The sequence below is a fragment of the Sorex fumeus genome, unplaced genomic scaffold (assembly GCF_029834395.1).
Source record: "Sorex fumeus unplaced genomic scaffold, SorFum_2.1 ptg000130l, whole genome shotgun sequence".
Classification (NCBI taxonomy): Eukaryota; Metazoa; Chordata; class Mammalia; order Eulipotyphla; family Soricidae; genus Sorex; species Sorex fumeus.
In genome coordinates this window covers 8,355,050-8,424,486 of record NW_026606187.1, presented here as the reverse complement: position 1 = coordinate 8,424,486, position 69,437 = coordinate 8,355,050, and the positions used below count along the sequence as shown (strand labels likewise).

General features: G+C 56.0%; 2 protein-coding genes across 3 annotated transcripts; both read right to left on the bottom strand.

Moving 5' to 3' along the window:
* Window positions 1–12,292: 12,292 nt before the first annotated feature.
* COQ7 (coenzyme Q7, hydroxylase) lies at window positions 12,293–17,624 on the bottom strand. Of its 2 annotated transcripts, none has more exons than XM_056138894.1 (6): window positions 17,525–17,624; window positions 15,392–15,576; window positions 14,225–14,339; window positions 13,431–13,570; window positions 13,039–13,107; window positions 12,293–12,422 (listed from the first exon to the last, which is right to left on the bottom strand). In XM_056138894.1, exons 1-6 carry the CDS (start codon window positions 17,592–17,594, stop codon window positions 12,345–12,347), a joined length of 657 nt encoding a protein of 218 aa, XP_055994869.1. In that variant the 5' UTR covers window positions 17,595–17,624; the 3' UTR covers window positions 12,293–12,344. The 2 variants fall into 2 exon arrangements, with proteins under 2 accessions (XP_055994869.1, XP_055994870.1); XM_056138895.1 differs by having other exon boundaries at window positions 15,392–15,570; window positions 17,525–17,619.
* A 7,671-nt stretch (window positions 17,625–25,295) lies between these two features.
* On the bottom strand, window positions 25,296–53,474 carry TMC7 (transmembrane channel like 7). The gene is made up of 15 exons (XM_056138904.1): window positions 53,399–53,474; window positions 52,639–52,787; window positions 48,039–48,206; window positions 45,843–45,925; window positions 40,741–40,886; window positions 39,610–39,757; window positions 38,662–38,835; window positions 36,264–36,421; window positions 35,004–35,121; window positions 32,587–32,684; window positions 30,784–30,970; window positions 29,189–29,319; window positions 27,221–27,376; window positions 26,778–26,856; window positions 25,296–25,408 (listed from the first exon to the last, which is right to left on the bottom strand). The coding sequence occupies exons 2-15, from the start codon at window positions 52,766–52,768 to the stop codon at window positions 25,334–25,336; spliced, it is 1,851 nt and encodes a 616-aa protein (XP_055994879.1). The 5' UTR covers window positions 52,769–52,787; window positions 53,399–53,474; the 3' UTR covers window positions 25,296–25,333.
* Between the last annotated feature and the right edge of the window lie 15,963 nt (window positions 53,475–69,437).

Below are 69,437 nucleotides of genomic sequence, written 5' to 3'. Positions count from 1 at the left end.
GGAGAGTGATGCAGGACACTGGGAGGGTCTGCTGAGGGTCACCTCGGGTCACTGCATTCATTTGGCTTGTCAGGGCCTCACTCTGCAGCACAGCGCCCAAGACAGGGAAAGCCCGTGGCTTTGGGGAAGGGGCCGACTCCCTGACAGAGGCCCCCCCATTTCAGGACATGCCAGCCCAGGTTTCCCTGGCCATCCGCCTCGCATGCACACACGTGGGGCATCATTCCCTCAAGGAAGGAGCCGATGGGGCCCGAGCGCATATGCCTTGCACATGGCTGACCCGGGCTTGATCTCCTGAATCCCATAGGGTCCCCCGAGCACCAGGAGTAACCCCTGTGCACTGCCGGGTGTGACCCAAAAAAGCAAAAAAAAAAAAAGGAAGGAGCCAACGACCTCGATGTACCTCCCTGATCCCAAGAGCACCTCAAGTTACCTGAACCCCTCAGAGGGGAAGTCTGGGGGCGTGTGAGGGGGAGGGACGCACAGCAGGAGGGAGGCACCCCAGAAGCTGTGCTGGGAGCAGACTCCCGCACGGAGCCCGAGCACAGGGCAGACCACCAGACTCAGCTGACCTGCACCCATGGGGGCCAGCCCCAGGGCCCCCAGACCCACAGGCCAGGGCACATGAGCCCTCCCCCGCCAGCCTCTGTGCACCCGTGCCCCCTCCTGGCTGCTGCCCCCTGAGTGCTCTGGGGTACGCACGGTCCCTACTCTCAGCACTGTGTGGGTGGCATCACCCTAACCCTCTCCAGGAGCAGACCTGTGAGCTGTCCCCCCCTGCCCCCACCCCAGAGTCCAGCATGGGCCTACCCACGATGTGGCCGGTGGGGCAGTGTGGCCGATACTCCATGTGGACCGGGTGGCTATCAGTCAGCATTTGCTGCGTATCAAACACCCCCCCCCGGCCTTTTTTCTTTTTTTTTGGTGGGGCTGTTGGGTTTGGGGGCCACACCTGGAGATGCAGGGCGGCTCTTCCTGGCTCGGGAGTGAACCCTGGCCACGTTGAGGAACCATGGGCAGTGCTGGGGCTCCTGCGAGGATCAGGGGCCCACAGGGCTCCCTCCAGCAGCGTTTGGGGGGCCCTGAAGTGCTGGAGACCAACTTGGAGCTCAGGCAGGCCAGGCTGGGGCTGCCGGCCTTCGGGCCCTCTCTAAGGCCTGCGACTGTGTTTATATTGATGGGTTTGGGGGCCACCACACCAGCAGTGTTGGGGACATACTCCTGGCTCTGTGCTCAGGCAGGGCTCAGGGGACAATAGGGGGTTACAGGGTTGGAACTTGGGTCATCCCTGCCCACCGGGCCATCTCTCTGGCGTTGTTGGCATTTAAGAGCTCCTTTCTGGGGCTGGAGCGATAGCACAGCAGGGAGGGCATTTGCCTTGCACTCGGCTGACCCGGGTTTGATTCTCAGCATCCCATAGGGTCCCCCCAAGCACCACCACGAGTAATTCCTGAGTGCAGAGCCAGGAGTAACCCCTGTGCATCACCAGGTGCGACCCAAAAAGCAAAATATATATATATATATATGTGTGTGTGTGTGTAAAGGTAAGGTAAAGGCCCTCCCGTTGATCGTCGATTTGCTCGAGCGGGCCCAGTAACGTCTCCATTGGAGACTTTGTTGTTACTGTGTCTGGCATATCGAATACTCTCGGTAGCTTGCCGGGCTCTCCGAGAGGGGCGGAGGAATCGAACTCAGGTCGGCCAAGTTGGCCGCTTGTAAGGCGAACGCCCTACCCGCTGTGCTATCGCTCCAGCCCATATATATAAAAGGCCCTCCCGTTGATCGTCGATTTGCTCGAGCGGGCCCAGTAACGTCTCCATTGGAGACTTTGTTGTTACTGTGTTTGGCATATCGAATACTCTCAGTAGCTTGCCGGGCTCTCCGAGAGGGGCGGAGGAATCGAACTCAGGTCGGCCAAGTTGGCCGCTTGTAAGGCGAACGCCCTACCCGCTGTGCTATCGCTCCAGCCCATATATATATATGTATATATATAAAATAAGAGCTCCCTTCCTCCCTCGGGAATAGCCCTGCAGGCACAGGTCCCCCTGACAACATGCTGGGGGACAGACCCCCGAACCCAGAGGGACCATGGCCTCCAGAATGTCTTAGCGCACGATGGTTCAGGGACCCCTCCCTGCTGGGTCCTTGGGGCCGGCCACGGGCTGTGTCCCCTGTCCCGACTGGGCGCCGTGCATCTTTGAAAGCCGCCCATAGGTACCTCAGATTGCCAGACACCTGGCACCATGGGAGGGGGTGGGGGCCCCATCTCTGCTCACAGGGCCTCCTGCGCATCGTGGGGCCCTGGCACAGCCTGGCACCGGCTGAGAGGCTGTGTGGGCTGCCCTGGCCTTTGCCTTCCGTGATTGGAGCCCGGGACGGCTGTTTATAGCCACCCTCAAAGGTCAGCCATTGTTCTGTGGCTGAAGTGGCCCAGTGTGTGTGTGTGTGTGTGTGTGTGTGTGTGTGTGTGTGTGTGTGTGTGCTGGCGGTCCCTGCCACCTCCCTGTCCCGTGGGGCTGGGTATTTGATGCATTTCCTGCCCACACTCCCCTTCTTTAAGAAGCCTTGAACAATCCCCCCTCATTCATCTGCGACACTCCCCCCCCAACCCCCCAACCCCCATACTGGGGAGATGCTGGGGCACCGGTTACAGGGGTTACAGACAGGGACGGGATGATTCCCGGCTGCCTGACTGCAGAGAGGGACCAGGACGCACCTGCCTCCCTGGCCATCTTTTTATATTTTAATTGAATCACAGTGAGACACACAGTTACAAAGTTGTCCTGTCGGGTTTCAGGCATAGGATGTTCCCACACTCGTCCCTTCACCAGCGTGCATTCCCACCACCAAGGCCCCCGTTTCCCTTCCCTTCCCCCATCTGCCTCTCCTCCTCTCTGTCTCTCTCCCTATGGTTTGCAGTACAGGTACTGACAGGTCAGGGTGTCCACCCCTTCCCCCCCTTTCAGCACCCAGTTCCTGTCCGGGGTGGGCATTTCCAACTGTCATTGCCGCAGTGGTCTCTTCTCTGTCCTAACTGGCCTCTCCCCCTTGCCCCCACTCATGACAGGCTTCCAGCCGTGACCCTCATTTCAGTTGCCCACGGGTGATGGTCTCACGCTGTGCTTTTTACCCCCCACCCCTGAGTGTGCTCACTCTCTGTCCCCCGGAAGTCTTGCTCCTCCCCTGGGGCGTGGCTGCAGTGGGGGAGGGGTCAGGGGTGTACCCACTTGCTGCTGACCCCACAACCACCCCACACAGCAGAGCCTCTGGGCTCGCAGGGCAGGTGGGAGGGGAGCAGGAGGGGGATGCACAGAACCCACAGCCTCACAATTGCTAGGCAGGGTCTGCACCCCCAGCTGTCCCTTCTCGGGCTCCTCTGGAGACCCTCCATGTCACACGGAGTCCCTGGGCTCTTCCTAAAAGTGGCCACAGACCTGGTCGGTATGAGACTTGCTGTCTCTCTCTCTCTCTCTCTCTCTCTCTCTCTCTCTCTCTCTCTCTCTCTCTCTCACACACACACACACACACACACACACACTGTCCTGCACGCAGTCACATTCCTTTGCCTTAGAGACTGTGCTAGGGCAAATCTACTTTACTTTTTCTTTTATTTATCTTTTTGCTTTTTGGGTCACACCCAGAGATGCACAGGTAGGGGTCACTCCTGGCTCTGCACTCAGGAATTCCTCCTGGTGATGCTCGGGGGACCCTATGGGATGCTGGGAAATCAAACCCAGGTGGGCCGCGTGCAAGGCAAACGCCCTCCCCGCTGTACTATCACTGTGGCCTCCCATTTCACTTTGATTGTATCCCCATAACAGATTTTGTGGGGTTTTTTTTGAGGGGGGCATGGTCGACATTGCTTGGGGGTTTCTCCAGACTCTGTGCTCAGGATTCGTTCCCGGTGGTGCTCAGGGGACTGTGCGGTGCTGGGGACCGGCTCAGGCGTGGCTATGGGCAAGGCAGGCAACTTGCTCACGCCCCACCCGTAACTCTTTGGCCCAAAGAGCTGCATTTACTCATTCTGTGACTTGGTCTTGGAATCACTTCATCCCATCCAGCCCATGTTAACACCCAAGTGGAAAATGTAGGGGCCGGAGCCCTGGCATGACTGGGAGGGCGCTGGTCTTGCACGCAGCCAAGGCACGGTCGATCCCCGGCATTCCCCTGGGTCTCCTGAGCCGGGCCAGGAGCGATCCCTGAGCACAACAGAGGCAGGAGCAACCCCTGAGCACAACCGGATGTTGCCCCCTCCCCCCTTCTGAAAAGAAAAAGAAAAATGGAAACAGAAACTGTAAGCTTCCTGGGGGCAGAAACTGTCTGAGTCAGCCTGGCTGGCTGACTGATTCATGTGCCCGGGATGGACATCCCGCCCTCGCTGGGTCAGAGGCTGTGCCAGAGCGGGGCGGGGGTGAGTGGGGGTCTGCAGACAAGGAAACGGGGAATCGAGGTGCGTGTGGGATGGGGCAGCTACTGCTTGTGACCAGGTGTGGGGGGCACTCCTGGAAGGGAGGAGAATGCAGAGAAGGCCCCTAGAGAAATCTACCCTGGAGCGACGGCACAGCGGGAAGGGGAAGGTGCTTGCCTTGCACGCGGACAACCTGGGTTTGATTCCGGGCACCCGGGGCCTCCCTGATCCGGGCCAGGAGTGATCCCTGAGAGCAGAGCGGAGGAAGCCCTGAGCATAGTGGGGTGTGGGCCCCCAAAGAGAGCATCAGGTCACGGGCAGCTCTGAGCGCCTGGGTGTGGCCCCCAGACAAAAGCAGACAATGAAAGCCATCTCTCAGAGCCCAGGAAGGCGGCCGGGGGTCCAGGCATCCCATCGATGCTCCAGGTGGGACGCAGGCCTGGGAGGAGAACAGGAGGGGGTGGATGGGTTCCATTCCTGACAGCGCTTCTCCGAGAGGCCCACGGGAGACCTCTGGTTCTGATCTTGTCGAGCTTAGCCCTGAGTCCAGACCCGGCAGAGAGGAAGACCCACCGGAGGAAAACCCCCGCCCCAGGAAGACCTCCCCAGAGGAAGTCCGACTTGAAGACTGAACGGGCTGAGGTGACGATCCTGGAGAAGGGGCCGGGCAGGGGCAGAGACATGGCGGGGGTTGGAATTTCTGGAATTCTGGTGAAATGCCCAAACTGTCACCAGCTCAGCCCAGCGTGGCTTAGCAATGGGTGTGGGCAAGCAAAGGGTGCTCGGAGGGCTCGCTCGGGATGGAAGACGCGTGCTGAAAGCAGACTGGACCGAACATGGTGGCCGCTTAGTGCCTGTATTGCAGACCACAACAACCTAAAGGAGAGAGAGGGGGGGAATGTGCCTGCCACAGAGGCGGGGGGAGGAATATTGGGATCACTGGTGGTGGAGAATGGGCACTGGTGGAGGGATGGGTTCTGGATCATTGTCTGACTGAAACACAACCACAAACACCTGCAAGTTGGAAAAGAAAATTTAAGAATTAAAAAGAAAAGCTTGCAGGCCAGGAAAAAAAAAGAAAGAAGTGAGTGTTGGGGTCCAGAAGGGCCGGTACATCATCTCTGCTGACCCAGAACACAAAGAAGGAAACGGACCCGGAACAGGAGTGGGGGAGGGAGTCGGCTGGGGTGTGTGTGGGGTGGTAGCCACACACCCCAGGGGGGTCATCCCCACGCGTCTCCTGAGCACTGCAAGGTAAAGGCCGGCCCATCCCCCGCCCCAGACAGAAGAAAATAGAGGAGAAAAATATTCCTGCCGTGGGATTTTCGCCTCCGCCAGCCCTGACAACGGGCAGCCCGGACCCCCCTAGCTCCCAACCCTGGCTGCAGGCCCCTCAGAAAGCGGACAGTGGCTAAGCCCTGTTCTCCCGGAGATGTGGGGGTGCTGAGCTGTCCCCTCTCAGGGGCTTCCAACCGGCCCCTCCTCTGGGGGAGCGCACAGAGACCAGGCACCCCACTCTGCCCAGGGGCCGAGTCCACCTCCCCTCCCCTCTGCAACGCTAGGAGTTGCTCCCTGGCCTGCCTGACAGACACGCCTGCTCTGTTTGCTTTGGCTCTTGGGCCACACCCATGCCTGCTGCTGGCGCCTGCTGGGGGGTGGGGAGGGCAGGGCCCTGGCAGGGCGGTGGGGGTGGGGGGGCGGGGCAGTCCCGTGCAGGATTTCAGCAGCCCTGGGCGCCTCCTGGACGGCTGCCCCCTCCCCATGCTCTTTCTTTTGCTTTGCAGGTGGGTGGGGTTTTGACCCCCCACTCGGAGGTGGCTCAGGGATCACTCCCGGTGTGGCTCAGAAGACCCTATGGGGTGCTGGGGATCGAGCCAGGGACAGCAGCATGCAAGGCGAGCGCCCACCCTGCTGTGCGACCCCTCTGTGTCCTGGATGTGGGGCAATGCCCCTTCCCCCCACCCCTCCAGCCTACCCCGACAGTCAGATGACAAACACTGTGTCTGGGCACTAGCGGGATGGGGGGGCAGGGCTGGCCTGAGGATGTTCTCCCCTGTCTGCCCAGAGGGACAGGAGAGGGTCTGCGAGTGACCAAGGAGGGAACAGGTTCTGCTGAAGGTGAGGCTGCAGCTGTGGCTGAGGGTGACCTTCAGCCCTTAGTTTCGGGGGACCTTTTTTCTTTTTGGGTCACACCTGGCGATGCTCAGGGGTTCCTCCTGGCTCTGCACTCAGGAATTACTCCTAGCGGTGCTCGGGGGACCCTATGGGATGCTGGGAATCGAACCTGGGTCGGCCGAGAGCAAGGCAAAGGCCCTACCCACTGTACTATCATTCCAGCCCTCTTTTCTTTTTTGAATTGGGACATAGCTGGCAGTGCTCAGGGTTCCATGCTCAGGGCTCACTCTTGGCAGAGCAAACGAGGTGCCGGGGGACCAGACCAGGGTCAGCTTCCAGCAAAGCCAGCCCCATTCCCCCACCCACCCACCCCCCGGACCCCAAGTATCTCCCTGGCCAGAGCGATCTTTGCATCTTTCCATCCCCAGCAGCTGCTTCTCTCTGACCCTGGGCACAGGCGACATCGATGTCTGGCAGGAACATAAGCCCACCCCATCCCTCGGGCTCCTAGTCTGTCCTGGAGTCTGTCCCCTGTCCCCAGCCCCTTCCTGGTCACTTAGCCTGAGACTCACCGTTGACTCATTTGTCCTCAGTCCAGCATGAGTCAGGGCTCCCTGGGCAGCAGAATCGTGAGCTGTGCCCGCAGAGAGAGACTTCCAGAACAGGAGGGTGGAAGCCGAGGAGTGAGACAGGCTGGTGGGGGGCGGGGCGGGGACACAGGTGGCTGCAGCCCAAGGGCCAAATGAGACCAAAGTCTGGCTGAGCAGTGGTTTGAGGGCTAGGCAAAGCGCCTGTGCCTGCATTCTTGAAGGGAGGGAGGGAGGGAGGGAGGGAGGGAAGGAGGGAAGGAGGGAGGAAGGTAGGGAGGGTGGGAGGAAGGAAAGGAGGGAGGAAGGGAGGGAGGGAGGGAGGAAAGGAGGGAGGGAGGGGGGAGGAAGGAAGGAAAGGAGGGAGGAAGGGAGCGAGGAAGGAAGGAAAGGAGGGAGGGAGGAAAGGAGGGAGGGAGGGAGGAAAGGAGGGAGGGAGGGAGGAAGGAAGGAAAGGAGGGAGGGGGAGGGAGGGAGAGGGAGGGAGGGAGGAAAGGAGGGAGGGAGGGAGGAAAGGAGGGAGGGAGGGAGGAAGGAAGGAAAAGAGGGAGGAAAGGAGGGAGGGAGGGAGGAAAGGAGGGAGGGAGGGAGGAAGGAAGGAAAAGAGGGAGGAAGGGAGGGAGGGAGAGAGGGAGGAAGGAAAGGAGGGAGGGAGGAAAGGAGGGAGGGAGGGAGGAAGGAAGGAAAAGAGGGAGGAAGGGAGGGAGGGAGGAAGGAGGGAGGGGGAAAGAAGAAAGGGAGGAAGGAAAGGAAGGAGGGAGGGAGGGAGGGCGGGCACAGTCCCAGTTCAAACAGAGAAGAGCGGCTGTTCTTACTGTGGGGAAGATTCACTCGCTTTTTTCAGTTGTTTTGTTTTGTTGTCTGGGGGCCACACCCGGCAGTGCTCAGGAGTCACTCCAGCAGGGCTCTGGGCACCATATGGGATGCGGAGACCTAAGCCGGGGAGACGCCCGCGTCCGTATGGGCCATTTTCTCACTCTGGCCTCGTGTTTTTCTGGTTGGGTTTTGTTCCGTGTTCGGGACCACGCCTACGAAGCGATGCTCGGGGTGGAACTCGGGCCGGTACGTGGTGCCGGGGGTCTGCGCGCGTGCCCTGCAAGGCCTGTGCCTCAACTCCAACCCACCTCTCCGGGCCCAGGGTCACCTGCTTTATTCCACACAGGTCTTCAACTCTGGGACCCTGGTTTCCAGGAAAGTTCCCTGGGCAGAGACCAATCCCGGTGCCCCCAGCCCCCCCCACTCTTCTCCTCTCTCCTTCCTCTAAGGGACCTCTGCCTCCGGAGCAGACTGGTCCAGCTGAGCCCCCGGCCTCTTCCTCCGTCCCCGAGGGAGGGATCCAACCCAGGCCCTGCCCTCAGTGGGCTTGTGTGCGCTGGCGAAACTCTTCCCTCCTCATCCTGAGACTCTACGCCCCTCCCACAGTGGAGCTGGACTGGCTGGCGACCAACGATGGGAACACGCAGCAACTCCCTAGAACCTGCCAGACACACACACACGGACACACACAACACACACAACACACACATCACACATAACACACAAAACATGCACACACAGAGCATGTACGATACACATACATACAAACCCAGACACATACACAGATACACACACACACAGACACGCACCCAGCATGTCCCACAAACACTCAAAGGACATGTATCAAACACACAGACACAGACACAGCATGCACCACATGCACACATACACACACAGCACGTACCCCCCCACACCTATACCCTTGCAGGCGTGCAGCCTGGCTGCCCCGGGCGGTCTCTCGAATCCTGGGGCGAGGCTGCCCTCTGGTGGTCACAGGCGGGCATGACGCCACATCAGACCGGCTGAACAGACCCCGCTCAGCACGGGCCGCTCTGGCCAGATGTCCCCTCCTTTAGGACCCAGATCCCAGACAACTTCCAGTACAGTCCCCACCCCGCAGGGCTGCAGTCTGGGGAGCTGAAGCAGCGAGGTCGGGAGGGCGAGAGCATCTTTGCATCGCTTTGCTAAGGCTCTGGGGGGAGGACTGGGAAGCTCCTGTTGCCCCCCCACCAACAGACTTGCTCCCTTCCCCCAGCCGCCTGCAGCAAGGGACCCTGGAGGGCTGTGGTGACGGAGCGTCCCTGTCAAAATCTCTTGGAGCTAAGGGATCTCGGCGTTTCCAGGATTCCAGGGTGGTGGTGGGGGGGCTCCCTGGAAATTCCCTTTGTGGCCTTCAGAGTGCCCCCTTGCCCCCAGAAGGGAGAGAGCACGAGGGGCTGGAACACAGGCCTGGCCCGGTCAGACTCAGGGTCACTGTGCAGCTCAGCATCCCCGGAGCACCCAGGTCAAAGCCCTGTGAAACCTGAAAGGGAAAGGGGGTCCCCACCCAGCGGACCCCCACAGGCCACTAGATGCAGAAAGCAGATCGTGGTCTTTACAACATGGGGGGGGGGAGTCCCCAGAATCAGGGTTCAAAAACAGTCCGGGGGGGGGGGCTTTTCTTGCTTTCGTTTCCTTTTGGTTTGGGGGCCACACCCGGCCGTGCTTAAGAATCACTCCTGGTGGGACATGGGGACGATAGAGGGTCCCAAGAAGCAAGCCCAGGCTGGCTGTGTGCAAAGCAGGGGGAAGTGGACAGACTTTTTAAAAAGTCGTAACAAAGCCATAATGGGATAAAACAGGTAAGAGGGATTCGGAAAAGCTTTAGTTCTGGAAGCTCCTGGCAGCCCCCAGAGGCACGATCTAGTGTCGGGCTCTATGCTGGCTCCAGGAGTTCCAGACCCACAGTGGCGGGTCCATTCTTTCTACAGGGATGGGCCCCATGCGCGCATGGGTCCGGACTCCTGAGCTGATGTTTATCAGGGGCCTTTGCCCGGGGAGGCAGCTCTTCCGAGTCCAGCTGGAGGCTGCTATCTTCAAGGACCTATCCCCCCCTTCCGTTTGGTTTGGGGGCATACTCAGTGATGCTTGGCTTATTCCTGGCTCCACACCCAGGAATCGCTCCTGGCAGTGCTTGGGGGCACCAGAAGGGGTCCTGGGGATCACCCTCCCCACTGCACTATCTCTCGGCCCCTACCCCTTCCTTCAAAAGGACCCAAATTTCCTTTCAAAGTCAACATAGGGCTATAAACCCCAGATTGTTCGGTGATGCAGGGAGTGGGCGTGGGCATTTGGGGGTGCATCAGACCACACCAGTAGTGCTCAGGCGAGCACATGGTGCCCGGGATCCACCACAGCAGGCTGTGTGCAAGGCCAGTGCCTTAACTCCTGGGCGCTCCCCAGACCCCAATCCTGAATTTTGTCACTGCCCCTGTCCACGTCCTGTATCTCCCCTTCGGGCCAGAGAGAAGATCAGGGGCTGGAGGCACGGGCCTTGCACGCAGCCGACCCGGATTCCCGCCTCAACACCGCCTGATCTGCCTAGCTCCGCAGAGAGCCTGGGCAACGTACCTCCTGGGGTCGGGGCTCTGAAATGCCCCGTGAGCAGCCAGGAATTGCTGGGAAGGTGCAGGCTGAGCCCGCTTCGGAGGACCTCGGCTACTGAATGAAGTGTGTGGCCCCCGGGGCCAGATGTGACTCGGCAGTGAAGCAGATGCCTGGCGGGCCTGAGAGCCAGCTAGCTGGGCCCCTGGCACTGGGCAGCGTAACTCGGGGCCAGGAGATGGTCCCCAGGGCTGGAGCACAGCGCAGGGTCCAGGAGCCCTGGGTCTGATTCCTGGCACTGCATGCTCCCCAATCCCTGAGGAGCACTGGGGGGTGATCCTGAGTACTAACAACCTCAAATGGGAGCTGGAACGGCGGTACGGTAGGAAGGATGCTTGCACTGCATGCAGTCCACTGGGGTTCAGTTCCTGTTATCCTGTAGGGTCCCGACCCCAGAGGCAGCAGCAAGCCCCGAGTGCCACCGGGTGTGACAACCCCCCCCCCCCCCCCCCCCAATATACACAGCCCAGTTTTCTAGTTTTCAGGCTATTTCCATGCCCTGAGCCATCCAGGAAGAATCGCCCTGCCCCCTCAGCTGTGGTTTGGCCTCACTCTCCCCCATGCTGCGCCAAGAGTGGGGAGAAAAACCTGAACTATCAACAATGGTCACGGAGGCGACTCACCTGGCAGTGCGTTCTCCACGCTGCATGGACTCTGGGAGATCTCCCACCCTGAGAGACACCCCGTGTCCACGGGCAGCTGCTCCGACCGGCTCCCGACAGTGAGCCCGGCAGATGCGGCCTCGGCCTCTGGCTTCCTTCTCTTCTTCCCTTCCCTCTGGTCACATTTTTGAGGCAGGATGGACGTGACAGATATTTTTTTTGCGGGGGTCACACCCGGCGATGCACAGGGGTTACTCCTGGCTCACGCACTCAGGAGTTACTCCTGGTGGTGCTCAGGGACCATACGGGATGCTGGGAATCGAAGCCAGGTCGGCTGCATGCAAGGCAAACGCCCTACCCGCTGTGCTTTCGCTCCAGCCCTGGATAGGACTTATGACTGGTGCTATTTTCAGGTGTGTGGATGTCACACCTGGCGGTGTTCACACAGTCCCCAGCTAGCCAGCAGTTCTTGGGGGAACAGCCAAATCCAGAACCAAGTTGGTTTTCTTGGGGTGCTGGGGAAACGACCTGTGTCTGGGTCATGCCCGTTGGGGCCTGGGGCCGTTCTCCGCAATGCTCAGGGGACTGTGCAGAGCCGGTACCTGGTGCAGAATTTGCCGTGTGCAAGACAAGCGCTGTAACTCCGCCCCCCTGCAGCCTCCTTCTCAGGGTCCACCCCACAACAGGCGCCATCGTGGGGGTGTGGGCCTTTGCACTGCTTAGGGCCAGCAGCCAGGGGTCCCAGAGGTGGAACTCAGGGCCTCACACACACACCAACACTCTGAGCCACGTTGCCGACCCCTCCCCCCTCCCGGCCCCTGCCAGAATGGCTTTCACTGTCCCAGAGCGGCAGGGACTTCAGACTCAGCGGTGCCCGAGCAGGTGACAGCGCCCCAGGTGCCCTTCCTGGTCTGCTGGTGGATGGTGTGTCCACGGCGGGCCAATGCCTTTGGCTTGAGCCCTTGAGCCCTGGCAGAACAGCATCCGCGGGGCGAGGAGCGGGGGAGTAACAGCTGCGCGGGCGGGACATACTTGGCTCTGTCCCTCGGATGTGCTTCACCTGGGCCACGGCCACACCAAGGACCCCAGCCTTGGACAGAGAGACACAGACTGACTCGAGAGAACAGCCACGAAAACCTCAGGGCTTGTTACCAGCACCCACAGCCAGAGACTCTAAAATCTTTCAGACAGGTAAATGGCAGCACTGCAGCCCGCCTGGATGACTCGCTTCAGAGCACTGTACGCGGGAGCCTGCGGAAACAAGGACAAGGAGCGGGTGAGGCACGCGGGGTCCCACACTCCGACTTCTCTGGGTGCAGAAGAAAACCCAGGGGAGGGCTGAAGCGACAGCACAGTGGGCAGGGCGTTTGCCGTGCACGCGGCGGACCCCGTGACTCGGTTTGATCCCCGCACCCCACAGGGTCCCCGAGCACCGCCAGGATGACTCCTGAGTGCAGAGCCAGGAGGAATCCCTGAGCATCACCGGTGTGATGCGAAAAGCAACAACCACAACAAAAGAGAACACCCCTGCGCAATCCGTTCTGATCCGGTCAAGAGAGACTGCACGGCCGTAGGGCGACCCTGTGCTTCAGGGGGAGGCGGGGTGGAGGCCGGGGTGGGTCCCAGCTCTGCGCACTGACACCTCCCCCAGGGAGCAGGGAAAGGCGAAGGGGTGAAGGGTCCCTCAGCACATCTGTCGTTTTCTGGGGACAGAAACTGCCCCTCCCTGTAACTTCAGCATCAATGCTGGCGGAGGAAAGGGGGAGGCGGGAGGGACAGGGGAAGGTAGGGGGAGGCGGGAGGAGGGAAGGATGGGCCGGGGAGGTAGGAAGACGCAGAGGCGGCCAGGAGGGGCGGGGGTCCTCACCAGCTCGGCGTCGTGGGCCAGGCCCACGTCATGGTGCTCCAGCTCTTCGTCCCGGAACTTCTTGATGACCTGGTGGACAGCGACGGGCGGGCAGGTCAGTGGCCCTGCCTGACCCCGGCGGGGAGCCAGAAAACGTCCCAAGAGACACAGGTGGGGGCTGGGGGACTGGGGCCGTGGCCACGTGCGTCAGCTGCTCGGTAGCCCGGCCCGCCTGATGCCACGTGGACAGGGAAAAAGGCCCAGGCCCTTCGGGGCCCCCAAGCTCGCGGCTGGGAGTGGGGAGTGGGCCCGTGGGGCCCCCGTGGCCCGCTGCCCTGTGCCCCCATCCCTGCCTTGCCCCCCTCCCCTGAGAAAGTGGGCAGAGACCCGCCCGTCCGGCCCGCGCTCGGCACCTGCAGCAGCTCCTGGTACTTCTCGGGGTCCTCCTGCATCAGCGTCCTGATCTGGCGGTCGTAGTGGCGGGCGATGGACTCCTCCACGGCGACCGTGCAGGCCATGGCGCCCTCCTTCCCCAGCAGGGCCGTGCCCGCGCCTGCGCCCCGCCCGGCCCCGCAGTCAGGCCACCCCGAAGGCCTCCGAGCATTGCCCCGTGTCCGGTGCGGGCTCGAGTGGCCAGGGGAGGCTGCCCGCTCTTTTTTTTTCTTCTGCTTTTTGGGTCACACCCGGTGATGCTCAGGAATTGACCCTGGTGGGGGACCCTATGGGATGCTGGGGATCGAACCCTGGTTGGCCCGCTCTCGCCGCCCCCGCTCCCGCTCCCGGCTTGGTTTTCGGCCACCCCCGGCAGTGAGTGCTCGGGGCTCCAGGAATCGAACCCGGGTCAGTCTGTGCGCAGGCGGGCACGCGCCCTCCTGCCACGCTAGTGCTGGGGTGGGGGCCTGCAGGATCCTTTGCAGCCCCGGCTCCGTCGGGAACCTTCCTGGTGGGGGGTGGCGGGGGGGTCAGGCTCTCGCAGTGCCGGGAGGGCCCCCGGCCCCGGTCTGCACACCAGCGCTCGGCCAGTCGCACGTCCCCCCTGCCCTCCTGCTCCCACGGTGCTGACGTCAGTGCTCGTGGACCCGGTAGCCCCCCAGGGCACAAGTCTTCTGCGGCCCTAGGGGCACAGGCTGCCAGGGCAGGGAGGAGACCGAGCGGGCACCCGCAGCGGGGGGTCCTGGCGGGTCCAGCGCCCCCCCCCCCCACGTACCCAGCGCGAAGCCCAGCACGTTCCACACGGGCATCAGAACCGTCGGCCGGACCCGCAGCGCCACCACCAGCTCGCTGAACTTCTCCAGGTGGTCCTTCTCCTGGTCCCACATTTTCTGCAGAGGAGCAGACGCGTGAGGTGGTGGGAGCCCTCGAGGAGGTGGGCTAGCGCACGTGAGGCTGGGCGGGGCACCGCAGGCAGCAAAACGCAGAGGGAGGCCCCCACCCCCTGCCCTGCCCCCCATCACCCCAGGAAGCAAACGCTTCCCACGCGTGAGACCCCCTCCCCCGTCCAAGAGACCACCCCAAGGAAAACCACCCGGAGCCACGCGGGACCTTGAGACCGGCCCGCCAGGGAGAGGGCGCTGGGAGGCGGGAGCCGCGGCAGATGCAGAGGGGGTTGTGTCACCTCCCCGAGAGGCCTCAGTGTTACAAGGACCTGTTGGGGCCCGGGCTTGAGCAGAGCTCAAGGCACGGGCCTCGCCGGGGCTGGCCCTGGTTCAACCCTGGCCCCCGAGGCGGTCCCCCACGCACTGCAGGCGTGGCGCCCGAGCACAGAGCCCAGAAGAAAGGCCCGAGCCCGGCTGGGCAGCACGGAGCCTCCGCGCCAAAACCAAACCAAGTCTCTTCAGTGGGGGGACGGCCCTCACTTGCAACTGACACTTGCCAGATTTTCTTTTTTTGGGGGGGGGGGTTCGTCAGTGCTCAGGGCAACTCCCAGCTCTGTGTCCTGGGGTGACCGGGCTCTTCTCTCCCCCCACCCCTTTCTCCAGGAACTGCTGCTCAGCCCTCCAAAGATTTGCTTTCACTTTTGGGTCGCACCCAGTGATGCTCGGAAGACCCAATGGGAGGCTGGGAACGGAACCCAGGTGGGCCTCGTGCAAGGCAAACGCCCTCCCCACTGTGCTATCGCTCCAGCCCCAAGATTCGCTTTCAGAGACGCTGTGTCTGCCCACAGTCTGTCTGTCTGTGCCTGATACAAAGCGACAGAGACACGATCGCTTTTCTCCACCCTCACCCCAATAACCAATTTTCACTCCTGGGCAGAGGCAAGACATAGGCACCGCCCCCAAGAAAGCGGGACAGAAAAAAAATAAAAAAGAAAGCAGGACAAGCTACGGTTCCTTTCAGGGAAGGGAGGAGGGAGGGAGGGAGAGCGAGCACCCACCTGGATGAGCGGCCCCACGCTGCTGCGGCCCAGGACGGCCATCTGCCCCGCATAGATGCGGTTGGCTCCGTATTCACCGGCGTGGTCCACCCGGATGATCCGATCCACGGTTGCCCAGTTGACGCTGTCCAAGGTCATACCTGAGCTGCGCGCCCTGGCTCCGAGTTTGGCTCCAGATGCTGCAACTGACAGTGGGCATTTACTCTCCGTTCCTCAGAGGCAAACGTGAAACGCTTCATTTTATTCTTGGGGCACTGGGATCGATCCTGGCGGGGCTTGGGGGACCACACAGGGTGCCAGGGGTGGAGCCGGGGTCGGCCATGCATAAGGCATGAACACGCGTCCTGAAAACGCAGGGGGCCTCCACTGGGGTGTGCCTGGGGTCTCCTTATGGAGGTCTGAGTATTCAGGGAGGGGGGGGAGACTGGTGCCATGTGGGCTGGCTCTATACTTGACCCCCACTCCCAGTGGAGCTGTAAACGCCTCGCTCGGCATCAGGGCGGCTCTGAGCATGGGGCTCTGACGCTGGGGGGCTAGTCCTGAGCCCCCTCTGCCTGCGGCTCCAACTCAGGGAGAGTGACTGACTCCAGAAAGCCAGCAGTGCCCTGTCCTGCGAGTGGTGGGGGTCTCGCCACGGCTTCAGGTGACAAATGCCAGACAAAAATCAACAAACTCCGCTCCCCTCACCCCATTTTTGGACCCCACTCCAATGACTGGCCGACTGGCCTACGTGTGGGGTTAGGGGCCGCAGTAAGTGGAGACGGGCTGGCTTTGTAGCTCCAATAATCTTGGTTGCTTATTTGTCTCTCTTGTGGGGTCCACGTCTGCTGGTGCTTGTGGTCACCACCCTGCGTGGGTTCTGCCCACGACATAAGTGCTGCATCTGCCTCCATCTGCTTCCCTCCTTGGGGCTGATTACATGGGGGTGGTAACGTCTTGCCGCTTCTTCCTTTTACAAGTTTTTATGGGGGAGGGGGGCTGGCTCACATCTGGAAGTGCTCAGGACTTACTCCTGGCTCCGTGCTCAGCAATCATTCCTGATAGGGCTCGGGAGGTCATCTAGGGCGCTGGGGATCGAACCTGAAATGGCCCCATCCAAGGCAAGGGGCCGACCCGCTGCAGTATTGTTCTGGCTCCGTTCTTTCTACAATTTCTACAGTTTCTTTTCGTGTTTCTGAGCCCGACAAGCTACCGAGAGTATCTCGCCCGCACGGCAGAGCCTGGCAAGCTCCCCATCTGCCAGACACAGTAACAACAAAGTCTCCAATGGAGCCGTTACTGGGCCCGCTCGAGCAAATCGACGAACAACGGGAGGGCAGTGACAGCCTTACCCTTCGGCTGCTCTGAGGATCCCACAGGCAGTGGTCTGGGAACATTCCGTTACAGGGTTCGAACCCAAGTGTCCCACATACCGGGCAGGTGTTCCGGCCCCCTGAGCCAACTCCTCCTGGCCCCGCTGCCCAGTATCTTTTACCAGGGTGGGACGGCGCAGAGAGGACATGTTGCCAGAACCCTCAAACGAGCTTGGCCACCAACCTGGGCACACCAGGCTCGCCGCCCTTCGACAGCAAAACGCCACGCGGGGAAACGTGCGAACCAAGAGGCCCTCGCGATGGGAGGCGGGAACGAAGGCGAAATCGGAGCCGCAGAAGCGAGGCGTCCGCTCAGAAGCGGAAAAGGCGTTGTGTCTCATTTAGAAGTTCACCTTCCCTCCCACTCGGAACGCCTGGCAACGCTCAGGGCGCGCTCCCGACTCGGGGCGGTCGCGGGCTCCCCAGGGAGGCCGGGAGCGGACCCAGGTCGGACCCAGGTCAGCGGCGCGCAAGGCCAGCGCCCTTGGCCGGCGCCCTCCCCGCCGCGCCGCCGCTCCGGCCGGCCGAGGGGAACGTGCAGGAGCCGCTGCGTGAAGGGCGGCGGCAAAGGCGCGTCCCCCGCGTCCAGACCCCCCGCCCGCGCGCGCACCCGCAGGAGGGCCCCGGCACCCAGCACCCAGCGCCCCGCGGGACCCGCGGACCCCGGCGCGCGCCTGTGACGTCACGGGCCGGCCGCCGCGACCTTCCGGCCCTGACGGAAGGCCGGAGGATCCCCCAACCCGCCAGCCCAACGTGGACCGCGGCCGCACGCCCCCTTCACCTGACAGGGGCTGCCAGGGCCCCGTGCGGAGCTGCCGCAGGGACCGAGCCGCGGCCGCCGCCCCGCTCATCGCTCCGACAGGGACGCGGCCCCGCGGCGCAGGCTGATGACGCACGGCCGACGCGCGCCGCCCGCCCGCCCCCGCCCCGGTGGCAACGCCCCCTCCCTGCGCATCGCCTCGTCCCATTGGTTGGAAAGACCGAGAGCGGGGATTGGATTGGATGAGGCGGGTCTCGGGCGCCGGGGTGGGAAGAGTCTTGGGTTGCCATAGAAACGTGGCCACCTAGCACGGGCTCACGGAAATTCCCGGCGGGGGCCCTTCAGGAATCCTCATTGGTGTGGTCACCGTATATTCTGTTTTACCAACATGGGCAACGGGTGGACAGTGCTACAGTGGTACTGACATGAAGGGTGTTTGGTCTGGTTTTAGTTATTCAGTTTATTTATTTTTACTTGTTCTGATCTCCCTCGAGGATCAAGAATCAGGGACGCTGTCTCATTTGCCAAGGCATCAAAAATCAGATGGGCTGGACATGTAATGAGGTTTACAGATGACCGCTGGACTAGAGCCATTATTGACTGGATTCCACGGGAAGTCAAAAGATCGCGTGGATGTCCACCTACAAGATGGTCAGACTTCTTCGTCAAGACCCTGAATGATCGCTTTGAGGCTCTGCATGTTTCTAGAACAAACAGATGCCATTGGGCTACGCTAGCACGCAACAGGGATGAATGGAGACCTTACTGGCACCCACTCAAGTAAATCGATGAGTAACGGGGGATCAAGTGATCAAGTGATTTTTACTTGTTGGGCCGTGCACAGGGGTTACTCCTGGCTCTGCACTCAACAGTTACTTCTGGCAGTTCCTGGGGATCATATGTGATGCTGGGAATTAAACCCGGTCAGCGCGTGCAAGGCGTCCTCCCCGCTGTGCTATCGCTCCAGCCCCAGGTTTTATTTTTGTTTTGGTATTTGTCTTCGATATCCACTTAAAAACATGAATTTAGCCCTGAGCCATTGTACAGAGCGGAAGGCATCTCTCACCCAGTTCTGCACACTGTCTTGGTCTCTAGAAGTTCTCGCGCCCCCGCTGGGTCCCCGGGTGCTCCCACGCCCCGGCTGGGTCCCTGGGTCCCCGGCGCCCTCTCTTGAGGCTCCTCGAGCCCTCCCTCTGATGTAGGCAGGTAGACAGGGAAAGACCCTTGGCAATAAAACTTAGATCAACAGAACTTCTGGGAGGAAAATCCTAAAACTGATCCACCCTATGGATATAGAAAATAGACCTGATAAGACTTTCAGCAGACCCTGAGGAGGTTGGACCCCTCCCCATCTCTCTCAATCTGATTAAAATGTGATCCAGCCCCAAGACTACAGAACTTCTGGATCAAGACAACCCAAGAAGAGCCTATAAAGGACACCTTGAACAAAGGAAGTGCATGTGCATATTCTGCTCGGGCCCATGTGCTGCTTGCTCCTACGTGGCCAAGCACACGTGGCAACAAGCACATGTGGCACCCGCATCTCCCCTCTTGAGATGTGGACTTTCATGCTTTCGTGTCTAATGCTAGGATGTGTGTAGGGGGCTCTTTCTGCCCTTGGATAAGCCTGTGCTCTCTCTTGAGTGTGTTTCTCTCTCTCTCTCTCTCTCTCCCTCCCTCCCTCCCTCCCTCCCTCCCTCTCTCTCTCCTCCTCCTCCTCCATACCTTAAAAATCCTCCAAATAAAATCTGTTTATTTCACCACTGCTTTGTCTACTCCTGAAATTCCTTTCTGCAAGGTGAGAGAAGAACCCAGTAACCCTGGGTCCCGGATGGCGGAGGTGAATGGGGAGAAAGTGACCGTCTTTCTCCTCCCTGCTTCACATAAATCACCCGTGGGGCCCACTGACATCAGACGGCGACCCTTAAGGGACACACTGTGAAGAATTCCACGAGGAAGGAGGTAATCTGTGGAAAATCTGCCGTGGAGGTACGCTCCCTTGGAAATCTCTAGGGGGGATGAGGTAGGAATGTGATGACCTCTGTTTGAATGTGTGTGTGTGCATGAGCACCCTGATAGGTCCTCCTATCGGGCGTGATTTTGTAGCTCCACGACCTGGCACTCTTAAAGTCCCTCTAAAGTCACTGAGTTCGAGTGGGCTGCCTGCAATTCCACAGAGAACGTACAGTCAAGGGTGCCACTGGCATAGCTGATGGTCGCAAGTCACAATGCTGAGTGGTCTCTGCGAAAAGGCTCCCCTCCATTGTCTCGCGTCACCTTTCATTATAGGAGGAACAGGAGGAAAGCCCACTAGTAAGGCAGTTCTGGGAAACTTAGGGCAAGAGATCAAATCCTAGGCAGAAAATCCTTTCCCCACCCAGTCTCAATCTAAGCAGAAGATCAGCTGGAGGTCAATTCAAATGCTGACGGAGGCAGCCAGCAAAGTGAGACAGAAAGAAATAAAAAGAAAAAAAAAGAGCAAAAGACAGGTAAAAAAGCTTGAGGAAGGAAAGTCAGACCAGCAACACAGGGAAGATGTAGTCAGCTAAGAAAGGCTTTTTCTTTTTCCAAGAAGCAGAGTTTTTTGAGGCTACAGCACTAGGTTTGACTCGGGTACACAGCTGTGGGTCTCCCCGATGCCAGGCCCACCCAGGGACGCCTGCGGTGGAAGCAGAGGCCTTCGGTGGAGAGGGTTAGAGTCCCCTCGGGAGATGCCAAAGTTAGGTGGCCAGTATACAAAGGTTCGAGTCCCCTTGGGAGAGGTGAAGGTGATAGACCTGGAGAAAAGTTTTGCTGAGGAACCATCCTTTTTCATAGGTTATTGCTGGCACTCAGGAAATATGGGAAATTCGACGTCGATGCCCAAAGATTCTTCGTTGAGTTGCTTATTAAAACATCGGAGGAGCTTCAACTAGGTAGTTTAGATAAAGAGCATCTCGTTCACCTCTCACAACACACGGCCTATAAAGTAGAGCACAGAGAAAGATGGCCAGAGAGTGGCAATTTGTATTACCAGACCATTTTGCAGTCAGATCTTTTTGCAGGAAGCAAAAGAAATAGGATCATCAAAGCAGAGGAGGCAGGGAAATGCAAGATCATATGATTAACTGTTCGATATCAGAAACAAAGAAGTGTGTCACTAAGGCAGCCTATCCCCATGTCTGATAGGAAGATACTAGCTCCCTGCCTCAGAACCAGTCTCGGCCAAAATATGGTAACATCTGACCACTCGAGGTTTCAACAACTTTGTTATAGTTTATTTTGCCAGCTTATGTCAACAAAAGTGCTTTCTTGACCCATTTTTAACAAGCAGGAAACTGGCTGATCAGGTTGGGAAACGGGGTGTGTGGGGGGGTGAGGAGGTCAAGTTCCAATCCGTCGACAGAGCAGATTTGCCCTGGGGACTGCCCCTTCCTTTCTCAGTCCTCAGTTTCCTCGCTTCCATTTTTGAAGGGGCAGATCCATCAGTCAACTGCGCATGTGTGCACATGTACATGTGGTGTTTTTAGTCAGTTCGTTATGTCTGTCTGTCAGTGTGAAACACTTGAGTGTGAGAGCCAGGCTGAAATTCTTAGACCTGGGGAAGCAGCATCATCACGAGGTCAGTGATATGCACCCCAGTGATTTCAAAAGTCTAGGTGTTTTTGGAACTTGTTAGACGAGGTTTAAACGAAGATTTCTCACCAGAATATTGAAGCCTACAGAGAAATTGAAATTCTCAACCTAAATTTCTTACTGGAAGAACATTAATGGTTATTAACAGTTGAAATTCTTTTGTACTTCAGAATCTGTACTATCTAGGAAGAGCTGTGGAACTAGAGCCTGAAACTAAAGTGAAATGAGTTCGGTTCCTGCGAGGCTTTATCTTACAAGCCTCAACCAATTTTAATGAAGAAATTAGCTCTTTTACAAACAGAGGTACAGAAGCCATCAAAATAAAGAGCTTTCTTATGTTTCCATAAACAGTGGAAGTTCAAGTGTTTTCTTATGCTGATATCAAAGTTTGGTAAAATACTTTTCCTCCCTCTGAAAGAATGTTTGTATTGTGGAATTGTTAAAGTATCTGTTAGAAAGCTCATGATTTGAAATAACTAAGGTACAAGAACTATTGAAATTAAGTCAAAAGTTTTCTCGTGTTTCATAAAAATTGATGGTTTAAAGGTCTTATGCTGTTGTGTCAATGTACATATGCATTTGCATTGGATTATTAGAATGTGAGCTGAAATAATTGTGGTAAAAACAGGTTAAAAGAGCAATGGCTTAGTTTAAAACATGAATCTCTAGAGTTGTAAAATTGGTTGCAAAACTTATCCTACCAGTGTTTTATTTGATCTCTGAGACTTCTGGTAACTAAAATTTCTAGAGCTACTTAGCAGAGTTGTAATGGGTTAATCTCAGGTATCAGTCCGATAGTCTGAAGCCATAGCATTGTGCCTTGGTAAAAGTTTTAAGACTATCAGACAGTTCCTGCTGGAATTTCAGACCAGCTTTATTCAGGCCTTCTTGCTGAAGAAAAGAAAAAGTGAATCACTTTAAGACCAAGTGGCTAAGAACAGCCCTTTTGGCTTTAGTAACCAGTTTCTGGGAATGGAAAATGTGGGAAGTTTTACTGACTATATTGTTAGTCTGTCCAGTATGGGAAAATGCATGCTATTATTATTTATGATAACTTTATTTCATGCAAAAACTTATCATTCTAGTATCATTCCAGGTATCATTCTAGTCCTGACCTTCAGAGAACTTGGTACACGAGTGTGAAATCCTTACAGTTTCATGGAATCTATGAGTGTTTTCACCTTTTTATATGTTTTCCTAGAAACCAGAATCCTAAAGATGTCTCTGGAGGGGCAGGCCGGCTTGCCGGTGAACACAGACACACATGATCACACTCGAGAACATTCAAGCCCTGGTTTCCTCAGTAGTTTAATGCACATTTGTTAGAGCTTCTCTTTAACATGTACACTGAGCAAGACATATAAGAACATCCAAATAAGAGGTACACGAACATTTAACAAAAATGTATTAGCATACTGTAGTATTTATTTTTATAATAGGAGAGAAAACAGCATCCTCTCTCTCTCTCTCTCTCTCTCTTTCTCTCTCTCTCTCTCTCTCTCTCTCTCTCACACACACACACACACACACACACAGCCCAAAAGAAAAATACTGGACTGTCCTTAGAAATATGGTGCAGACAAGAACATTCCAGATGAACTGGGAATGCTAGTTAAAAAGTGCTTGCTATTTTAAGAGGGTAGAATGAACTTGGTTACTCAGATTCCATGGAATGAGTTATTAGACTTTAAAGACTCATGACTAGGGCCAGGGAGGAAGCTCTAAGGACTGATGCATGCCTGGCATGCACAAGACCCCAAATCTAACCCCAGCACCAATGGGCCCTGAGCACCATGAGCCCCAGGAACATGCCCAACCCAGCTGGGCTGAATATTGCTGGGAATGACCCCCCCCAAGAACTGCTGGAGAGACACCATCCCCTTCCCAATTTTTTAAAAAATGCAAACACCTTAATAACAGAGAAAGCTTGAAAAATTCATTGGTATCACAAGTATACAAATATCAGGTCCAAAATTTTTTAGTGGGACTGGAGTGATTGTACGGTAGGGTAAGGTGCTTGCCTTGTGTGCAGCCAAACCGGGTTCAATCCCTGGCATCTCATATGGTCCCCTGGGCAACTCCAAGATTGATTCCTGAGTGTAGAGTCAGGAGTCACCCCTGAGTATCGCTGGTGTGGCCTTGAAACAAACAAAATGTTGTTTTGGTTTTTTTTGGCCACACCTAGAGTGCTCAGGGCTATCTCCTGGCTCTGTACCCAGGAGTCACTCCTGTCAGGGCTTGAGGGACCCTGTGCAGTGCTGAGATTCAAACTGGAGTTGGCTTACACACTTGTGCCATCTTCTCCAGCCCCATGTATATATTTTTCAAGTGTCACATGAATGTAAACTTTCTGGAAGAGTGACAGCTGGCAAAGGGAAGGGACAGTGCTGTCAGCCCTTGGGAAGCTTGCCCCACTCTCAGACAAGGAGTAATAGGGCACTTGGGGAGTGGGTGGGAAATATTTCCAATAGCAGCTGCTCTCTTTTTGAAGTTTTCCCTTTTGGTTTCTGGCTCACACCCAGCAGTGCTCAGGGGCAGCTCTGGGCTGGCTCAGAGCTTGGGGGTTGCTCCTGGCGGCACCCAGGAGACCGTGTGGTTCTGCAGATCATCAGTCCCCGGTGGGGTGTGGGATCCAGCCCCCCAGCACCTGCTTTCTAAATCCCCCATCTTTTTAGAGGATGGAGCGGGGGTTCTTACTCCTGGCTCTAAGCTCAGGGATCATCACTCCTAGTGAGGCTGGGGGCCCATATGGGGTGCTTGAACCCAGGTCGGCTGCGTGCAAGGCACACACCCAACTGCTGTCCAATCTCTCCGGTCCTGGCCCCTGACTTTAAAGTCCAGGCAGCACCAATGGAAGAAGGAAAAGTGATGCCCGGGTACCTGCAGTAAACTGAGGAAACAGGCTGAAGCTGCTCAGCCCTTAGAGCGAAGGGCTGGCAGAAGCCACCCCTGAGGTACAATATGTTGCACAGGTTGCTTTCACCATCAGCGGGCCGTGTCACCCATTGGTTCGCTGGAAGAAGCAAGGCGGGCAGCTGAAAAATCCCCAGCACTGGGAAGGAGACGGTGGCACCGCCTTCCCAGGAGCTCTGCATTCCAGAAACCAGCCTGCCACCTCGCTCATGCCGCATCACAACCCACTGAGCCGCCCTGCCCTCAGTCAGACCTGCCAGCAGCCCTCTCTCAGCCTCACCCTAGAACGGGAGCTGTCTCCAAGGGAGGCACCACAGAGGCGGACACTGGCAGGCGCTCTGCTTCTTCCTTCTGAGAGCCCAGAGCCCTGCGTCCAGGCTCGGAACGCAGGAGACCAGCCGGCCAGGGAACGGCCCCCGGCTCCAGCGAAAGCCTCTCTCCCTGTTCCATGTGAAAATCCATGTCTCATGGGGCCAGAGCGATAGCACAGTGGGAAGGACATTTGCCTTGAACGCGGCCAACCTGGGTTCCATCCCCGGCGTCCAGCAGAGTCCCCTGAGCACCACCAGGAGTAATTCCTGAGTGCAGAGCCAGGAGTAACCCCTGAGCATCGCCAGGTGTGACCCAAAAAAGCAAAAAATAAATAAATAAGTGAAAAGTCACATCTCCTTTGAAGTCCACACACCTGTGCTGAAGCTCCCGTCCCGGATTCACTTCTTACTTGGGAATCACATCTTTGCCAAAACCCAATACCCCCCACCCACACCTACCCTGAGGCCCCCACCCCCAGCTCTGTGAACACAGCCAGACAAGGAAGCCTGGATCCACGGGAAACCAGAACGGACTCTGCCCCAGGTGCCATCCAGACACCTGGCATGAAGGGCTGGGGCCCATGCCACCGCTGAGGGTGACTCCGTATTTCCCAGTGGCCAGTGTTCCTCAGCTTGGCTGGGTAGGGTCCCCCCACAAACTTGGTTTCCCCCTTGCTTTTCCAGGACACGGAAATGTCAGATCAGGACCGAGGATGTAAACCTGGCCACCGGGGAGGCAAGCAGTGAGACACTTCCAGGAAAGGCGGGGACTTGAGAAAAATAGAAAACTTTAAGGACAAAAAATACGTATTTACACACTGAGCTGCCAGGGCTGGAGTCCAGGGCTGCACGCGCACAAGGCCACTGCTCCATGGACAGCCTGAGCCCCGCCACCGTCGACCCTCCTTTCTGGATTCTGCCCCGGACCCAGGCAGGGAGTGTGGTGGGTGTGGGCTCAGCTCGGGGGCCACACGCAACAGGGTCTGTGCCCTCACTCGCGGGGGCTCCTCATGTCCCTTTGGGCTTCCGTCAGCTTCTGGATGAGGTACCGCTTGTCGCGGCTTTCCTGAAAATGGGAGAAAGGGAGCGAGAAGGAGGGAGGAAGGGGGAGGGGAAGAGAACACATCAGTCATACTTGGAAACCAGTTCGGCCCAAGGAATCTCCCCTCTGAGCCCAGTGCCGGGAACTGAGCCCCTGTCGGCCTTCTGCCTGTCTGTCCCTCGCATCTCCCTCCAGGTCACCTGCTCACAAGTGTCCAATGATGTCCATGGGGTTGGATTTCCAGGGGTTGAACCCAGAGGTTCACGTGTGCAAGGCCCGTGTCCTACCATGGAGTGACATTCCTGACACTGGTATATCTGTGACCTTTTAAAATGCTTATGGTGAGGAGGAGGGAGGGAGATAGTCCAGTGGGGAGGGCACCTGCCTTGTGTGCAGCTGACCCAGGCTTGATTCCCAGTATCCCAAAGGGTCCCCTGAACACCGCCAGGAGTAATCCCTGAGCACTTTGGGTGTGTCCCCCCCCCCCCAGAACACCCTGTGTACTAGGGGGCTGGAGGGGCAGCCCAGGAGAGGGGCACTGCATGGGGCTGACCCTAGTTGAGTCTCTGGCACCACATGGTCCTCCAAGCACTGGGGGTGTGATCTGACCACACCCCCTCCCCAACCAATCACTTATCCTCTTTGGGGTCTGAGGATGAGGGTCAAGTGGCAGAGGACCTTGACTGTGCAAAGCTCTAAGTCTGACCCCCACTACCTGATATGCTCCCCCAAACACTAGCTGCTGTGGTTCTTACAACTAACAATAAAAATGTCCATCAGACATCACCTTCCAGAAGCTCCCCTCAAGATTGCACCCAGCTTCCTGCCAGAGCCCTGGGCTGGGACCCTGGCTTCACCCACAGAGCCTCTGCAGCCAGGCCAGCTCCAGCACCCCCCACTCCAAGGTCCCTCCATTAGCTCCTCGTCCCTCCAATGTCCCCTGAAATGTCACCTCCCACAAGAGGCCTTTCTGTGCAGCTGCACAGACCAGATGCGCTCTTTGGCCTCGTTGCCCTTAGCCCCCCAGGGGGCTCTGCAGACAACACTACACAGCCTGACCATCCCAAGGCCACAGTGACGGAGCAGCAAATCCAACTTATAGGCATTGTTTCCCCAACAGCTTACTTAAAAATAAACCCCAAAACCTAAATGCTGTTTTTTGGGGGTCCCACCTGGCAGTGCTCAGGGGCAGATGACCTCAGCTCTGCGCTTGAGTGGGTTGGGGGGTCTCGGTGTGGAAGGCACAGTCAGAATGGCTCAGCAGGTTAAATGCATGAGGACCCCGGGGTCAGGAGCAGCCCCTCCCACGGAAACAGAGGTGTGTGGGGGAACAGCAGTAGGTGGGCGCGGTGACACGCTGCCCGCCGAGGCCTGGCCCTGGGAACTTCCTCACCAAGGACAGCTGCTCCCGGAGCTGCACCACCACCCGCTTGTGGGCTCCGGCTAGCGCGACGAAGTAGAACATGATGAGGCTGCGAGGCAAGGGGAGAGGTCACTCGGGAGCTGTGTCCCTGCCTGGTCCCCAGGGCATCCGTGAGTGAGGCCCCTCCCCCACAAGTGTGTGGCATCTGCGACCCTGGTCCCCCTCAAGAAGCACCCCTTGGCCATGCCCGGAGGCCTTCAGGCCGCCACACAGAGGAAAAGCCGGGAGCGGGACGCCCACCGGTCATGGGCTTCCTCCATCAAGCCCCAGGTCAGCTTGTGCTGAGTGAGCGAGTGACACGTGTGTGAGGGGCCACGTTTGCCGGATCCCGTTAGGTCGGGCATGTTAGCTCAGTGGCCCTGAGCTCTTCCTCCCCCAAATAACGGCACGGGGGCTCAGTGGCAGCAACTCACCAGATGATCATGAAGAAAGGCACCGCGAAGGCCTCCGAGGTGATGCCATGGACCAGAGACTGCAGCGAGCTGGGGAAGGTGCTCACCGTGCGCGGCACCACCTCCCATGAGGTGTTGAAGTTGGTGAACGGCCCACAGGCCTTGGACGATGAGATGCTGGCGGGACACGCAACACTGAGTCAAGGGTGCAGGGCGGGGCGGGCGACAAGGCTGGGTGCCGCCCCCCCCCCCCCCCCCACACACACACACTTCTGGCTAACAGAACCCAAAGGAACCACCTTTTTCTTCTTTTTGGGTCACACCTGGGAATGCTCAGGGTTACTCCCGGCTCATGCACTCAGAAATTACCCCTGGCGGTGCTCGGGGACCCTGTGGGATGCTGGGGATTGAACCTCGATTGGCTGCGCGCAAGGCAAACGCCCGCCCCCCTGCGTTATCGCTCCAGCCCCTGCTTTTTCCCTCACTTGAGCAGAGGAGGATTTATTTGCCTTTCCTGCCTTGATTTTCCTCCCAGAAGTCCAGCTCCTTGTCCTCCATCACACAGCCTCTGCCTGGCCACCCCAGCCTGGTCTTAAAACAATGCGTGCAAGAAGGCTGCCCTGCGGGGGCACTGCTCCTCCAGGAGGCTGCTGCTCTGCGGCGTTCTTCTTCCCTTTCCTCGTACTTCTTCTGAATTTTCCTTGACCGCTGGTTGTTTAACAACCGCTTCCTCTTCGGGAGTCAACCTGTCTCCCTTCTTGCAACAAAGGGGCAGCGCCTAGCGGGACTCTCCCGGCAGGTTCATTGTGCTGTGGATTCGCTCGAGGCGGTTCTGCACCAGGGTTTTGATGGCAGGCCAGCTCATGGTTGGAAGTGTTGCAACATAAAGGGGCATGAGGTCAAAGTGTTGACAACATCAATGGTCTTGTCTTGCAAGTACAACACTCTGAGCCCCAGGAGAAGTTTCCCTGTGCCTGACCTCCAAAGTCTTCTAGAATGTTCTGGGAAAACATGGCATCCCACCAAGTCTCCGACTGAGACCCCCAGTTTACACGGTCCCTGGGGTGGATGAGAGAGATTCTAGCCTCCAGGCTTTTAATTTAGGGGCAAGAGAAAGGGGGTTATGGGACCAAAGAAATGGAATAGCGGGCAGAACACTTGCCTGGCACATGTCCAACAGGGTTTGATCTCTTGAACCCCACCAGGAGTGAACCCTGAGCACAGAGCCAGGAGGAAGCTCTGAGCACTGCTGGGTGTGGCCCCAAAGTGTCCTCGGCCCCAGGCGCTCCGGGAGCCTCAAGTTATCTGTGGCACCTTCCACAGTCCAGCAGCAGTGCTGACCAGTGTCCACACCTGCAAAAGCGCCATGGTTTCTTCTCTTGCCCTTTATTATTGGAAGGACTTTTCTGGACTCCAGAATAGAGAGTTAGACCATGCAGGAGACATGACTGGGTAGAACCCTCAGCTTCTGGTACTTCGCTCAGAGTTTCTATGATGCCCTTGGCCCAAGGAAGGCCTATTTTTTTTTTTTTGGATCTTTTGGTCACACCTGGTGATGCTCAGGGGTTCCTCCTGACTCTGCACTCAGGAATTACTCCTGGCAGTGCTCAGGGGATCCTATGGGATGCCAGGGATTGAACCCAGGTTGGCTGCATGCAAGGCAAACGCCTTCCCCGCTGTACTATCACTCTGACCCCAGGAAGGAGTAATTCTTCCACAAGGACCAGGAACATTTTTCATGAGGAAAAACAAAGCCGCATCCTAGGAGGGGAGGAGCTCAACCCTAAGGGAGGGCAGGACAGAGCCAACCGCCCCCGGAAACAAAAGCAACCCTGCAAGAACAAGTTCGGCAGGTGAATTTGGGGGGCGCATTTTGGGGGACAAATGGGAAGGCTCTGGCTCAGTCATGAGCAGCAATGCCCGACCTCCATGGGGGAGGGGAAAGCAAGGTGAGGCAAGAGAATGTTCTAGAAACAAAGCCATAGTTACCGTGCCATGCTGACTGTCAGTGGGATGATTGCCAAACACAGCCCAATCAGCAGCACCAGCAGGAAGAAAAAATTTGAGTTGGAAGCTCGGAATTGTCTCGGGGAGGGTCTGCAGGTATAAAGAAGACTCATCTAGGGGGGAGAGAGAGAGAGAGAAGTTCCTTGTGTGGAGCAAGGTGACGGGTATTCGAGCAGACAAGACCCGACCTTGCAAAGTGGCCCAGAAGTGAAGCCTCACAAGAGGGAGTATCTGGACTGTCAGCCAGCACCGGGTGTCCGGCCTTAGCCTCACTCGACCTCCGACTCACATGAGCCCCAGACACAGAAACTGTCACGTATGCTTAGCAGGTCATCCTAACCGCAGCATCTAGCCTCGATTGGGACTGGACCGGGGCAAAGCAGAGTTGGAGAGGTGACAGGCCAATAATGCTAAACTTTCTGTGACTGGACCATCCTCTTAAGCCGAGACCCCCCCATAAAATACGTGTGTATTTGGCAATAGAATGAACAGCCATCAGCTGCTCCCAGAGGGTGTTTCTCCGCGCACCCGTCATCCTTTGCCCCACGTCAGCCCGGACCCAGTACAAAACGTGTCTGGGCACCATGGGGGAAACTGTTCCCCCACTACTTGCAGTGGGCACAGCGTCTGTGAGGTACAAGGGAAGCACTAGAACATTCTTCAGTGTCCCAAACAGGTACAAAGCTGGACCCAGTTTTAGGCCATCCTAAAGAGATGAAGAGTTGGGGCCTCAGGGAGGGAGGTGAACGAGGTTTAGGGTCCCAGAGAGATGAACCAGGCTTCAGCGCCAGATTTGGAATCTTGGCTCTGGACAAGCGCAACCTCTTGAGCTGCAGCTTCCCAAAGTGTAAATGGCACTTCCTCCTTCAAATGGTGTGTGCAAGTATGACACACCAGTCCGTGGAAAGGGCTCAGCACCCTGGGGCCATCTGGTATCGTCACCACCCACTGTGATGACCATCTGTCTCACGGTTACTCTGACAGGGCCCCTTCTGAACCCCTCACACTGTTATCACCCTCCCGCACTGGGCTTGGCAGAAAGAAGGTCTGGACGGCCCCAGGGCCATAGCTGCACCGGGGCTGCCTGTGGGCAGAGTCGGGTTTTATAGTAGAGAGTGGAGGTGTGGGTCACCGGCCACAAAGTGGTCCCTTCACCCATTAAGCACTTAGGTCATGGACAATGCCTGGGATCTGGTAGCAATCCAAGCACACACACACACACACCACGTATACCACATACACACACATACACATGCAACATACACACAGCACCTAGATACATACTTACGCATACACACACCACATACACACATACATAACATACACACCACATACATACATACACACACCACACACACAGACATACACACAGCACACACATATATACACACACACTACACACACACACACACACACACACACACGACGGAGACCCAGAAGTAAATGTACAGGCTCCAGAATCGAAAATCGCCTTCGGGGCCAGTGGATATAGGACAGTGGGGAGGGGTCACTGGCCTTGCTCACAACTGACCCAGGCTCGGTCCCCAGCCTGTCCCCAGGTCCCCACTTCTTCTTACCTCTTTCACATAGAAGATGATAATAAACTTCAAGGTGGCAATTGCGGGGAGAAGTGGGGAGAAAAAGGTTCCCATCCAGCAGATGGTCTGCCCGTACACGATGCCCAGGACGTTGTCGGGGATGGAGAACTCCTGCTGCCCCCAGCACTGAATCAGCCTCGACGACGAGAAGTACGTCACCAGGATCCTGTGGGCACACGGACAGGTCCCCTGGGGTCCCCACAGCCGCAGCTCCACACCTCGGCCGGGAGAGCGCAGGTGTGAAACCTCATCTCTCCACCCACGGCTGTGACCCCACCGGGGCTTGGGGCGCTGAATTCGGGGTGCAGATGTGTAGGGCAGCAGGAGGAGGCTGATTCTCTTTCCTTCCCTCATGGGCAGTGCTCAGGGGCCCCACTGGCTTGTGCTCAGAGGTCACTCCTGTGAGAGCTCAGAGGACGGTGTGGGACCAGGAAATGATCCCACAAAAAAACTTTTTTATTTTGAAGATTAAAATTTGGGGGTAGTCAGAGTGACACCAGGGGCCGAGGCATTTGCCTTGCATGTGGGTGGCGATGGCAGCCCTGGTTCGAATCCCTACAAATAGTACCCCAGAACCGGCAGGGGTCAGCGCTGACCACAAGGCCAGGAACAGCTGGTGCACCACCAGGTGTGGGGACCGTCCCAAATTAAAAAGAAGAAATGAAAAGATCAATGAAAAGGGCTGCTGGGGCACTAGAACAGCGGGAGGGCACTTGCCTGGCATCACCCGGTTCCCCCCCAGCATCCCACGTGGCCCCCGAGCCCAGTAGGTACGATCCCTGAGCACCACCGGATTAATGTTGTTTTCATTTTTGTGTTTTGGGGGTCATACTTGGCAGTGCTTGGGGCTAACTCCTGGCTCTGTACTCAGGGATCAACTCCTGGCAATGCTCAGGGAACCCAGATGGGGTCAGGGTTGAATCGGGGTCAGCCACATGCAAGGCAAGTTCCTTGCTCCCCCTACTATGCCTCTGGCCCTGAATGGTTATTAAGGGCTTGGTGGCCCTCTGGCTTGCCTGCTCAGGCCCAAGAGCAGCTCTGAGGGCCCTGGGGACAGACACTGGCCATTCAACAGCAGCCTAGGGCTAGAGAGAGGGCTGGGGTGGGGCTAGGGTGGGTGTCCAGCTCGGGGGAGCTCGAGTGTGATTAGAGCACCAGCAGGGCCCTGAGCATCCCATCGGGAACAGGAATTGAGCACCGCTGGGTGTGTTCCCCCAAGAAACAAAGCAACCCCCAAACCCAGTGGCAGCTGCGAGGGATGGTCCTGAGGGCAGGAATGCACGTTTGGCCGGTGGGTTCCGCGGCAGAGCGTTCTCAGTACTCCCGTCCCTCACTCCTTTTGGTCCTCAAGGGGTCTCTCAGGGGTCCTGTTACTGTCCCCATCTCACAGGTGATGACTTAGGCCATTGCTTCAGTGGCCGGCTCTGGGTCATGTGGCTCACAAGGGGCACAAGGGGCGGGGCTGAGGCTTGACCCCGTAACAGGAAATGGGGCCTCGTGGGCTGGGCCCAGAGCACAGCCACGGGCAGGAAGTGGTACCCATGGCACCTGGCAGAGGGCAGGGACACTTCCGCCCCCCACGCTGCAGCTTCATGGAACCCGATGGACTATGGGCCCGGCGGGGGGAAGCTGTTTGGATGCCCCCAGCGGTGGTCAGTGGGCTTCAGGCATCATAGAATCTTCCAGAAGTTTACTGGGAGCTGTTTAATGGACAGGAGGGATGGAGAGATGGAGAGTGGGAAGCAGGGAAGGATCTGAGGGCGTCGCATCCCTTCCACTTACTTCCTCGGAAAATCCACAAAGAGAGTAACAGCCAAGATGATGATGAGGTCAAAGATCATCAGTTTGTACATTTCCTGTCCAACCTGGGTCTCCCAGCACTAAAATGAGAGAGAGAGAGATAGAGAGAGAGAGAGACAGAGAGGCAGAGAGAGAGAGAGAGGCAGAGAGAGACAGAGAAAGACAGAGACACACACACAGAAACAGAGACCAAGAGAAAAGGGGTGAGAGCAAGACAGACAGACAGACAGAAAGACAGACAGACACACGCACACAAAGAGAAAGGGAAAGAGAGCGAGAGATAGAGCACACACGTGCGCAAGACAGAAACAAACAGAGACAGAGATAGAGAGACAGAGACACACAAACAGAGAAACAGAGACAGAGACAGATGCAGAAAGAGAAAAACAGACACCGAGAGAGACAGAGAGGGAGAGGGAGAGAGAATGAGGATGAGGATGAGGTCCAACTCAGCACAGAACACCAAACTCTCAAAGCCCTCCCCATGCCCCGAGCACCCCCAGACCCCACTACCCTTAGACAGGTCAACAGCCAATGCCCTCCGTGGCCCAGCGTGGACAAGCAGCTCGCCACCCGAAACAGGGCATGCGCCTCCAGACTCTGCATGCATAGCAGGCAGCCGGGCTGGGATTCAAACCCGGGCTGTCTGTCCCTCAGCCACGGTGTCTAGGACAGAGCTCAGGAGGGAGGGCTCCGCCTGCAGGGAGGAGGCCCCATGTCCCCCCATTCCCACCCACGCATGGCACCACTGACTCTCCACGGGCAGCCCTGGTGGTCCCAGGACGCCACTGGATGAGCTTTATTGATTTTTGTTTTACTTCTTTTGCAGGGGGGATTGGGGCCACACTCGGTAATGATAGGGGCTTCGTCCCAGCTGTGCACTCAGGAATCTCTCCTGGTGGAGGTTGGGCCTATGTGCCACCACTCCTGGCACCTGGGTGCCAGGGATCGAACCCAGGTCGGCCATGTGCAAGGCAAGAGTCCTATCCAGTGTACCATCTCTCCAGCTCTATGAGTTCTATTTTTCGCGATCACGACCATCCTGTTGTTCGTCGATTGCCTCGAGCAGGCCCCAGTCACGTCTCCTTCGTCCTAGCCCTGAGATATTTAAAAAAGTGCCATATTCAAGGCTCTTTCAGGGTTAGGAGAATGAGACCCGTTGTTGTTACTGGTATTTGGCATATTGGGTAAGCCACGGGGAGTTTGCCAGACTCTGCTGCGTGGGGAGGTTACATTCGGTAGCCTGCCAGGGTGTCCAAAACAAGAATGAGATAATAAGCTTCCGGGATCTGGGTTTTATAGTCTCTGGGTCTTGGCCGTTGATGGGATTACACGGCACCAGGGGGCCAGTTGATGAGTGTGACCCCTGCCTACTGGAAAATGGAGCATCTGGGTGGAGGATGCTCAGCCCCGATCCGAGCAGGCTTGGAGATCTCAGCCCCGGGACCCGCATGCCTGTGTTCCTCTGCCGGGACCTTCATGCGTGTGGAGAGTGGTCTCAGCATGGTGGTGGCTGGTTCTATTTTTAATAATAATAGCATGAGTTCTATTTTTAATACTAATAAAAATGATAATAATGTAGCACTGTAGCACTGTCCTCCCATTGTTCATTGATTTGCTTGAGCGGGCACCAGTAACATCTCCATTGTGAGACTTGTTGTTACTGTTCTTGGCATATCAAATACGCCATGAGGAGCTTGCCAGGCTCTGCCGTGCGGGCGGGATACTCCCGGTAGCTTGCCGGGCTCTCCAAGAGGGACAGAGGAATCGAACCCGGGTCGGCCGCGAGCAAGGCAAACGCCCTATCTGCTGTGCTACAGTTCCTAATAACAGCGTAATACAAAAGTGAGTCAGCCAGGAGTTTGGAGGACGGAGCTGCCGCAGCGTATCTGCCTTTGCAGGAGGTCACTGTCCTGTCACTGTCCTCCCGTTGTTCATCGATTTGCTCTAGTGGGGCCCAGTAACATCTCCATTGTGACAGTTGTTACTGTGTTTGGCATATCAAATACATCACGGGTAGGTAAAGCCACAAATCTGATCCCCAGCACGGCCCCGACATGCTGAGCACAAGCCTGGTGGCACGACCACCGTGAACCCCGGCTCCCACAACCAAGTATGCGATCTCCAGGACCCCACAACCGAAGTGCGTGGGGGCACCTCAGATTAAACATGTGTCAGTCCCGGCAGGCTCCCCAGCCAGGAACATGAGGAGTGTATGTGGGGTCCTGGGGGTGTTTGCAAACCAACAGTGTGAAAGTGGCCTAGAGCTCAAAAGAATGGAGCCCTGACTGCGTGCAAGAGCCCCAGATTTGATCCCCAGCACTGCCGGAAGTGACGTGAGCACCAAGGCAGGAGCGCCCCCCCAGCACCATGACCCACAGGCCAGCCCTTGGCCTCACCGGGTAGAGCTTCTGGTTGTAGCCACAGAGTGCACACGAGTAGTTGTCACAGGACGTGATCTTGGAGCCCAGGGTGAAGACGAGCACGCAGATGGTGGCCAGGCGCATGAAGACGCACCTGTGGGGAACCGAGAGGGAGGTGGGAGGGGCGGGGGCCAGCTCAGGAGCCATGGACAGCACCACTGGTCACCATTTCTGGGGGAATGATGGGAATGTTCTGGAAACGACAGAGCTGGTGCTGGAGCACGCCGGGGAACCCACCCACCATGCCACTGCCTGAGGCCCCTGGGAAGGGCCAGAAAATGGGGCCAGAGAGAGAGTCCAGTGGGCAGAGCCCTCGCCTTGCATGCTGAGCTCGAGCCGCGGCACCACACGGGCACCTTGAGTCAGGGTTCCTGAGCGCAGAGCCAAGAGTCAGCCCTGCCAAGTACAGCCCAAATCCAAGGGCTAGACAGCGCACATGTGTTGCGCTGCACAGCTCTCTGTCTTAAGGAAAATTAAAGAGTAGGATGCAGGCCTGGAGAAAGAGCACAGTGGGGAGGGCGTTTGCCTCGCACGTGGCCAGCCCGGGTTCGATTCCCAGCATTTCATAGGGTCCCCCGAGCACAGCCAGGAGTAATTCCTGAGTGCATGATGAGCCAGGAGAAACCCCTGTGCATCACCAGGTGTGACCCAAAATTAAAAAAAAAAGAGCAGTACACAGAGCAGTCCTGAAGCCAGTCCCTGGCGGGACCCCACTGGCCCTCCCCCAAATAAAATAGTACAAGCAAGGGAGCATGGTGGGTTGCGAAGCCACTGTTCTATCTGAAAACGTCGAGCTCCTGGTGCTGGAGCGACAGCACAGCAGGGAGGGCATTTGCCTTGCATGCCGCCGACCCAGGTTTGATTCCCAGCATCTCATATGGTCCCGGCACTGCGAGGGGTAATTCTGAGTGCAGAGCCAGGAGTGACCCCTGTGCATCGCCGGGCATGACCCAACAAGCAAAAGCAAAAAAAAATGTCCAGCTCCTAACAAGTTAGCACATGGACTTGTGCTTCCCAGGGCCCTGTTTGCAAGAGAGGGGTCACGGGGTTGGGGGTCTAGCCAGCCACAATCCACAGCAGGGAGAGGACACATTCCCTCCTGGGGGAAAACTCAGAGATCCAATCCAGGGCGGTGGGGCTGGGGGGAGGAGGGCAGTGTGTGTGGAGGCCCGAAGACAATTCTTGGCCCCAGACCTGTCGGGATGGCAACGTCTGCCCTGGGCCAGGGGCTCCCACCTCAGGATGGTGAGGCGGATCTCAAAGCCCGGGGAGTAGTCCTCGTAGCGGATGATCTTGGCGAAGAGGATGGGCGTGACGAAGTTGGCCAGAGTGATGACGATCGAAGGCAGGTAGAGGATCAAGAGGTTCTCCCCGAACACCATCTTGTCAGTTTCCTGGGAGAGGACGAAAAGGGGCGAGGAGGGAAGGAGGCGAATCCGGTCAGTAGTGAGTCGACCTGCAAGGATGCTGCGATATGGCGCCAGGGCGTTAATCCCAAAAGGAGAGGGGGAGGGAGAGAGCGGGAGGGAGGGAGAGGTCAAGCGCCCGCCCTAGAGACAGGCCGGGGTTGGGGGCAGTTGGGGGGAGGGTGACGGGATACTGCTGGTGGAAATGGGCTCTGGCGGAGGGACGGACGTTGGAGCACTGTATAACTGAAACCCAAACACGAACTGCTTTGTGATATTCTATTTCTCGGTGATTCAATTAAAACGATAAAATTTGGCATTAGGAAACAAAACAGGGCAGTCACTCCATGCCCCACCACTGACACAAGCCAGACCAGGTCAGAGGAGTCGTGATCCAGGACCACTGTGGAAGAAAGACGAGTGCGACAGGAACTCGGGAGAGGCTGTGTGTCACCGAGGGACAGTGTGAAGCAGGCGCAAGGCTGGCATAACAGGCTTGGAGCAGCCAAGCTCTGCTTTCAGAGCAAAGCCTTTAGCTGCATGGAGAACGGTCGGGGTTCACACACAGTGGCCTGGCCTCCCTGGGCATGGGGCCAGCCATCGAGCAAACTCAGGGCCAAGGATGTGTGTGGACATTTACAGGGTGTCCTCCAGGTCATGCCTGGACGGGAAGTGAGAGCCCCTTCCCAGGAGGCCTTCGCCATCTTCCCACTGGGTCACCCTGAGGTGGGGGTCATCAGGTACCAGGCGGAGGGGGTCGTGTGCCCTAAGAAGGGCAGAGGCACAGACGGCAGGGTCGTGGCCCCAAGGGACACTGTCATAAAGGGGTGCCATCAAGCAAACAGGAGGGGTTTGGGTTTTGTTTTTTTGTTTGTTTGCTTTTTGGGTCCCACTGGCGATGCTCAGGACTTACTCCTGGCTCTGCGCTCAGGAATGACATATGGGATGCTGAACCCAGGTTGGCCGTGTGCAAGGCAAACGCTGCACTATCACTCAGACCCAAACGGGAGTTCTCAAACCATTTATTCTAGATGAACTGAGGTCCCAGATAGTGAAAGAAACTGACTCTCGATCCTGAAAATTGTGGATTAAATTAAAGTCTGGAAATTGTGGATTATATCCCCAGGCTAAAAACCTGAATCCGGATCTGGGAATTCCATGAGGAGGTCTCCTACTCTACTCTGGGTGTTTTTTCATTCCTATTAAAAGTAGAAATTAGCCAGAGCGGTTGCACAGCAGGAAGCGTTTTCGCCTTGCATGCAGGCGACCCAGGCCCGATCCCCAGCATCCCATAGGGCCCCCTGAGGGCCACCAGGAGTTCAGAACGCAGAATTCCTGAGTGCAGAGCCAGGAGTGACTCCTGAGCATCACTGGGTGTGGCCTCCCCCGAAATAGGAGCGGCGGTGGGGAGAGTGGACAGCACGATAGTACAGCAGGGAGGGCATTTGCCTAGCACACAGCTGACCTGGGTTCAATCCCGGTGTCCGCTGAGCACCACCAGGAGTAATTCCTGACTGCAGAGTCAGGAGTAACTCCTGAGCATTGCTGGTGTGATCCTAAAAACAAACAAAGTAGAACCCTGACTTGGTCCTGGGCATCATATGATCCCCCAAGCACAGAGCCAGGAGTAGCTCTTGGTGCTAACGTGGCCAAGAAACAAACACATACATCGTGAATGTGGGCATGGCCTCTTCTGCGTGTCGGTTCTCTGTCATCTCTGCTAAACTCTCACCCTCAAGGTGCAAGATTGAATGGGGCTGTTCCGCCTTGGCCGATACACCGTGCGCTTGCCACAAGGCCCCCCAAAGCGGGCGAGAAATGGACTTTCAGGGAGACTTAGTGTTTTCATTGCCTTTGTTTTGAGGGCCACATCCAGTGCTGCTCAGAGGTTGGTTACTCCTGGCTCTGTGCTCAGGGGTCACTCCTGGCGGTGCTCGGGGGATGCTATGGGTACCAGGGATGGAACCCCAGTCTGCCACATACAAGACAAGCATCCTCCCTGCTGGGCTATCGCTCCAGTTCCTTTGCCTTTTTCCTTTTCTTTAAATGTTTTTGGGGCCCCAGCTGGCAACGCTCAGGGGCTTATTCCCAGCTCTGTGCTCAGAGATCACTTCTGAGAGGGATGGGGGTGGAGGCCGACCCTCCGGAGTACCAAGGAAGGAAGCAGGGTCCGCAGCATGCAAAGCAATTGCCTCGGCCCCTGCACCAGTTCCTGGGCCCAGACTCACTTTGTTCATGTGCTCTTGCGAGAACACAGTGGCCTGGTAGATGGCATAGAAGCAGGCGGCCAGGAGGCCCAGCACTAAGGCATTGAGGAAGAGCCTCAGGGAGTAGATCCGGAGCTTCTCCTCCGAGGTCCTTTCTGCAATTTTCTGCCGTATTCTTTCTTCTTCCAGGTCGGCCTGGGGATCAGAGCAAAGCAGTTGTGGTAGGAGGAGTCAGAATCCACTGCACCAGCTCCATTCATCTCTCCTCAAACCGTCTGTCCCCCAAGTCCCTCCCCAGAGGACCCCAGTTGCTTTAGGGCCCGGCCGGGGAGGAACTGGAATTAGCTTAGCAAAATGTGAACACCAAACCTCTTCATGACATTGTTGGGGACGGGAGTGGCCCTGGTCATACTAGATAGAGCTCAGGGGCTACTCTCAGCTCTGTGCTTGGGGAAGGGCAGGGGCCAGGGGGCCATCACGCTGTGCCAGAGATTAAATTGGGGTCAGCAGATGCAGGGTGGGTGAACACCTTAACACTCACTCTCTGGCCCCGTGACATTATTTGAAGGCAGTGTGTGCTATTCCTTTAAACCAGGATAATTTTTTGGGGGGGTGGGGGCAAAGGGGGTTACTTGGTGATGCTCAGGGGTGACTCTTGGCTCTGCACTCAGGAATCACTCCTGGCAGTGTTCAGGGGACCCTTATGGGATGCCAGGGATCGACCCGGGTCAGCCGGTGCAAGGCCAATGCCCTCCCCGCTGTGCTATGGCTCCGGACCCTAAGCCAGGCCCTTCGACTTGACCGTGTTCAGCTTTTGTTTCCGTTCTCCCCTCTCCACTTCCGACGAGTCTGCTTCTCCTGTGGCCGGTCTCTCCCCAGGTTCTCTCCTGGCTTCTCCTGCTCCGAGGCCGGCTCCTCTCTGCAGACACCCGCGTGGGGCTCCCCCCAGCCGGCCCACCCGAGACTCACCCTGAGCTCGTAGCGCAGGCTGCTGTGCTTCAGCTCGGCCATGCTGCGGTTGGTGATGCAGAAGTCCCAGCCCGCGAAGACCTTGTTGCAGTAGCTCTGGAAATACTCCTCGCTCCGGATCAGGTTGATTTTGAACCCTTCCACGGACCTGCCCCATGCCCAGACGGACACCTTTCCTTAGAGAAATGCCCCGTCCGGCCGAGGCCCCATGTGGGCTCTGGCCGAGAGAAACAAGCCACGTGTGGTGGCCGTGTCCTGCCCGTGGACAGGGTCAGGTTCTGGATCGTTCCAGAAACAGGGACTAGCTAAACAGGTGTCTCAGTGACACTCAGGGACAGACACCTTCCCCTCTGGGTTATCTACCTCCCGGAATGCCTGATTCCTTGATGCAGCCAGGGGGTCCTGCGTGGCACCAGCTTGCCTCTCAGGAGGGCACATGGCTAGAACTCTTATGGCTCCCCCCACTCCATACACATACACATACACACACACACACACACACACACAACACACACACACACACACACACCCCTCCTATTCCTGCCCCAGGGCCTTTGCATCAGAGGTCCCGCTTATCTCTTCTGGATCATTCATCCACCTTGTCCCCTCGGCCAGGCCCAAATCCACTCTTGGCTTCCCCATCGCCCCATCCAAAGCTGGCTCTCCCTTCCAGTCTGTCTCTCTTATTTCCTTTACTCCCTGGTCCCAGTGAGTCAAAGCCAGGTTTGGGGCACACCTGGCAGTGCTCGGGGACTACTCCTTGCTCTGTGCTCAGGTCACTCCTGATGATGCTCAGGGAAGCATATGTGGGAATCAAACAGGCTAGTCACATGCTGGGGGGATGCCAAACGCCCTGTCCTAGTCCTTCGGACCCCAGAGTTGGCTTCTGCCACTGCTAACCAACAGAGACCTGGCCAGCATGCAGGCCAGGCCGGGGGGCAGCACTGGTGAGGTTGGCAGCAGCCGAGAGGACGCTTGCTCTCAATCAGGTTCAATTTCCTTCAGGGCTGCACAGCCTCCAATACACACAACCGGGCCTGGCATCTGCCCACGGCTGGGGCCACGTCCCCCAGGGTCCCGGCCCTCCCCCAGACTCCCGCCCCTGGAAGAACATGAGAGAGCACATGCTACCTTTTCACGATCCAAAGAAGGCTCAGGCCCAGGTAAGCAATTGTGCTTAACAAATAAGCCAGGGAGAGGTCGTAGGTGAAGTTCTGGAACCTCACCCTGTCGATGGTGTAATGGCCATAGAAGAGGCTGGTGTCCTCAAGGAAGCCCTGTGACAGGAGAGGCCGGTCAGCCCGGGGAGGCCACCGCTGGGAACCCACACTCCAGTGTCATGGAACATCCCCGAGTCCCCAGGCCCTAGAACCACTCCGGAGGCCCGTGGATGAACGCGTGGTCAGCCTGTGAGAGGCAAACACAGCTAGACCAGAGCGTTACCCAGAACGTTAGATGCCACGCAAAGGGTTCCCATCTGGGTACCGGCCACTGGCGAGACTCCTAACATGAAACCTCAAACTCATAAACCTTCCAAAATACTCCTTAGAAATGAGACCCCCCCCCCCCCCCCGCAAAAGCACCAATAATGGTAACAATAGTATAATAATAAACATGGGCTGGCAGGTAGACCCTTGCCTTGCACACAGCTGACCTGGGTTTGATTCCAATCATCAGCCAGGGGCCCCGAATCCCACCAGGGGTGATCCTTGAGCACAGAGTCAGGAGTGAGCCTGGAGAAGTGCCAGTGTGTGTGTGTGTGTGTGTGTGTGTGTGTGTGTGTGTGTGTGTGTGCATGCCCCCCCACTTACACACACACACACAGAGCCAAAGGGGGAAAAAATAATACACAGCTGGGGGTTGAGAGATCGTCAAGAGTTAAGGTTCCCATACACAGAGTCTGATTTGGCCAAAATAAGGAATGAAGGCTCAACACTCTATCAAGGATGGACCCAGACATGCCGACTGTGAGACCAGAGTCCACAGAGGAAACGATTCCACATGCAGGAAATGTCACAGAGATGCACTTCAGAGCCCCAAGGGAAGCCGACGGTGCCTGAGGGGTCGATAGCAGTCAGTCTGTGAGGCAAACACAGCTATGACCAGAGTGTTATGCAGAACATTAGATCCAAGCCGAGGGTTCTCATCTGGGTATCAACCACTGGCGAAACTCCTAACATAAAACGAAACCCCAAACACTCCAAAATACTCCTTAGAAATGAGACCCCCCACCGAAAAACTATTGATAATGGTAATAATAGTAATAAGAATAATAAACATGGGTCGAGGAGATAGTATGGTGAGTATGGTGAGTAGACACTTGCCGTGCACACAAGCTGACCTGGGTTTGATTCCTGTTGGGGGAGATACTCATGATACCGGTTTGCTTTCTTGGGTTTGGGCATGGGATTAGGCCACACCCAGGGGTACTCAGGGGGACCCTATGGGATGCCAGGATCGAACCTGGGTCGGCCATGTAAAGGCAAATGCCCAACTCTCTGTCTCTCTCGACTCTGCACCCAGGGATCACCCCTGACAGTGCTTGGGGAACCCTCTTGAGATGCTGGGGATCGAACTGGGGTCGGCCACATGCAAGGCAAATGTCCTACCCTCTGTACTCTCTCTGGCTCCAGTTATATTCGTATGTTTTCTGAATTAATTTCTCAGAAGAAAAGAAACTAGAAACAGAAGATTCCATAGTCTCCGGCTCCCTTCCAGAAGGTGGGGCCCACAGACCACCAAAGCCGCAAAACCACCCCGAGTTTACAGCAGGAAATTGATAGCAGTGAGATCTGGAAACAACCCGAATGCAGAGTGACCAGGAGTGAAGACAGGTGACCTCAGGATACAGGGTGACCCCCTTCAGTTGTGCCTCTTGGGACAGTAGGTACGGCACTGGAGGGGGTGGTGCTCAGTGGGGCAGGTCAGATGGAGACAGATACTGGAGGAGGACATCTGGGGGCTATAAAGTAACAAAGCACTTGGGGGCCGGAGAGACAGCACAGTGGGTAGGGTGCTGACCTTGATGCAGCTGCCTGAGTTCACTTCCTGCCATCCCATATGGTACCCCAAGCCCACCAAGAGTGATTCCTGAGTGCAGCGCCAGTAGTTACCCCTGAGCTCAGTAGGGTGTGTTCCCCCTTCCCCCGCCAAAAAAAGGGAAAAGAAACAAAGGACAGACAGACAAGAACATACACAGCCTTTGACTTCAACCACAGAACTGAGGCTGGCAGGTTGGGGGTATGAGCTGAGAGGGTCTAGTGGACTGGGGTGGCAGGATAGTGGCATTTGGGTGGTGAGACTGGGGTGGAATCACATCGCTCTAAACATGGGTACTCTTGTAAACTAATGCTGCCTCAATTTTAAAGGTTAACTAAAGAAAAAATCACAAATGGGCTGACATAAGCTTGCCTTGCACGTGGGTGACCCGGGTTTGATCCCCAGCATGAGATTAGGGTCCCCTGAGCACCACCAGGAGTGAATCCTGAGTGCAGAGCCAGGAGTAAGCCCTGAAACAAAAGCACAAAACACTTGCCCAGCAACACGAGACCTTTTATTGAGCAGGCTGATACCCATCTGACGGGGGCAAAGGTGACCTGGGGCCTGGACAGGAATTTGGCTGATTCAATCCTGAGGGTGGCTCAACCATCTTCCACAAAGACAACAATGATTCAGTTTCTCTAACCCTGTCAAGCCTATTTAGTTCGAGTAGTTAAAAAAAACCTTGCCAGGCTCTGCCGTGCGGGCGAGATACTCTCGGGAGCTTGCGGGGCTCTCCGAGAGGGGTGGAGGAATCGAACTCGGGTCGGCCTCGTGCAAGGCAAACGCCCTACCACTGTGCTATCACATATTCGACATGCCAAACACAGTAACAACAAGTTTCACAATGTTACTGGGCCCAGTGAGCAAATCAATGAACAAGGGGAGGACAGTGCTACAGTTAAAAAAAAAATCCAATACTGGCAAAATAACTCAGAAAATTATCTTGGATATGGTTGCTTGTTTATCACCCAAACTTCACTGAAAGCCAAGGGCCAGTTGTGGCTATATCTCCTAGTAGATCTTTCCCCCAAGGAACATTTATAGGGTGTGGACAGCTCCAAGCGGATTTCCCCTGGGAGAGGGCATTAAAAAAAAAAAGGTAAAACTCAACGAGGAATAACTTTGTAAATCACGGTTTCTATTTTTCTTTTTGGGTCACACCTGGCGATGCTCAGGGGTTACTCCTGGCTCTACACTCAGGAATTACTCCTGGCGGTGCTTGGGGGACCATATGGGATGCTGGGAATAGAACCCAGGTCGGCCGCATGCAAGGCAAGCGCCCTACCCGCCGTTCTATGGCTCCAGCCCCCAATCATGGTGCTTTAATCAAACCAAATTTCAAAAGAAACAGGGCAAGGCAAATCTGGCCTTGGATGTCCACTGCAAGACCGAGTCTCCGTGCAATTTTTCTGGAAGGGGGTGGGGGTACGGAGTAAGATCACATCAGCAGTGCTCAGGGGCGACTCTTGGCTCTGTGCTCTCGTGGATCACTCGCAGAGGTACCTGAGTGACCCTATGGTGCTGGGGATCAAACCGGGGTTAGCCACATGCCAGTTAGGTGCCTTGACCCCTGTACTCCCTCTCCAACGCTGGCCTTTGTACTGCCTCTGCCTATTGGACAGGGCGTTCCCTGTCGTCAATGGCACAGTGGACATGTCAACCCCTACCTGACAATTTCAGTTCTGGGAAATATGAGATTCAAGATGTAGGCTGCTTTTTCAATCAAGTGAATAGATAAGTGCTTTCTTTCCTTTTCCTTTTGTTGGGGGTGGGGACAGGCTGGGTAGCTGGGGGTGTTTCCAGGGATGAGATCCGGGTCCTCCACATCCCCAGGCATGCTTGCTACCAGGAAGCCAAATCCTGGCCAAAATGCAACACTTTCTTTTTGGGGTTGTTTTGTTCACACTCAGCGATGCTCAGGGGTTACTCCTGGCTCTCCATCTCGGAATCACTCGAGGGAACATATGGGATGCTGGGGATTGAACCCGGGTCAGCCGCGTGCAGGGCAAACACCTTACCCACTGCGTTATCGCTCCAGCCCCAAAATGCAATGCTTTCTACTCACCTTTTCAGCCAAGTTTGGAAGCTCAACAGCCTGGCACCTCCAGACCAGAATCAGAACTCTCAGATTTTTTTTAAAATCTGTTTGCATTTTGCAATATTTTTGTTTTTGTTTAGGGAGATACATCTGGTTATGCTCAGGGCTTACCCCTGGCTCTGTGCTCAGGGATCACTCCTGGTGGGGCTCAGGGGACCATCTGGCGTGATGGGGGTCAAACGGGGGTCAGTTGTGTGCAAGGCTAGCACCCTGCACACTGTACTATCACTCTGGCCCAGAAGAAAACAGTATTTTAAAATCCTTTCGAAAGTATTCCGAGAAGGATAGGGTTTGTTCTATGTTTCAATCAGGCTGGAATCAACACACTTTGTCTGTTCACAGCACAGAAACTCAGAGCCAGGAGTTACTCAGGACTTACTCCTGGATCTGTGCTCAGGAATCACTCCTGGCTGGACTTGGGAGACCATCTGGGGTGCCAGGGATTGAGCCCAGGTTGCCGTGCACAAGGCAAGCATGTTACCCTCTGTACTATCACTACAGCCCCTAAACTTTTTTTCCGGGACAGAGGGGCTCCCTAGCAGTGCTGGGGGGGGGGGGGTCCAGGGATGACCCCTGACAATGGGTGGTGCCTAGGACCCAACTTGAAGCCTCCAGGTTGCTGGGCCTGTGTTCCAGCCCTCTGAGCAACCTCACCTGCCCCGAAATCAAGAGAGTCACCAGGACTTAGGAAACTCTTGGGCGTGTGCCTGTACACATGCAGTTAGGGGAGACAGAGCTCTGCGGCTCCAGAACCCCAAATGTTAAGGTGCTTCAAAGTCAGGGAAATGAAATTCCCTCCAGGTTTTCACCGAATGGGGGCAGGGAGGCGGGGGAGGGGCTGGGGCAGGGCCAAGCAGGCCTCAGAGGCCCAGAAGAGGACAATGACCAGAAAAGACACATCCTACTCCCTGGACAGGGGCCTGGGCTGGGGAACACTGGCCCAGCCGGAGTCCACCGACTCCTGCTTCTCTTACTGGTTCTCATGGCGACGGCAGGGTTGGGCTCTCGCAACGGGCGTTCAGGAAAACGACATTTCCGTGGCCTCGGAGTCAGACCCTGGGGGTGCCAAGGCAGAAGCCTGTGAGCTACTCACTGTGCCTGAGAGCAAGTCTATGATGTAGCTGTAGAAGTAGATGAGTCCTGAGCTGCTGAGGGGGTACACCCTGCACTGGGCATCTGGAAGAGACGAGAACAGACGAGCATTGGGGGGAATGCCCACCATCCGGGGCTCCCTCTGCACAGGTGCAGGCACAGACAAGGGCACAGGTGAGGCCCAAGTGCCGGTGCACGTGAGGGCACAGGAGTGTGCATGAAACACAGCATCGGTATCTGCACATCTGTGGGTAGATGCTTGCATCACCAGGATTTCCTATCTGTGGGCCAAACCCCCAGCACACCCAGTACCGAGCCTTTTTCCAGTACAATTATCCCTCAGCAACTGGAGACAGAGGCTTCTCCTCGGTTTCCACTTAACTCCAGCTCTCTTGTCTTCATTAGTCTCTCCTTTGGTCATTTATTGTTTCATTTGTGAGTGGTATCAGGGATCCTACCTAGGGCCCCACAGTTACAAGTGCTTGACAGTTGGGTGACATCCCCGCAGTCCCTGACTCGGCTGTTTGTCTTTGACTCAACCACCCTCCCCACTCTAAAGCCGCTGCCGTGGCCCTCGGCATGTGGGCCAGGCCCGGGGACTGGACTCCAACGTCTCGCCAACAGCAGGCACTCATGTGGCTGCGTGTGACCATGGCATGCCAGGAGCCAGGAGCCGCGTTCCCTTTGGGAGGAGTCGGACCGTGGACCGCGATGCACGAGAGGCCTGCCAGCCCCAGCACAGAGCTTCCCTGGACGGCAGCCAGCGGGGGAAGGGACCTGATGGGAACACAGCCACACCCTTTGGTGGCACTGCCCTCGGTCACTTGTGTGTCCCTCGCGCAGCACTGGAGCGGCCACGGAGGCAGGGAACGGCTCGAGGCTGGAGTGTATGCTCGTCTCCCAGAGCCCTAGGCTCAATCACACCTGGCACCACAAGGTCCTCGGCACCCGCTGGGCCTGCCATTCACTGCCCACTCTCTGGCCTTTCCCAGGCTCTTCACAGTCTCCTTCACCTGGGCTTTCGTGTCCCTCGGCCTCCAGGGCACCGGGGCACTGCCACACAGCACTGGCTCCTTGGCTGAGAACTCTCAGATTCAGCTGGGTCTCGGGGGTCGGGGGGGGGGGGGGGAGCGCAATGCTCACGTCCACCTCTGCAGGGGACTCCCTGACACGTGGAAGCAGGACAGCATAGCCAGCTGCAGCCTCACAACCAGTCCTGGCCCGCCCACCCCACCCAGACGAATTTAGAGAGAAGGACGGTTATTGTCAGAGCCCCACCCAAACGGACAAAGTTCATGGGGTAATGATTAGCAAAATCACCAAGGGGAGAGGCACGGAGGACAAAGGCAGTGAGGATGAGGGGAGAGACACTAACTGTCCTTCTTAACTGTGGGAGGGCAGGGGACAGGCAGAAGTGCCCGTCATGGATTCACACGCCCAGTCTGAAGGTCTGTCTCCCCAGAGTCGCCCAGCTCGCAGCCAGCGGAAATGAAGAGGCAGCAGAGGCCAGAACAGCACACGGCTCTCCTGGAAAACAGCAGCACGAGAAAATAAAAGCTGCTGTTCCCGGGGTTTGCTTGGGCCAAGCACCAGGAGCAAGTGATCTGCATGTGTTACCTTGTCTCCCTGCTCACTTTAAATCCTGAGCATTGCTTGATCACTTGGTCACTTGGCATCCCGTTATTCATCGATTTGCTCGAGTGGGAGCCAGTAATCTCTCCATTCATCCCTGTCACGTGCTAGTGCAGCCCAGTGGCGTCTGCTCGCCCCAGGAACACGAAGAGCCTCAAACCGTTCGTTCAGGGTCTTGACGAAGAAGTCTGACCATCTCGTAGGTGTGTGGCCACGTGTTCATTGGACGCCTCGTGAAATCTAGTCGGTAATGGCTCTAGAGCATTGCTTAAATCATAATTTTCACATCAAGGCACCAGATAGTACAGGGCTGCGGGCAGCTACACTAGTGGGCCTTTGCCTCCTGCTTGGAGCATCATGACGCTGATGGTGCCCAGAAGGGGCAGCTCCATCAGCCCAAAGGCAACATGGAACACAGCGTGCCAATGGAACCAACTCATCCTCCGAGGCCCCGCGGTGGCCAAGTGACTTAGGATCCGGCCACTCACGTGCAGACTGCCAGGATGCGGGAGGGGGCGGCAGCGTCACAGAGGCACTGGGGGTGAGCGCCTGGCTGTGCACTCACCCACATCTTTGGAAGGGATGAGCACGAAGCTGCTGTTGGTGATCTTGTACTCGGTGAGCAAGACAGGAAGCAGGACCAGAGTGAAGATGATCAGAAAAATCACCGAGTTCAGCAGCACCAGGAACCGCAGGAAGGAGAAATAGGATTGGATCCCGGTGCCAAACTTCCCTGGAGAACAAGAGAGACTCAGCACACATCACCGGCCGGCGGTGTAGACGCCACCGCTTCCATGCAGCCCTGAGGGGTGTACATGCAGGGTAGAGCACTTGCCTTGCACGTTTGATCCCCAGGTCTGATCCCCAATACTGCCCCCAATTTTTTTCTCCCTTTCTTTTTCTCTCTCTCTCCTTCCTCTCTCTTTTAATTTTATTTTATAAGGGAGTTCACAATATTTGATTATATTTAACATTCAGACACCAATCCCACCATCATTACACCCTCCCACCATCATATTTTGGATGTTTCCATCCCGAACCCCAATCCCTATTCCAAAACAGAACCTAAATTGAGTCATGTGGTGCAGTGCTCTTGGAGTACGGGGAGGGTGTTTCCATGAAGTGTTACTTGTCCTCAAATGCAGCCGCATGGTCCAGGAATAGGTTCACTTGTGGGTGAGACTTGGCCCTCGGAGAGCAGCCACCAGCATGGCGGCGGTTGAGTTCTGGAGGTATTAGGCTGCTGGGCTGGGTCCCTTGGGGCGGGGAGGGCTCTCACCCACCCCACTTTTGGGGCGCCCCAAGTGAAACAGCCTGGCGCAGGGTCCATCGATGTAGTTATGGCGAGCGTCCTGTTATGTTCCCTTCCAGGAGAGAAGTCCATGCGATCTGGATGGTAGCCGGTGTTGAGATTATCTGGCACCAGCCAGAGGTGGCTTATGGGCGTGACTGCTGAGTCACTGGAGACAGAGGGATGCAGGCAGAAGATTCTCTTTCTCTCCCTTTCTCCTTCTCTCCCCTCCTCAGCTTTTGGGCCACACCTGGTGCTGTGGAGGGGTAACTCCTGGCTTTGCACTCAGGAATCACTCCTGGTGAGCTTGGGGTTGGCAGGGATCGAACCCCATTCGGCTGCTCATTTGTTTTCTGATACACAGCCCGCCAGGGAGCACCCCAGCCAGAAATATGTGCAAACCTGGGTCCTCCTAACAACATGGACCGTCATGAAGAAGTGGGAGGGAATGTGAGTCACATGTATGTGTCAGTGTAAATCTGGAGCCTTGAACTTTTAAAAAAAATTTTAGGGGGTATGGTGCCGCCAGCAGGTCAATCTGTACCTGTGAGGCGAGTGCATCAGCAGCCTCATGGCGCCTTCAGACTTCCAGATACCCCAAAATTGCTGCTGTGCCTTTGGCCAGACCCCAAAAACTTGGGGCAATGTTTACCAAGAAGGTAAACGGCCAAAAGTTAGGTATGTGGGAAACACACCCACAAACCACCTCCGGCTCAGCTGTATAATTGGAGGCAAGGCCTCTTTGGTTCCTGATTGAACTGCTTAATGGCCATGATCCCAGAGACTCAGAAACGAATCTCGGAACCCAGCGGCTTTAGGTAGAAATGCGTCCGGTCCCTGCAGTAGGTTACCGGTGCTGGGCCAACCCAGGTGGGAATAGGTTTCGTGCCTTGGCCTGTTCCCTCTGGCGGCCTGGTGGCCACTATCCTTCAGAGGCTACTGCACAGTCAGATTTGGGCCCGCAGTGACAAAACTTGTTGGGCCTCAAGGGAATGGGGGGGGGGGGGGGAGCCGTGCCTGTCCTCCCCACCCCAACAAGACCCCAAGTTATTGCCCCATGAATGGCCTCTCTGGCTCCTGATCAAGCTGCTCAACGGCCATGATCCCAGAGACTCAGGAGCAAATCTTGAAACCCAGTGGCTTTTGGCAGAAATCCCTTCAGATTTAAGTGTTAAAATTTCGGAATTTCAAAATCACATGGCCCTACTGCAGCCACGAGACATCATATGTTATTCATAACCAGCAATAGAACACAAATTGTCTACTGTTGCCTTGTCAGCAGATCTGAGTGTTAGGGTAAAATCTCAAATAATAATGGTGGGTCTGGTGTCAAAATATTGAATGTAATCAAAGTAGAGAGAGAGTAATGTAGAAATCATCTGCCCCCAGGTAGGGGGAGGGGGAGGGATGGGGGTATACTGGGGTTGTTGGGGGTGGAGAAGGGGCACTGGTGAAGGTATGGGTGTGGGTGTTTCATTGTATGACCAAGACTTAGACCTGAAAGCTTTGTAACTGCTCTCACGGTGATTCAATAAATAAAATTATAAAAAATGAAAAAAAAAGTAAGGTGAAGTTCATGCACAATTCAATCAGCTAATCAGTGGCTGAATAAATAGCAGTACTCCTAAATAAAAAAAAATTAGAACCACCATGAGATACACAGTTACAAAGTTGTTTATGTTTGGGCTTCAGTCATATCATGTGCCAACAACCTGTCCCTTCACCAGTGCACATTTCCCACCACCAATGTCCCCAGTTTCCATCCCATCCCCAACGCCCCCCCCCCCCCCCCCCCCCCCGCCACACACACATCCTGCACGGCCAGACTTTAAACCGAAATAGTTTTTATTATCTGGTTCCAAATATAATGCTCAAAGAGAAGGTGGTACTGGGTGGCTGAAGTTTTAAAAGAGCCAAGAAACCTCTTATAACTATGTTTAGATTCTCCCAATAAAGCAACTTCAAGAGGTAGTTCAGATGAATGGATCAAGAAACTATGGCACATCTACACAATGGAATGCTAGGCAGCTGTCAGGAAAAAAGAAGTCATGAAATTTGCCTCTAAATGGACGGACATGAGGGGTATTATGCTGGGTGAAATGAGCCAGAAGGAAAAGGACAGATATAGAATGACTGCATTCATTTGTGGTATACTATATATGTATGTATGTATGTATATCGTAGCACTGTAGCACTGTCCTTCCGTTGCTCATCGATTTGCCTGAGCAGGCACCAGTAACATCTCACAACAAATTGTGAAACTTGTTACTGAGACTTGTTGGCGCTGGAGCGATAGCACAGCGGGTCGGGCGTTTGCCTTGCACGCGGCTGACCCAGGTTCGATTCCTCCGCTCCTCTTGGAGAGTCCTGCAAGCTCCTGAGAGTATCTCGCCCGCACAGCAAAGCCTGGCAAGCTCCCCATGAAGTATTTGATATGCCAAAAATAGTAACAACAAGATATATATAGTAGAAGAACTATATCCATGATCAGGGTAAACAGGGGTTAGGAGGACAAAGGTTGGAACTAACCACAAGTGTGTGTGGGGCTGAGGGTGGGTAAGATGGAGAAGAGACCAGTATGACAGTAATGGCTGGAAATGATCACGCTGGACAAGATCCGAGGGTTAAAAGTAGGTAAGGGATATTCTTGATAGCCTTTCAGCCTCACTAACACAAATCACAATGCCCGAAAGGAGAGAGAGAGCGAGCGAGAGAGCGAGAGAGAGCGCCTGTCATAGAGGCAGGCGGGGGTGGGGGTGGGGGGTGATGGGAGGGAACCTGGGGATACTGGTGCTGGGAAATGTGCACTGATGGAGGGATGGGCGTTGGTTGGAACACTGTATGACCGAAATCCAATCACGAATGCCTCTGTAATGCTCTAAAAACAGTAATATATATATATATTTTTAAAGAGGTAGTTCAAGGGTGCAGAGAGGTTGAAAGAAAAAAAAAAGCCTCCTGGTTCAGCTGAGCTGATGTCCCTGATGAGGCAGGGCACAGGTAAGTCATTACCTGTCTAAGGCTCTGGGTTCCAGCCCTAAACCCCAATGAAAAAAGGGAAAAAAGTATGTCAGAGTCCTTTCCCCCGGGTGTTTTGTAGGTCTGAAAAGTGTAATAACGTTTCTCCTTCTGAGGGGGCTGAGAATGGTTTTCTGTTCTGTTTTGCTTTGAGTTTTGGCTTTGTTTTGTTTCTTAGTCTTTTGAGTCACGCACAGCGATGCTCAGCGTTTGTATGACCCTCACATTCTCATGCTGTTACAGTCCCTTACCACAGCCTGACCCGACCTCAGCCCCGAGCCCTGATTCTCACCACCCCAAGAGAGGGGGGGTTCTCACTACTCCTAGGGAACCTGGTGAACCGCAGTCTCCAGAATGTTCTCAGGGGTACAAGATGCAAACGGATCTGGTCAGCTACTAGAAAATAAATCCAAGGTCGAGTGACACGAGCTTCTGACCCCCTTGCTCACTCTCCAGAGGCTAATGACAGTGACGCCTGTGGTGCAGGGGAATGGGAAGATCCCCCGGCAGCAGCCCGAATGGATTCGCTGACTGAGGGCCAGGGAGGTGGTTCCAAGGGCTGGAACTCAGGCCTGGCACGCTCAAGGCCCCAAGTTTGATCCTCAGGTTCCATGAGCACTGGCAGGTACAGCCCTGCAAAGCCCTACCACTGCCTGCACGCCCCCGAGAACTGATGGGGGGAGTCCTCTTCCCCCGAGAAAAGCCATCTTACCTTCCTGGGGACAGACACAAGTTCTGCAAACCCTCCCTGGCAGGTTACGCGTACTCAGTGTGCCAGGAAAATGCAGGTTCCCGCGCGAGGGGGAACCAGCGCCCCTAAGCTCCCCGGCTGGGCGCGACGCGGAGGGGCTGGTACCTTCGATGCTGCGGATGTTGTCCCGCCACAGCTCCAGGTGAGACGTCACCTCACGCGCCTTCTCCAGGAACCGCTTCCAAGACTTGCTGCTGTATCGCTTCAGCTGGTCCCACTCGGAAAGGTACTTCATCTGGGTCTCCTGAATGTCCCTGCCAACAAGGATCAGGACCATGCTCGGGCTGAGTCCTGGCAGTGCTTGGGGCAACCAAATGGGGTGCTGGGGATCAAACCCAAGTCAGCAAGTCAGCCCTGCGCCAGGCAAGCACCCTCCCCACTGTGACATAGCTCCAGCCCCTGTGGGGGGACGGTTTTTTTTTTCCTTAATTGAATCACCATGAGATACAGTTACAAGCTTTCATGTTTGAATTAAGATCACAAGATCAAACACCCATCCCTCCACATCTCCTATCTTTGGGGGAGGGTTGCTTTTTTTTTTTTAGGTCACAACGGTGGTGCACAGGGGTTACTCCTGGCTCTGCACTCAGGAATTATTTGGGGGATCATAAGGGATGCTGGGAATTGAACCTGGGTCAGCCATGTGCAAGGCAAACGCCCTACCCGCTATGCTATCGCTCCAGCCCTGTATCCAGTCTTTGATGCCACAATTGGGCTCCCTGGTGCATGTGCACCACACCCCTCTTCCTCTCACCAGTTCCCCACTTCCAGCTGTACAGTTTGGACTCTGAGCGACTGGAGAAAGGCACCCCATGCCCAAGAATGCACTGTCCCCTTGACAGCCGCCCGGAGGCTCCGGACATACCTGAGTCTCCTTTTCTCGGAGATGTTCAGTGCATACTTGCGGATGGACTGGTTATTACAGTTGCTGGGGAAGCCGGCCTCTGGCTGCGAGCCCTGAGGGTCTGCAGGCCTCAGCAGAGTGCCACCTGGCTTGTCTCGGTGGGGAGCGGTCGTCCTCTTGCGTGCAATAGACCGGTAGCTGGGCAGCTCTTGGAGGAAACGCACAGAGGGAGTGAAGGACTCGGAGTCCACAGAGAGGCTGTCTGGAAGAAGGCAGAGAAGCAGCCTTTAGTCCCACGCGGGAACAAGAAAACAGGCAAAAGTCCCATGCTTGGGAATCATATACAGTGCCGGGGCTGTATTCATGGGGCCGGAGCGCTAGCACAGTGGGGAGGGTGTTAGCCTTGCACGGGGCCGACCCAAAGTTCAATCCCCGGCATCCCATAGGGTCCCCCAAGCAACACTAGGAGTAATTCTTAAGTGCAGAACCAGGAGTAACCCCTGAGCATCACTGGGTATGACCCAAAAAGCAAAATAAATAAGTAAAGGCCCTCCCATTGATCACCGATTTGCTCGAGCGGGCCCAGTAACGTCTCCATTGGAGACTTTGTTGTTACTGTGTCTGGCATATCGAATACTCTCGGTAGCTTGCCGGGCTCTCCGAGAGGGGCGGAGGAATCGAACTCGGGTTGGCCATGTTGGCCGCTTGTAAGGCGAACGCCCTACCCGCTGTGCTATAAGTTATTCACTTGGATCTCAGCCACCCGAATTAAGCCCCCAGACCATCCCTGGCTGGGGTCAGGGCCCAAAGGGTTTTTGTTTGCTTGTTTTGATTTGGGGGCCACCTCCAGAGATGCTGAGGACTTACTCCTGGCTCTGTGCTCAGGAATCACTCCTAGCGGTGCTGGGGGGACCCTATGGGGTGCTGGGAGTCGAACCCAGGTTGGCAGCATGCAAGGCAAGAGCCTCCCTGCTGGATACTGTGGCTCCAGCCCCACATTTACATTTTTTAAAAATATTCATGAAGGCACCGTGATTAGCAGAGTTTTATCTTTATGATTTTCCTCACCAGGTTGGTGCTCGCTGAGCGGCTGACTCTGCAGTGACAGTTTAGTGACAGCTGAGCCCCTGTGTGGCCCGGGACAGTTGTCTAGTGAGGAATGTCCCACTGTGTTGGTCACGGCAGTGTGTTGGGCAAAACCTCAGGAAACAGGGGCCAGAGTGACAGCCAATAGCACTGCAGGCGGGCTGTACCCTGCACGTGACCCATCTGGGTTCAATCCTTGGCACCCCGTGTTGTTCCCCAAGCACGGCTGAAAAGTGATCTCTGAGCACAGAGCCAGGAGTAGCCCTGAGCACTGCCAGGGGTGGGCCCCCAAGAAACAAAAGAAGAAGAAGAAAAAGGAACAGCACCTCTCCACCAAGGTCTTTGGCAAAATGTTTATTTTCTACATGCCAGACACGGCCCCCCACACCCGGCCCCCAGGCTCTGCAGTGACCCTGGGACCTGCCCAGACCCACAGAACTTGGCAAGTTGTGCCCAGGTTCTGCCTGAGGGTGTTTGCAGCTTCCCAGAGCCCGATGGCCAGAAGCTGCCACGTTATCCCTCGTTATCCCTCGGGGGTTGTGACCGCTGACCTGGCTGAGACAGCGACATTGTGACCTCCCCCCCCCAGGGTCTCTGGGTGCATGGACTCATGGATGCTGAGAGCAGGTGTTTATGACCACCAGAGGTCAGGAGGGAGGAATGGAGGGAGGGAGGGAGGGAGGGAGGGAGGGTGGGAGAAAAGGAGGATCGTGAAGCGGGGCTCTGAGCTGGCTGGGAACCTCGGAGGTGGTGGTCAACCGGTAAAAGCTGGAGGGGAGCACTCACTCCTCACTCGGCCAAGGGTGGACCACACGCATGTGCACACACACACGCACAGCACCAGCAGAGCCCCCCACCTCGGGGTGCTCAGCTCCTGTGCTCACAGCTGACAGGAGGACGGAAGAAGGGGTGCTGGGAGGGGCCTGGCTGGCAGCTGGAGTCCACAGGGCTCAGACAGGAACAGCTGTCCCACGACGATGACCGTCTCAGCCCTGGGCCCCGGGAGGACCTCAGGGACAGGGATTCCCTAAAGCGAATGGGGAGGGGGGAGAGTGAGCGGGGAGGGCTATCTCCCCCGCCTCCAGGGGCCAGTTAGTAACCAGGAACAAAGGCTCCCTGGTACTGCAGGGGCCAGGACAGTTGAGGCAGAGGGGTGGGACCGCGGGGTCAGGGCAGAAGGACGGCCCACGGGCAGGGCTGGGGCAGGGCGGGGGGGGGGGGGGGGGGGCGGGACAGGGGCGGCCACACTCGCAGACAAGGGCTGTCTGAGTCGCACGTTTCCCATCTCCAGGACAGGAGCCTTCCCCCAGACCTCACTGTGATCGGGGGCACAGCACGACGGTGGTGGCAGCTGCTCAGGGGGTGGCACATGGGCCTCGCATGCAGCAGCCCCAGCCCAGACCCCACGTGGCTCCCCCCAGCACCGCTGAGGCAGACGGTGGTGCGGGCTCGCACCCAGTGCTAGGAACCGTGACTGTGTTTGGAGCCCGCCAAGTTCTCCCCCGCACCCCCAAGAAAATGCACACTCGGGTGGGGGTCACCTTCTAGGTGACCATCAGGCCTCTGGACAGCCAACATGGGCGTCAGCCCGGCTCCACCCCTCACCAGGCTGGACAGGGTCTCTGGGGGTGCCGGCGTGGACGGCCCACCCTGCTTTGTGGAGGGTCCCCACACCCTCCAACCCCCTATGGTCGTCAGCCCTCCCCTCCCACCGCCCCAAACCCTGTCGCCTCCAGGAGGACAGGGACTGCCCCTCCTTCATCACAGAGCCCCGAGTCTAGCTCAGGGACGACGCTCCAAATATTGGCTGCATGAACGAAGGAATGGCGGGGCGGGGGGGGGGGGAGTGGAGGTTAGAGGAAGCTGCAGCTGGACACTTGTTTCTTTCTAGCTGGTTTTTTTTCCACATTCCAAAAAAAAAAAAATACCTGGAATTGAGAGATAGTACAGCAGGAAGGGCATTTGCTTGTACACAGCCAACCCGGGGTTCATCCCCAGTACCCCCTAGGGTCCCTCGAGTCCACCAGGAGTGATCCCTGAGTGCAGAGCCAGGAGTAACCCTGGGTGTGATCCCCTGAACTCCCCTCCACCTCCAAAAAAAACCTGACAGTGAAATATTGAATCTTATAATGATTGTAGCTCAAGTTGTTCTACTCTTTTTATTTTTCTTTTTGGGTCACAGCCAGAAAGGCACAGGGGTTCCTCCTGGCTCTGCACTCAGGAATTACTCCTGGCGGTGCTTGGGGGACCCTATGGGATGCTGGGAATTGAACCTGGGTCAGCCACGTGCAAGGCAAACACCCTACCCACTGTACTATCACTCCAGTCCATTTTATTTTTTCTTGAGGGCCACACTCGGTGGTACTTGGGAGCTACTCCTGGCTCTGTGCTCAGGGTTGCTGTTGGAATGATTTGGGTGCTGAGGATCGAACTGGGTTCAGCTGGGTACAAGGAGAGTGCTTTCTCCTGAGCCTCTCTGGCCCCAGGTGGCTCATACTCCCCCTCACTGCACCCATGGCTGGTCTCCAACACTCTCATTCCATCGAATATGAAACGTTTATTTATTTTTTTAATTGAATCACTGTGAGATACCGTTACAAAGCTTTCATGTTTGAGTTTCGGTCAAACAATGATCGAACTCCCATCCCTCCACCGTGCACATTCTCCATCACCAATGTCCCCAGTACCCACCCCATTTCCAACCTTCCCCCCGCCTCCATGGCAGACAGTTTCCCCCATACTCTCTCTCTACTTGGGGGCGTTATGTTCTGCAATACAGATACGGAGAGGCTATCGCGTTGGGTCCTCTATCTACTTTCAGCACACGAGTCCCATCCCGAGCGTTCCCTCCAACCATCACTGACTCAGAGATCCCTTCTCTGTCCCGGCGGCCTTCTCCCCGGCTCACGAGGCAGGCTGCCACCTGTGGACCAATACTGCTGGCCCTTGTGTCCACTGTCCTTGGGTGTCAGTCTCACATTCTTTTCCAGATTCCACAAACGAGTGCAGCCCTTCTGTGTCTGTCCCTCTCTTTCTGACTCATTTCACTCGGCATGATAAGATCCACCAACATGGGATGTCGAGGCGTTTTAGAGGCGTTTCCTCCACAAGGTCCTCAGCATGTGGACCAAGCAGCCATGGCCGAGGCCTCGCCGTCCTTCACTCCCATCACCGTTGCCAGGGCCCGTTCCCACACGACTGAGTGGAGCTTCCTGTGCACGCAGTCTGCACCGGGGGCTGTGTGTCCCACACGGGCTAAGGGGCCTCGTGCAGGGGAGGCCAGCCAGCGCCCAGCCCCGGGGAGAGGAGCCGGGAGCACACGCCTGAGTCAAGCTTCCCAGCACCTGGGTGGGCGTGGCGCCTGGCGGGTGCTGGGCTTCACACACTGTGAGCAAACAGCCCCAGGGCAGGGTGAGTAACTGGGGCAGTGGAGACTCGGGGAGAACTTCCAGTTGCAGAAACGTTGGGCGCTCGGCTTTCAGCCCCGCTGCCGGCATCTGGCCCCCATGTGCCACCTGAGACATGGTGGGTCTCCTGCCTGTGAGGGGCCTCTCACTGTGCCCCCTGCAGGATGGGGACTGAGTTCTGGCTTCCGGGGGCCTCGCGGATTATTCCACGGTTCGGTTATGGAAAGTGCTCGGAGAAAAGGCCAGCAGAACTCGGCAGCTGTTGTACAGTTTTTTTGTAACCCCCGTCCCCGTGCTGCTTGGGGTTACTCCCAGCTCGTGTGCTCAGGGATGGAAACCCAGCCATCCACCTGCAAAAGTACAAACTCCCTGGTCCCCGCACGCCTTTTCTCTGAAGAGCCAGATAGTAAATGCATCATGACGCCTCAGCTGTCTTTGCGGTCGGAAAGGAGCACCAGTCCTTGACTGGGCAGGGCCCTGTTCTAATATAACTATACAACTTTATTTAAGAACATAGGGGTGAGGGGCCGGAGTGATAGTACAGTGGATAGGGCGTTTGCCTTGCACACGGCCGAACTGGGTTCGATCCCCAGCATCCCATAAAGTCCCCCAAGCACCGCCAGGAGTAATTCCTGAGTGCAGAGCCAGGAGGAACCCCTGTGCATCTCTGGGTGTGACCCAAAAAGCCAAAAAAAAAAAAAAGAACAGGGGTGAGGGCCAGGGCTATGGTTCAGCAGCAGAGCACCTGCCTTGCATGTGTGAGGTCCTGAGTTTAATCCCCAAAATCACAATTGTGATTGATACTGAAACCAAACCCTGCCAGGAGTGATCCCTGAGTGCAGAGCCAGGAGTCAGTCCTGAGCACCACTGAGTGTCCTCTGCCCCCTCCAAAAAAACAAAAACAAAAAACAATTCAGGGAAAGCATTCAGAGTGATAATAAGTTGGGAACCAGGGAGACAGTACAGCAGATTGGGTCCCTGCCTTGCACGCGGCTGACCCGGATTGGATTCCTGGCACCCTATATGGTCCCCGAGTACTATCTGAAGTGATTCCCGAATGCAGAGCCAGGAGTAACCCCTCAGCTTCACTGAGTGTGGCCCCCAAACTAATAAAAATACTAGTTATCATTATTATTCTTAAGGGCTGGAGCGATAGCACAGCGGGTAGGGCGTCTGCCTTACAAGCGGCCAACATGGCCGACCCGAGTTCGATTCCTCCGCCCCTCTCGGAGAGCCCGGCAAGCTACCGAGAGTATTCGATATGCCAGACACAGTAACAACAAAGTCTCCGATGGAGACGTTACTGGGCCCGCTCGAGCAAATCGACGATCAACGGGAGGGCCTTTACCTTACCTTTACCTTTATTATTATTCTTATTATCCAATAGATGGTGGCTGGCTGGACTAGATCCCGCAGCCCCAGTCTGCTGAATTACAGATGAACCCAACACCCATGAGAGTTTCCATGCCACAGACTCTAGCTGCTGTGGGTCCAGCAAGGGGCTGGACTTACAGGGATTTACACAGACCTACCCTTCCCTGCTAGGGACTCTGCAAAGACACTTCCTGGCAGGAAGTCACACAATGTGCATCGGCAAGTTCCTGGGGAGCCTGGCCTCCACATGCGCTTCTCTCTGGGGACCCTCGCACCCTCGCATGAGGACAAGTTTCTGCAGGTGGAGGCTGAGCTGGACCCGGAAGAGGCTGGGTTTGGGTCTGAGGTCACCTCCCTCACCTCAGAGCCTCTCTCCAGTCCCTGCACCCCCCAGTCCCCCACTCAGTGTCCTCCTGTGCTGAAAGCTCATCAAGCAACCCTGGAGCCTCAGTTTCCCTACTGAGTGGCACCTCTCTCACCCATCGACAAGCAGCAAGAATTCAGAGGTGCCTGCCTGCACCCCAATTCAGATGGCTGAGCCCAAGGGCCACAGAGCAAGGAAGGGTCCCAATCCACCTGTTTTCTCCAGAGGGTGGAGCCGCCTGCCCGACTCTGCATGGGCACCCCCCAGCCCCAATGCCCAGGCGACCATGTGGGCAGCGCCTGTCCATGCCCAGGCCTCAGTGCAGGAGGCCTTGTCCACCCTGCACCCATTTTTTTTGGACTTTTGGGTCACACCCGGGAATGCACAGGGGTTCCTCCTGGCTCTGCACTCAGGAATTACTCCTGGCAGTGCTCGGGGGACCATATGGGATGCTGGGAATCGAACCCAGGTTTGCTGCGTGCAAAGCAAACGCCCTCCCCGCTGTGCTATTGCTCCAGCCCTCTCCCTCGCCCCATCCATTTATAAAGTGCTAGTTGCAAGCACCCTACACTCTCCTTCCTCTCCCGGTGCATCTTCCCTGCTGGGGAAAAGCTCTGTGGCAGTTGGGCCACCCCCTGACCTGTCTCTGTGAGCCCCAGTACCCACGCTCGTCTCTAGCGCCGTGTCAGGATTGATGACCCTTGGCCTGGGGTCAGGGAGGGGGCCCTCCCCCAAACAATGTTCCTTTTAAAAAGCAGCCAGATTGCAACAAAGGTTACAACATGAACAGTCATTTCCTCCTTTTTTCCTTCTAAGTTCTACACTTCCTGAAACAACATAAACAAAACAGAACAAAACAAAAAAACAGCCATCTGCTCAGAGGCCACTGGGCAGAACCCGGCCTGGCCAGGGGACAGAGATTAGCCCCTCTCAGAGAAAAGGAGTGAGGGAGAGGATGGCCAGATATGCGCCCTCCCTGCTGCGGTCCAGATCTTCAAGACAAGCTCCATCCCACCTTCAAAGGTGTTAAGTGACCTGAAGGAACAGACTGATGGGGGGGGGGGGGGGGGAAGGAGGATTGCAGGGTGACTGGCCAAGCAGCAGATACGTTGATGCCTAGGGTCCTGTCACAGAAGTTCTGGAAAAACTTTCCGGTGGCCAGCCCTGAAGTAGCCTTGGGCTGCAGCCACATCAAAGGTGGCTCTGGGATGCCCCGTGGAGAAGGATGGGCCCCTCTGGGAGGGGGAAGCTCTGGGAGAAATAAAAGGCCGTGATAAAAGGGCTCAGGAAGAACACAGATATTCAACTCTGTCCCCACCACCACACCCGGGGAATTCTCTGCATTCAGAGAACTCCAGCCAAGGCCAGGGGTGAACTCACCACTAGACACCCCCCAAAAACATCATTCAGGAGCTGGAGCGATAACACAGCAGGTTTATCGCTTGCACGCAGCCGACCTGGGTTCGATTTCCAGCATCCCATACGGTCCCCCGAGCACCACCAGGAGTAATTCCTGAGTGCAAAGCCAGGAGAACCCCTGTGCATCGCCGGGTGTGTGACCCCAAAAAAGAAAAAAAAAGAAAAACAGGAAACCCCCCAAAAAACAAAACATTCGGCGCTCTCTCCACCTCCAGAAGCCCAAATTCTCTCTCCAGCATCTCCCTCTTCCTCCTTCTATTTCCCCAAATGAAATTGTCGAGGCCCTTCTCGATGGGCCTCCTCCTGAAATTCCTTTTTGTGAGTGTAGACAACAGACCTGAGTTCCTAAACCAGGTCACCACTAATTTCCCTCTCCCTGCAAACAGCAACCCCTGACTTCAGCCCAAGGCCACAGCTCCCCAGGAACTTGTGTTGGGGGTGGTGAGGCAGGGGGACCAGTTCTGGTGCCGTGAAGATGCAGCAGGCCTCAGGGGCAGCTGGACATGAGCGTCCACACCCACCATCAGAGAGGTCAGCCATCCAGGACAGCGAGGAAGGCATTTGCCTTGCATGCAGCCGACTCCAGCTCAATCCCAGGCACCAGTGGTCGCCCAGCACTTCTGGGGGCAAGCCCCAAGCACAGAGCCATAAGTGGCCCCCAAACATCGCTGAGGGTGGCCCAAACCTTCCCCCCATATACACACAAAGATGGAAACCTCAAATGTCCATCAGTGGAAGAATTATGTCTTTCCTGTGTCTGGAACCGCTTATTAAAAAGGAGCACCAGGGGGCCAGAGCAATAGCACAGCAGGGAGAGCATTTGCCTTGCATGTGACCGACCCGGGTTCGATTCCCGGCATGCCATATGGTCCCCCAACACCATCAGGAGTAATTCCTAAGTGCAGAGCCAGGAGTAACTCCTGAGCATCGCTGGGTGGGACCCAAAAAGCAAATAAATAAATAAATAAAAAGGAGCACCAGGTCCAAATGGAGTCTGTTATGCCAAGACTTACTCCCCAACCTAACTGTTCTCTGGGTCTCTCTCACGGTGGAATCTTAAAGCAAACAATCTGGAATTTCCTGGGCAGCACCAGTGAGGTCATCTGTGTGATTCAACAGCCCTGGCCCCCTCCCGCTCCTCCCTGAGGAAGGCGACTTTGCCTAACACAAACCCTTCCTTTGCTTACACTAACTCCGTCCCCAAATCAACTCCTTGAAGCACTTGCTGGATGGGATGATACTGAATCCACAAAAATGTCAACTAACGTCAGAGCTCTAAGTTTATTCCGAGTTTACTCCACGAAGTTTGGTTCTGATGTAGACACAGGTAGATAGGACTGGCCCCCTCCCAAGGCAGTGGCAGTGAATTTCCTGGGAAATAATAATATCAATAGCCCCGAAGTTGCAAAAAGCCAACTTTGCAGAAAACAGAAAATGAGGCTTCACCTGGTGCCAGTAACAGACCCAGACAAGGCCAGGTGACAGACTTCAGCTGACTCGAAGGAGATTCCCTGGAAACTTCCAAGCTGTTCCTTTGTGACAATACCTAATCAAAAGTCTCCCACCTCCAGCAGAAAACTCCAGACCAGGGTAACCCTGAGAATATGCACATAAAAGCCGGTCTTACATCTGCACTTGTTTGTTCATTGCAGCACTCTTTACAATAGCCAGAATCTGGAAAAAACCTGAGTGCCCGAGAACAGATGACTGGTTAAAGAAACTTTGGTACATCTACACAATGGAGTACTATGTAGCTGTTAGAAAAGATGAAGTCATGAAATTTACATACAAGTGGTACAACATGGAAAGTATCATACTAAGTGAAATGAGAAAGAGAGGGATAGACATAGAAAGATTGTATTCATCTGGGGAACATAAAGGAACAAAATAGGAGACTAACACCCAAGAGTGGCCGAGATTGGTACCAGGAGGTTTGCTCCATGGCTTGGAGGCCAGCCATATGTGCTAGGGGAAAAGGAAGCTCAGATAGAGAAGGGAGCACCAAATAAAGGGTGTTGGGAGGATCCTCCCAGGATGGGAGAAGCATGCTGAAAGTAGACTCTAGACCGAACATGACTGCCACTCAATGCCTCTTTTGCAAACCACAACACCCAAAAGGAGAGAGAGAACAAAAGGGAATGCCCTGCCACAGAGGCGGGGCGGGGGGGGTGGGGGGGACTGGGGGGGGGAGGGAAACTGGGATCCGTGGTGGTGGGAAATGGGCACGGGTGGAGGGATGGGTACTTGATCATTGTACAATTGAAACCCAAGCACAAAAATTTGTAAGTCTACAACTGTACCTCATGGTGTCTTACTAATAAAAATTTTAAAAAAAAAGGGAAGGAAGGAAGGAAGGAAGGAGAAAGAAGAAAATACTTTATACTAAAAAAATTTTTTACTGTAAATAGAAAGTGACTAAGAAAATGGTAGCCCCAAATTCAAGTCTCAGTTTCCTGGCTCCAGAAACTTTGGTTCTCTGGGACATATGCTGATTCTATAAAATAAAAATGAGGTAAGCATGCCAAAACAAAACAAGACTAAACATAAAAGCCAGCCTTAAAGGCCACTCAAGGGTTCTCCACCTTCCCAGAGGCATCATTCTCCACTTTCTCCCACTTTCCCTCCCTCCTCGCCTTCAAAATCCTCCATATAAAATTTTTACTCCACTGCTCATCTACTCCTGAATTCTTTTCTGTGAGGCAAGGTAAGAACTCCAAATCCCTGGGCAAGGCGTGGGGCTGGCTTCTCCCTCCCTGCTAAGAGCAAATCCTCGTTCCAACCTGACACTGTGGCTCCCGGAGAAATCGGGTGCTGGGATTCAACTCCCATGCCTAGAAGACCAAGCAGACATCAGGAGTGGCCTGACAGCCACCTGGTGGGGCTGGAGGGGCTCATCACAGACTTTATCAGTTCCTGGTCTTCCCAGCTGGTCTTGGGGAGGCAGAGGCAGCTCGGGAGAAAGTGACTGTCTCCGCCCTGCCTCACATAAGTCACCTGTGGGGTTCACCGACATGGATTCCAGTTTGTTGCTAGGTGTCGGGGCTGGAACCCAGCTCTCTCCTTCATGGAAGGCAAGTTCACTGCGTGATAGGCCTGGCTGCAGAGTTGCCCGCCCCCCCCCCCCCACACACATCACTGTATCACTGTCATCCCGTTGTTCATCGATTTACTCGAGCGGGCGCCAGTAACGTCTCCATCCGTCCCAGCCCTGAGATTTTAGTAGCCTCTCCTTACTTGCTGGCCACCTGCCGGTGCCAGATAATCTCGTCATCAGCCACCCTCCAGAATTTACGGCTGCTTCTCCCGAAGGGAGCATGAAATGAGGCACCCATAAGCATTCCACTGTACTCTGCACCAGGTTCTTTTCACTCGGGGTGCCCCAGGGGGAGCAGGTGAGAGCCCTCCATGCCCCGAGGGACCCAGCCCCGGCAGCCGACCTCCACTATCCAACTGCCGCCATGCTCCAGGCCGCTTTCCACACGTTCGGGCCGAGCCTCACATATGAGGGAACATATTCCTGGACCAACACATCATAAGATACTCCCTACCATTTTCCATAATTACCACACCATATTTGATGGGGTTCAGACAGTACGCAACAAATCATAGAGGGATATATATATATGTGTGGCTCTCGGAGAGCCCAGCAAGCTACCAAGAGTATCCCGCCCCCACGGCAGAGCCTGGCAAGCTACCCGTGGTGTATTTGATATGCCAAACACAGTAACAATAATGGGTCCCATTCCCCTGACCCCGAAAGAGCCTCCAATACGGCAACATTGGGAAAGACAAGTAAAGAGAGGCTGCTAACATCTCAGGGCTGGGATGGATGGAGATGTTACTGGCGCCCGCTCGAGCAACTCAATGAACAAGGGGATGACAGTGACACAGTACTACACATATAGGTATCTAGATATTAAACAACCCCCACACAGGACTACTTTGTTCAGCCATCATGAGAACCAGAGACGTGCTGGGTGGTGAATGAGTCTTGATGGCAAAGCACAGGCATCTTGCCCTGCAGACAGGAGACCCGGGCTTGGACCCCAGCACCGCCCGGAAGGAATCCAGGCAAGAATCCCTCACGCCCAGGTGAGCCCTGAACACTGGGGCCTAGGGAAGAAGCCAGGCCGAAGACACGCGACTGGCAGCTTCTGCTTCCTCGCAACCCCAGAAGAGGCCAGTAAGGAGGGAACGCTGACTGCGGCTGCCAGGGCTGGGCCAGGCAGAAGGGCTTACTGGACACAGGATGGCTTCGGGTTTTTTGGGGGGTGGGGGGGAGGGGGTCAGGATGTTCTGGAATCAAAACATGATGCAGTACCACTCTGCTGTGAATGGACTACAGGCTCTTGACCCTCCTGCTTTCGGTCAGGTTCTGTGACTGCCTTGATGCAGAGAATGTCACTGCGGACACTTGCCGAGGGAAAGGCAGGAACAGTCATTTCATCCTGCCCACAGGGGAGCATGCAGGGGCCCGGGGGCTGAACAGTGAGGATTCTTCTCGGGGCCACTTTGGAGAGAATCTGCTCTTGGCTTCCCAAAGAGGCAGCATTCAGAAGGTGGAGGAAGAGCAGGGGAAAGGCATGTCGAGCTGAGGGAACAGTCACTGCAAAGACTACAGGAGAGGAACTGGAGCAACAGCACAGCGGGTAGGGCATTTGCCTTGCACGTGGCTGACCCGGGTTTGATTCCCAGCATCCCATATGGTCCCCCGAGCACTGCCAGGAGTAATTCCTGAGAGTGCATGAGCCAGGAATAGCCCCCTGAGCATCGCCTGGTGTGACCCAAAAAGCAAAAAAAAAAAAAAAAAAGGCTGCAGGCAAGATGCAGAGAGTCAGGGGTGGCGTCCAGGAGGAAGTGACTCCTGCCTGGGAGACAAAGGGCATGTTGGAAGAAGGGAGGTCATGGACATCTGGAGAGAGAGAGAGAGAGCCCTGCAAGGGGACACCGTGGTGGGAAGCAGAGGCCAGTGGTCAGAGCCTAACACTCAGTTAATACCAGCACTGGGCCACCAGTGGGGGTCCAGGGGAGACTTGCAAGGGCCCACCTGGAGCTCCCCTAGAAGGAGCAGGGACAATTATCAGCAGACACTACCAAAGTCCTGAGGCAGGTCTTTGAGTCAGGCCAGTGACCCCTCCCCTTGACTTTCACACCCACAGACACACCCCTTCCAAGCAGAGCAGCTTAGCCCCAACCAATCACAGCTGTAGAAATAACAGTGGGCGGGCCAAAAGCAAGTCCTGGAAGCTGCCACCACATCCAGTGCCCAATGCCACCAGGCCCCAATCATTGGAGTCTTAGCGGGATGCGGGCACCGAGTCCAGCACTTCACCTGCCCACATTGGGCTGCCAAGGCTGTCAGAGAAAAGGCCTGGCTTTCAGCCCCACATGCTGGGGGAAAAGGCAGTTGGGATGGAGAAGGAACCACTAGGTAAATGATGACAGGAGGGATCACCCAGGGTGGGAGATGTGTGCAGAAAGCACACCAAGGACCAAACACAATGGCTGCTTAGTATCTGTGTTGCAAACCATAATGCCCAAAACTAGAGAGAGAGTAAGAAGGACGGTACCTGCCACAGAGACAGGGAGTGGGGTGGGAGTCGTGGGTGGGACACCGGGAACAGTGGTGGTGGGAAATGTGCACTGGTGGAGGGGTGGGTGCTTGAGCATTGTGTGACTGAAACATAATCATGCGAGCCTGTAACTGTATCTCACAGTGATCCAATAAAACTTCTTTAAAAAAAAGAGAAAGAAAAGGCCGCGTTTCAGGGCTGATCTCAGAGAGGCCAGAGAGACCCCTAGCTCATTACCCCTGTTCCGAAGCCCCTGAAGCGAACAGCCGCGTATGTGGCCGCACACACCCCCAAACCTCACAGAGCCGACAACGGGGACGAACGCTTCGACGGGAAGGTTGAGCAGAAGCCCACAAAGCTCCATGAGCAGAAACAGCAGCACAGAAGGCCCAGCTCGGGCGCAGACGGCCCAGGAAACCCTCAGGCCGGGACTCCGCAGCACCATCAAGAGCAATAGGTCTAAGAAACCATTTAAAGTCAATTCATTAGTTTAATTAGTGCCTGCTGAGGGAGCAGGCTTGGGGGTGGGGGTGGGTGGGGAATTAGGGACACTGGTGGAGGAGAGACACGTGGGTGGTGGGACTGGTGGTGGAATATGAATGCCTGAAACAACTACCCTGAACAACTGCAAATCACGTTTGTTTCAACAGCAGGGGAAAAGCAACTACGGGGGGCTGGAGCGATAGCACAGCAGGTAGGGCGTTTGCCTTGCACACGGCCAACCTGGGTTCGATCCCCGGCATCCCATAGGGTCCCCAAGCACCACCGGGAGTAATTCTTGAGCCCAGAGCCAGGAGTAGCCCCCGAGCACCACTGGGTGTGACCCAAAAAGCAAAAACCAAAGGCAACCATGGCTTCTGCCCTCTCCCCTTCCCTGCATTTCTGAGCGAGCCTGGGGCCACCAGCCAGCATCGATCTGCCATCCAGGGGAGCAAGTCATGCCAACCAGCACCAGGCAGACCTTCAGGTGCCCACATCTCCCACCAAAACACAACCAGGAACTCCTAGCAGCCCCCGTGCCCGGACCACCTGGTGCAGCGTTCTTCAGCCTGTCTACACCCGTGGCCACTCACCGGTCCACAGACCAGGGACTGAAGAGCGCTGACCTAGCAAGTCACACTCCGACTCCTGAGCCACAGAAAGGAGCAAGAGGCCGCTGTGGAAGCCACCCACGCACAGATCGCCGACACAAGCATTTCCTCAGGAGCTTCCCTCACTTTTTTTTTTCCTTTTTGGGTCACACCTGGCGATGCACAGGGGTAGTAACCCTGGTGGTGCTCGGGGGACCCTTTGGGATGCTGGGAATCGAACCTGGTTCAGCCACGTGCAATGCAAACGCCCTACCCACTGTGCTATCGCTCCAGCCCCTCCCTCCCTCTCTTTTGCTGTTTTTGTTTTTTCTTTTTACTTAGGGCCGCATTGGGCAGTACTCAGGGGCTAGTGCCCACTGGGTGCCTGGGGACTCCCTCCTGGCCGTGCTCAGTCGGAATTCGGATCTCCCCAGGGTTGGAACTCAGATCTCCCGCATGCAGAGCAAGTGCTCAGCCCAATCTCCCTTTTTCTCCAGCACTGACAAGGCTCCTGACAGCGGAAGTGCTGACATAAACTCCACTTAATCCAAAGAGAAATGGAGGCACCGAGCTGCTTCAAGGACGATGACACCAGCCAGTGGGAAATGGTGATTTGTCATCAATGACTCTGAGTCTAGATTCGCAAGCGGGGGGCGGGGGGGGTGTGAGTGGTGAATGTGGATCACACACATCTTCATTCATCCTTTCAACAAACAGCAGGCAGTGACACCCGGCGCCGGCCACCACTGTCCAGGCCGATGAGACAGCGCCCCTCTTTTTCATGGTCCCTGCATTCCGGGGGGAAAGGCTGCTAAGAACCAAAAAACCACACCCAGGCGACTTTAAATAAGTAGGGGGGTCAGGGCAAGATGGACAGAATGTCACATACGATGTCTTCACCCCTCTAGACTCCCTTGAGCAGACACATGACAGCATGAGGCAGAAGCTGCCATAAAATGGGCAAGGAGAGAGAGGAGCCCGTGCAAAGGCCCTGAGGCAGAAATGACCTTGCAAGGTGGGAGGCCCAAGAGGGCAAGTGTCCCTTGTGGAGCGGTTAAGATGGGGAGAGATGAGTGTCTGGAGAGGAAGGCTGAGGTCAATCACCAGGTCTCACTGGCTGCCCTCAGCAGAGCCTGGAGGGGAGCCAGGGAGAGATCGGCCATGGAGTACCCGCCATGCAGGTTGGGGTCTTGAGTTCGATCCCCAGCACACAACCCCTCAAGCCCAGTGCAGTTACAGTGTTTGGGGACCCACAGCCACACGTGGGATTTCAGAGGCCCCAAACCAGCAGTGTGGGCGCCCCAGCGATCTCCGCAAAACAATACAGGGGAGGGGGCGGGGGGACAGAGATAAATACAGGTTTTTAGGTGCAATTCAACTGAAGCCTAGACTTCATCGAGGGGTGGGGAGCCAGGGAAGTTCCGATCACACCTGTGGCTCTCACTGAGCCCCGGCAGGGCTGGGCAACGGTGCGGGTGGGCGGATTTAGGCACACCGGGATGCTCTGCCTACCCGCTCCACAGGCTCCCAATCACACCTGCACGAATGACTGCGATCATGTCGATTATGTCGTCGTGAACTACAGGCTTCTACTGCCAGTTCACAAGTGCGGAAGGGGTGAAAAGCACCATTTTACCGCAATTCTAAGGACCGGTGCACGGGATGCAGGACAGAAGTCATTCTACAGATGTAGAAAAGGCTGAGGGGCCGGACAGGTGCAGAGACAGACCCTGGTCTGGTCTCTAGCACAGCATATGGTCTCCCGAG

What these genes read in the sequence shown, in the direction of transcription:
- COQ7 (XM_056138894.1), bottom strand. Translation starts at nt 17,594, where the DNA reads ATGAGCGGGGCGGCGGCCGCGGCTCGGTCCCTGCGGCAGCTCCGCACG. An exon ending in CGTGCTGGGCTTCGCGCTGG is followed by an intron (nt 13,571 to 14,224) that starts GTACGTGGGGGG and finishes GGCGGGGCGCAG; the next exon opens with GCGCGGGCACGGCCCTGCTG. An exon ending in AGTACCAGGAGCTGCTGCAG is followed by an intron (nt 13,108 to 13,430) that starts GTGCCGAGCGCG and finishes GCTGTCCACCAG; the next exon opens with GTCATCAAGAAGTTCCGGGA.
- TMC7 (XM_056138904.1), bottom strand. Translation starts at nt 52,768, where the DNA reads ATGAAGTACCTTTCCGAGTGGGACCAGCTGAAGCGATACAGCAGCAAG. An exon ending in CTTCTTTGGATCGTGAAAAG is followed by an intron (nt 39,758 to 40,740) that starts GTAGCATGTGCT and finishes GGCATGGGGCAG; the next exon opens with GTCCGTGGAAGGGTTCAAAA. An exon ending in ATCCGCCTCACCATCCTGAG is followed by an intron (nt 35,122 to 36,263) that starts GTGGGAGCCCCT and finishes GGTTCCCCACAG; the next exon opens with GTGCGTCTTCATGCGCCTGG.